This window comes from Natrix helvetica, assembly GCF_964273705.1.
Source record: "Natrix helvetica genome assembly, chromosome: 5".
Lineage (NCBI taxonomy): Eukaryota > Metazoa > Chordata > Lepidosauria > Squamata > Natricidae > Natrix > Natrix helvetica.
Window position 1 is genome coordinate 38,650,960 of NC_138551.1, and position 72,089 is coordinate 38,723,048.

The following is a 72,089-nucleotide window of genomic DNA, read 5'->3' on the forward strand; positions in this document are numbered from 1 at the left end:
GGAAGTATTAGTAGATTAAAGGGAATCACATTTATACTGTTAATGAAATGTAGTTGATTAGGTTATAAGGGAATTATAACAATATTATTAATTGTGGATAATTAATTAAGCTAAATATTTTTATGAAAAAAATTGAATTAGAAGATATATGTACCGTATTTTTCGGAGTATAAAACACACAGGAGTATAAGACGCACCCAGGTTTTGAAGAGGCATTTTTTTTTTAAGTAGGTAGGTAGATAGAGAGATAGGGAGGGAGAGAAAGAGAGAGATATACAGTAGGTAGGTAGGGAGAGAGAGAGAATAGTTAGGTAGGTAGATAAAGGCATAGAGAGAGAGAAATAGAGAGAGAGAGAAATACAATAGGTAGGTAGGGAGAGAGAGAGTGTGTGTAAATAGGTAGGTAGGTAGAGGGATAGAGATTGAGAAAGAGAGAGAGAGAGAGAGAGAGAGAAGTACAGTAGATAGGTGGGGGGGAGAGAGAGAGTAGGTAGGTATATAGGTAGATAGAGGGGGGGAGAAATACAGTAGGTAGGGAGAGAGAGGGGGAGAGAGAGAGAGAGAGAGAGAGAGAAGGTAGGTAGGTAGGTAGGTAGGTAGGTAGATATTTCCAGGTGCATTTATCCATGTGCTGGAGAAGGAAATAGCTGACAACCTGTAGTACCTAAAACTTTTTTTTTGCTGGGACAGCACTTGATCAATGTAATTCTCATCAACCACTCTAAATAAACAGCTTTCCGAAATGGGGGGAGTTTTTGCACTCTACAAACCTCCCCCAAATAGTCCATTTTTCATGAAAACGGGCCCATTTTTTAAAAAAATGTCATGAATAGCCTTGAAGGGGCTTGCAGAGTGCTCCTGGGGGTGGGAGGGGAGAGAAATGAGCAAAGCACGGCCCGTTTTTTTGCAAAAATGGGCCGTTTGTTTGTCAAATAAATTGCATGCGTAGCCTTATGGAGGCTTATTGAGTGCTGCTGGGGGCTGGGGGAGAGAAACAACCCATTTGTGCTCATTTCTGCCCTCCCCAGCCCCCAGAAGTTGTCTGAAAGCCTCCATAAGGCTATGCATGGCCATTTTGGTGAAGGGGCGGAGCTTCAGGAGGCAAAAAATGCTGTATTCGGTGTATAAGATGCATAGGGTTGCCAGGTGTCCACTATTTGAGCGGACAGTCCACTTTTTTCACATTATGTTCACTATTTTTTTTTCACAAAATAGTGAACATTTTTTTTATTCAAAAGCTTTATGATGAAATGGTATGTAATCTAAAGCTGTACAGTCTAAGAGAATAAGGATAGGAGAATCGCGTTTTGTCTTTTTTTTTCACAAGTTAGAATGAGACAAAGATCGAATATCCATTGAACTTGATTCTCCGAAAAAATTATTAATCATACTCAATTGTTTCACAAGACATTTAATAAAAGTATATAAAATTATTTACATACTATTTTTCTTAACTCACATTTACCTATTATTTTTATATTATACATTTTTCTTAGTTGGATAGGTATGTTTTGGAACACTCAATAACATATTATCATTTGAGGTTCAATGAGTACTAGCCTCAATATGTAGAGCGCAAATTTGTCAAACCAAAGATTTCGTTGAAGCATTATAAACATAAAAGTTAATCATTGTTTTTATGTAAATACTATTTTGCTGTTTGTAAGAAAATATATAATTTAATTGTAAATTTTTAAAAACATTTTTACTACTTAACCCCACCCCGCTTGTCCGCTGTTTTTTGGAAGCAGACCTGGCAACCCTAAAGATGCACACAGATTTTCAGCCTCTTTTTAGAGGAAAAAAGCTGCATCTTATACTTCAAAAATATGGTAGTTTAGAGAAAAGGATAATTTGGTTTAATTTTCAAGGGCTAATTGGTAATATGGTTTATGTTATAAGAAGACAATAAGTTTTACGATGGAAAATATTGAAAGAGAATAATAGAGTTGAAAGAGAAAAGAAAATCATGACGTAAAAGTGACTATGCATAGTAGAGAATTAAATGTGAAACAACTTGAAAATTTTAAATTAGTTAATTGGGAAAAGGGAATGGTATTAAAGCAGTTAATGATATATAGAGAATTAAGATATAAGAGAATTGTAACATTATCAAGTTTAGATAACTAACTACACTTATTGTATAATAGGGTAGAAAGTGAAAATAGAATTATGATGTAAAGGTATTATGCATATGAGAGGATTATTGTGATATAATGTAAACATTCTTTTTAAAAATGTTAAATTAGTTAAATTGAGATCATGGATGTAGAATGTATTATGCTAAAAATGTGTGTGAAATCTTAAATGGCAAGAAAAAAAACTAGATAGACAACTCAGACCAGGGAATAGGAGAGAATAGAGTAATAGAGGGTTTAATTGAAGAACAAGAATATGGCGGAAAAAGAAATGGAAAATGGAAAACAGCTAGAGATTTTCATTGGAGTAAAATAAATTAATAGATGAAACAGGGGATGATAACCTGGATTATCTTTTTTTAAAACAATTTTTATTTGTTTTTGAACAAGGACAAACAAACATAAAAATAAAAAAAAACCATCTTCCATTACAAATTGTCGAAAGTGTGTGAGTTGGTTACAGTATTTCCATGCATCTCTTCCATAGCCACCACCTTCTTTTCATATCAAATCGCATATTTTAAATTCACCTATATTCATATATATCACTATTATTATATCTCAACCTTAATTTAACTATAATTGTTTTTACATCCTTTTATATATAATATTCAAAATCTAGAATAGGATTATATGATAACATTCCATTAAATCATCCTAAAATCATCCAATCACAATACATCTTTATAACATATTCTAGATAAAGCTTTTAAAACTCCTCTCATAATCTCCATATATTGTTTATATAAAATTTCATATTATCAAACTACTATATCTATATGTATTGTTATCATTATTAATCATTATTTAACTATAGCTATTGTCGCTTCATTTTATACATACTACTAGTAAACTAAATTTAGCTTAATTTTTATTATATATTTTCATTGCATCAATCTGTATCCCTCCAGCAATAGTACGGTCTTATATCTCTTGTCATCTGTAGCATTAATGTTGTAATTACTTTCTTAATAAATCTTGTATAAACCTCCCTTGGCAACATGCTTTTCCTTTCGTATCTCACAAAAGCTTGAAACCCAACATCTGCTCTTTCCATCAGCTTATCTTTGATTATTGCTAGTGCTTCAGATAAGATTTTTCTCCTTATCTCCATCAATTTTTCTCTCTTTTCTTCTTCTGTGCTTTGAAGTCTGGGTAGAGTTCCAATCCATCCATCTCCCCTTTTCATATTCCACTTTTGCCATTACCAACCATCCTCACTTTGTTATCAGTATCCACAGTTTTCTTATCTCTTTGCTCATTTTCTTCTTCTATCTTTTGAACTCTGTCCTCCACTTTCTTCATTTGGTAAACATTCTCAGTTTCTCCATCAGATTTTTCTGTTTTGTATTCCATATTCTCCAATCTCTTTTCAATTCTCTCTGTCACAACTAATATATTTTGAATTTCAAACATAATCATTTGCAATGTTAGTTTCTTTTTCCTGCTGGGCCATTTTTTTCAATTTGCAGATACTGCCACTATAGGGTTCAAAGCTATTTTAATAAACTTCAAACAGGTTCATTTATTATCTTTCAAGTCAAAATGTTGTCTTCCCTCCAAAGCTAGTGATAGAACTTCAAAAAGGCACCTGTATAAACAACTTGTGCTCTTCCTACTATCATTGTCAGTAAACAAGATGAAAGAACCTTGAATCTCAAGTGATTGAAGAGAAAGAAGAAAAAAATGTATCCAGCCACCAGCCTCTAAGTGGCAGTGTAACTGCTTTTCCTCCTGTTATTACAACCCTCTTTATAATCCTTCTTATTTTCTTCTTTATATTCCAAGCTTAAAAAAGAAAAAAAAAACCTTAAATGGAGATCAAAAACAATCAAATCAATCAAATCAACCATTGTAAAAAAAAGGAGAATTATAATCGATAGGTATAACTAAAAGTGAAAAAAGAAGAAAGAATTAATTCATTCAGTTTAAAAAATAGGGAGCCCCTGCAAAAGTTCCATCTATGAAAAAAAAATTAGAAACTGGATAACACACTAAGTTCAATGCAGATCAATCTTGCCACCTACAATCTTTTGTCTTCAATCTTAACTTAATTTAATTTTTTTTCTTGGATAGTCTCTTCCTCTAATAATAAAATTTTCTCACCAATTCAACACACTTTCTCTTTCCGCTTTCTTCCCGTTCCAGAGCTGTCCCAACTTCAGCAGCTTCATTAGCTGCGTTTCTGTTGCCGGAAAAAATTCCTGGATCTTTCAGGGACTTTGCTTTGTCCCTGAGATCAGCAGGAGGTGCTCTTCTCAATAACCATCTCTGCGGGATGGTTTAGGTCCAAATGGACCATCCAGCGGCAAAACTTTGACTGCGATCTCTGAGCACCAAGATCGCACGTCGTAACATCATCACGTCAGCTCTCTTCTCCCTTGGATTAACTTTGAAGGGGCAATTAATGATATTGTAGATGTATTAAAAAGGAAATAAGGATAAAATGGAAAATATGGAATGAAAACAATAGAGCTGAAATTGGAACAGAATTATGATGTAAAATTGATTGTGTATATGGGAAGATGTAAAAAGAAAAAACACCGGACAACACTTTGTTCATAAATATGTGTATGTTACATTTTTTTTAAAAAAAAACTTGATATACTGTCTATAAAAAAGAAGATCAGATCCTGAAGATGAATCTCAAATACTTTGGTCACCTAATGAGAAGGAAGGACTCACTGGAGAATAGCCTAATGCTAGGAACGATTGACGGCAAAAGAAGAATGAGATGACAGAGAATGAGATGGCTGGATAGAATCACCAAAGCAGTAGGCATGAGCTTAAATGGACTTCGGGGGATGATAGAGACAGGAAGGCCTGGAGGAACATTGTCCATGGGATCGTGATGGATCGGATACAACTTCTCAACTAACAACAACAATCAGTGCATACAAACAAATCCTAAAATTGAATACATGCTATAGTTACAGGTAGAACCCTATAGAAGTTTGAAGGGAAAAAATAAAATTTCTTTTACAAGGGAAAGCAATTTATGCATGAAACAACATATCAGAAGGAGACACTCATCATGCCAATTCAAAGAAATACAATATATAATTCTGTAATGTAAAAATGCTTTTGAATCACCAGAGGTCAGACTTCCACTGCTTGATCAATTTAAAATATTTTAAACAAAACAAAATTATCCTTCTTAAAGTTTAAGGACAAGTTGCTTCAGACAATCATGCTCTGCTTTTTATTATACTTAAATATAGTTTTTTTTTAAAAAAAAGAATATAGCTTTTGAAAAAAGAATATAGATTGGTTTTTTTTTAAAGTGCAATATTCAAAAGTAGGTACAGGGGTTCAGAGATTTTAGGTATTGAAATGGGGTTTAGGGCTTGAAAAGGTTAATAATCACATGAAATCCTTTAAATTTGTAACATTCTAAAAACAAAAAGCAATGTAAAACAGAGAAGTTATTGCCAATTGATTGATTGATACAGGTAAGCTCACCTATTTCCTTTGTGAATTCTAAAGGTAAAGGTTTCCCTCACACATATGTGCTAATCACTTTAAGGGGGGGGTGCTCATCTCTGTTTCAAATCCGAAGAGCCAGCGCTGTCCAAAGACGTCTCCGTGGTCATGCAGCCAGCATGACTAAATGCCAAAGGCGCACGGAACGCTATTACCTTCCCACCAAAGGTGGTCTCTATTTTTCTACTTGCATTTTTACATGCTTTCAAACTGCTAGGTTGGCAGAAGCTGAGACAAGTAACAGGAGCTCACTCCATTATGCGGCACTAGGGATTCGAACCGCTGAACTGCCGACCTTGTGATTGACAAGCTCAGCATCTTAACAACTGAGCCACCACATCCCTTTGTAAATTCTAAGAGATCACAAAATAGATGCTGGTAAAGCTATAAATGCCTCCCAAAGTACTTATTTAACACCCTTGACTTAAGTGAGAATTGATACCATCCCCTCTGCTGGCTGGGGAATTCTGGGAGTTGAAGTCCACAAGTCTTAAAGTTGCCAAGTTTGGACACCCCTGCCATATAAATAACTTCCATAAAGAGTTTGGAATATAATAATATCTATTTGGTTTTCTTATGACCAAAAGCATATTTTAGTGGCTAGGATAGCTAGTTAAGAACTAAATAACATTAATATTTCAGCTTTTTATTTTTTTGCAGTGCCATGTATTTCCTATAAATAAAATCTATTGGCATATTTAGGGATTTAGGTTTTTTTTTTTTTGACACATTAAAAATATTTAGTCAAGGGAATTAAACATTCTCTTCTAAACAGATAAATTTAAATGCACATGTTTAATGAAAATTGAACCATAAATCTGTGTGTATGCTTTTATGCATTCAGGGTGGATAAACAATGGCTGTTAAGCCACACTTTTATTACTTCTAAAGCTCTCCAAATTCATTCCAACAAAATCCAGTGGCAAATTACTGAATAATTGCTTACTTTAAAGCAAAACAAAATAAAACAAATTACGGTAAGAAAAATATTACAAAATTGCCAACTCCTACACTTCCTCCAATGGCATCATCTATTTCTAATCCCACCATTGGCCTCTCTACCACTGGAAAACAAAATAAATCAAAGTTTGCCTTCAGCTTTGTTTTAATGTCTATATAATATCCAAGGAAGGTATATACTTGGGGCTGACAAAAGCACTTAGCCTTGAGCCCTATATTGGGGACAACATTCCAAGTAATAGACAAAGCCAGAAATATAAAAAGGCTGTTGCCAGAACAAACTAATTTTCATTTTATTTAATAAAAAATGTTTTTTAAAAGATAATTTTATTGTTTCTTCCTTGTTTAATCATCCCTTTCTTTTTATAGTTTCATTATGTGAAACTGAAGACATGTGCCTTCTCTGTTGCGGAATTTTTCCTACATAGCAGAATGCTAATCAAGATTAACTGTTGGAGTAACTAAATAAAACTGGTAAGGGTAAAAAGAATAGTCTTTCTCAACTTGTACATCATTATTTCAGTTAGCTTAGCAATAATACAAAGTTCATCACTGGCTTCATGTATGGTTTTTTTTTTTTTTTTTTTACAACATAATATAGCATTCAGCCTTAGGATGTGGAAATACTGATCAGGTCCAGTGCTGTTCAGTCTTTGAAGACCAGTCAAAGATTCTGATGTGTGTTGTGATGTAAAAGAGTGTTTTCTCTAAATATTCCAGTTTTGGCAACACAGAGCTTTCCCAGTGATATACACAGATTAAGAGACTATGCAGTTCCAAGATGGATGTAGAAGGAAGAAAAATGTTTGGGATAGTCACACCCTACAATCCCTCAAAATATGTCTAGTGTTGTGTCCTAGGCTAGCAAACATAAGGTGTCAATCAACACCCACCGAATGTCTGGATTGGTCAATTCCGGTAGGCGTCACCAGAGGGAGCTAACATTCTTCTGATTGGTTGCCAGTTTGACAGCTGTTATATAAATAGCTGTCAAACCGGAGTTCGCTGTTCTTGTTATGGTTTTACTTAGTTAAGTGAATAAAAAACTAGTACTTTACCGGATCGCCTCATGCATCTTAATTACAATTAAGGATTTAATATCTAGTAAGTTATAAGGTTATAGCTTATGTTTGGCAAGAATCTGAACATTTAAGTGTGAACAAGTAAAGGACTAAACTCGATTGGAATTTGCAATGTCATCTCTGGGTTTGGGTCTGACAGCCATTTTAGATCAAGATCACTAAGCTTATTATTTTAGTGTCTCATGCACATAGCTATATGTTAGAAGTAGTCCTCCTGACCTCTACCACGGCAGAAGCGATCATCAAGGCATTACAGAGACTTTTCTCCACTCACAGCCTGCCCGATGTTTTGGTCTCTGACAACGGGCCCCAATTTACGGCCATGCAATTCAAAACCTATTTAGCACCACAGGGAATCAGACATGCCCTGGTCGCTCCATTCCATCCAGCTCCCAATGGTCAGGTGGAGAGAATGGTGAGATCTGCAAAAGAAGCTCTACCCAGGATGGTCCCTGGAGATTGGCAAACACGGGTTGATCAATTCCTCCTCATACAGCACATCACGCCAAGTGTTACCACTGGTAGAAGCCCTTCCGAGCTTCTGAGGTCCCACTTAGGCCCGCTACACCCAAACTACTCTGCCGTGTCACCCCCAGATTCGACCAACAAAATAAGAAATTTTAGCATAGTTTACGCCCACAACTATGCTGGAGGAACTCTTTGGATTACTGCCACAGTAATAGGCATCACCGGGCCTCGCTCTTACCTATTAGAGCTCGAGGATGGTCAAAATTGGAGACAGCACATTGACCAACTCTGTGGCTGCATCTCCAACTCTAGTCTTAGGCAACCAGAGGTAACTCCTGCATGAGTTAGCCAAAGCCCTACACAAAAGGAGCATGAATTCACTACTTGCACAGATAACTCAATCCTGAAGGTACTGGGGCACTTATCTGTAATTGTTGCAGGCCCGCAGCGAGTTCCGAGCGAACTGGCTCCAGAAACTCCAGCCACGGCCTGTGAGAAGTTCCAGGAGCTTCCACCAGGTGAAGCCACGGAGAAAACAGGTCCATCCGACTTGACTGAAGAACACCCATCAACCGAACTGCGCAGGTCTGGGCAAGCCACCAGAAAGCCTGCCTACCTGCGTGACTATGTCACAGGTTGAGCCCATCTAAGAGGGGAGAGGTGTTAGATACCAGAAACATTGGTAATGGTTTACACCAAGGTCCTCTGTTCCAGCAGGAACAGAGATTCAATCTCATTGGTCAAAGGGTCTGACAGTTCCCTATAAAAAGGCTGCTGTCAGACTGAACCTTTGCTGGATTGTACGTAGTTGACTTGTGCTAATAAAGAGCTGTTTGTTACTCTGAAGCCTGAGTGTGCCTTCATTCACCCGATCTAACATAAAAACCTCTTTCCGAAGAATAATTTGGGATTCCAACTTGAGCCAGGATTGTTAAGAACAAATTAAAATGAAGTCCAGACAGCTATGAGGAAAGGAGATGTATTTATTCCCAAAAGCAAAGAGGTTTTCCTGTGGGGGTAGCCACAGATAAAATGAAGTACAAAAGAGCTGTTTTACAGTATATGGTAGCTTTTCCTTGGAATGGATCTTGAGGGATGTGGATGTATGGATGTGCTGGTTCTAGGATGACACTTGAGGGATGTGGGCATATATAGGTACAAGTCATTTATGATGTCTATTCTTGTAAACATGTAGTTCCACTGGGAGACAGTTTTAATTAACTCTATTTGTGTTTATTGACCTCCTTCTTTGATGTGTGAGTTAAATCTGGTAACTTATTTTGAGGTTTAAGGAAGTTTGAGTAAAAGATTTTCCTCTATTTTCTATTTTTACTTGATTAACTTAGTTTTAACTTGACTGTCAATTATCTAGCGGAGACACTGGATCTTAGTCCATTGTAGATTAATGTTTAAGAGAAGGTGGAGACAGTCTAAGCACTAAAATATATTTTGATATAAAACTTCCCACAATTCTCCCTTTATGTGAAACAAGAGCACTTAATTCACATTTTGTTGTCATGGAAACTCTATTTTGATTTATTTGCATTCTTATGAAGGAGATCTATTTTGGGCTTGTAGCAACTGTCACCTAGATTTTCTTATGAACCGTGCTTGGTTGGGAAACTGGGAACTGATCCTTATATGGAAGCAAATAAAATACAGAACAACTACAAAATGGGGTTAGAAAATAATGGTGTAATATTGGCTAGCATGCTTCAAGATATGCAATCCTCTGTTCTGTGGTGTGAGAAATTCTTTTAGGAATAAAATAATTTGAAGAGTAAATACAATTATCCCAACAAGTTACAACTCTCTCAATCTGCCACATCCCAGTTTTTCCTGTAGTTTCAGACCTTTGTTGAGGTCTTGTTTGCACATATACATGATACATGTACATCAATAAATGTACATATTAAAGCATACCTATATTTACAAACAGATGACTACACATTATTCCATCATCCCTCTGTTCCATTAAATTACTATAACATCAGTCCTAGTATAAATTCAAACAATTATATTATTGTTCAATGATGACAATCTGGTAACTGAAATGCAAGCCGGTCTTGTCAGCATGCAATGGTCAGTAAAAAGAGGTGCAGTTAAAAAGTCAGGCAGGCAGTTTGGTTGGTGAAGATTAACCAAGTCCAATGCTATTTAATTTTCAGTAGCTTAGAGAACTCCTCCTGAAGTGACAGCAGTTTCTCCTGATAGGTTCCTATTGAAGTCCACTAAATCAAAAGACAATTGCTAGCCATTATTGTGGGGGAGCAAGGGTTCTATTAACACTCACTGTACTTCTATGCCCGGTCTGTTTCTATAGCTTTCAATTATCTCCACCAGCAGGTTCTTGTTTCCACATGATGGAAACCTTCCCTCTTTTGAGGTAAGGTTCTCTTGCTAGGCATAGATTGGGTGAGGGTCAATAAATCACTGATTGGAGTTCAGGAGTGGCTTTCACTCCTTTAATGTCGCATGGCTATACAGGAAACAGATTAGTTGTTAAAAATATTTTATAAATGATGAGTGCTATATAATCTTTTACATTTCTTAATAACCACTCAGAATGAGCTCTTGCAAAGCTGAGAGGATATGAGAATGTATTTATTTCTTGTACAGGTAGTTCTCGACTTACGATCACAATTGAGCCCAAAATTTATGTTGTTAAGTGAGCTATTTGTTAAGTGAATTTTGCTCCATTTTACAACCTTTCGTACATCAGTTGTTAAGTGAATCACTGCAGTTGTTAAGTTAGTAACCCGGCTGTTAAGTGAATCTGGTTTCCCCATTGACTTTGCTTGTCAGAAGGTCACAAAAGGAGATAACATGACTTTGGGACACAGCAATGGTCATAACTATGAGTCAGTTGCCAATCATCTGAATTTTGATTGAATGACCATGGGCATTCTGGAAAGATCATAACTGTGAAAAACTATCATAAGTCACTTTTGCCGTGTTAATTTTGAACAATCGCTTACCGTAACTGTTGTGAGTCAAGTACTACCTGTATTACTTCCAGAGCCAAGAGTTGGAAGCATTTTCAACTCTTGGCTTCAGATAGACAATTTCTGTCCATTAAGTGCTATCAAATATTCTTTTCCTCCCCCTTTTACCCTTATCAGATGCCATGGTAAGGGCCAAGGATGAGACCCAGTAAATGTGCCCTCATGCCCATTTAGAAGCTTTAGAAGGTAAGATACATAGGTAAAAGGTAAAAAGTCACATACCCTCATATATATATATTACATAAAGACAACAATGCTGGAATGTTTCTACGCAAGGAGATGATGGGATTACTGATAGAGGCTGAAATGCACATTTGTTTTGGAAGCAGCACAGCATATTAGGCAACAGCATCTGGGAAAGCAAAGATTTGCCTTTTTTTCTATGGCTGAGAGAGAATGACATGTCCAAAGTCATCCATATTTTGATATAAAACTTCCCACACTTTCCTTGCACCACTTTCCTATGCTTTTCTCCTACACCCCTGCCAACAAAAGCTGTATGTACTCATTGACCCAGCACAAAATGTATTTGCATTGCTTTGATAAAGAGCTTTACATTACAGAAAGGATACAATTCTCCTCAATAAAACATTTGCCAGTAGTTGAAAAGACTTCACAGAAGAGGCAGAAATCAGAAAATATTTGGGATTCATGCACCTGCTGGAAAATATCAGAAGAAGAAGAAGAAGAAAATGGACATCTACTTGTCAGGAAATTTGACAGCTCTAATTGGGAATCAAAGAATTTATGTATGACAGTTTAGTATCTTCAAGTGAACGCTACAGAAATCTGAAGTAGCATTTCTTACTTCAGCTGACTTTTTCTGAACAAAAAGTAATACTGACGAAGCTCTCCATTTTGTTTTCCTCGCTAAAGCTAGCCCTATCTCAGTCAGCATTAGCTGCACTAGCACCGCTAACACTGCAGGGGTACGGCGAGCTTTAGATTTCTTTTCCTTGCTACAGCTAGCTTTAGCTCGGCTAGAATTATTATTATTTTGCTCAGAAAATGATGGCTGTTTGTGGGATTGTGCCATGTGGCCCAGCAACTCCAAGCTCTTGAGCTCTAGATATCTCTCAAGTGAATGATAGGTGATGGGGTTGGAGGATATGTCAATAGGTATAAGATGGAGCACTAGAGTTTTCCTAGTGCAGTGGTCAGCAAGCCGCGGCTCGCGAGCCACATGCGGCTCTTTACACACTTTAATGCGGCTCTTCTGTGTGCCGGGCGCCCACTCCCCTCCCTCCTCTTGGGCGGCCGCCCCAAAAGTCACGAAGTCTCCGAGGCTGTAATTTTCTGAGCTGTGCGCGCGCGCCTGTTTTCCACGGCGTGGAGCAGCGGCGAGCGATGATTCCGGAGGCCATCAGTGGGGGGGCAGGATCCCCCCTTACATTCCTCATCTTCCCGGATGGCCCCCGGAATCACCGCTCGCCGCGCAGAATCTCGCCGCTGCTCTACGCCGTGAAAAACAGGCGTGCGCGCACAGCTCAGAAAATTACAGCCTCGGAGACGTCGTAACGGCGGGAACTTGTTGTCACTCGCCCGGGCTTTTGCAGAAGCTTCCCTCCGAAGCGTTCCAAGGGAGGAAGGGCCAGTTGGGAAAGGGGCTTTGCTCCTGCTCCGGGCTGTAAGCTTCCCTCCGAAGTCTTGGGATGTTCTGCGGAGCCCCCCAAGGCAAAACGCCGCTGCCAGGTAGTTAAAAGTACCTCTCTGATTCTGTCAGACTCTGTCAGTCTCTCCCTGATTCCCTCTCTCACTCCCTCTCTCTGTTCCTCTCTCTGTCTGTCTGTCTGTCTGTCTCACTCACACACACACACACACTGTGGTCACCTTGTTGAGTGTTCCAATCACATTTGAAACACTCAACAACTGGCCTGCATTTATGGTATTTTGCAGCATTCTGCAAAATACCATAAATGCAGACCAGTTGTTGAGTGTTTCAAATGTGATTGGAACACTCAACAAGGTGACCACAGTGTGTGTGTGTGTGTGTGAGTGAGACAGACAGACAGAGAGAGGAACAGAGAGAGGGAGTGAGGGAGGGAATCAGAGAGAGACTGACAGACACACACACACACACACACACACAGACAGAGAGAGACAGAGAGTGGGAGGGAGGGAGAGAAAGATAGACAGACAGAGAGAGAGACACACACAGAGTGAGTGATTAAGTGAATGAGTGAGAGACAGACACACCCACATACACAGAGTGACAGAGAGAGAGGAAGGGAGGGGAGAGAGACAGAGGGAGAGACAGATGCTGACTCCATCGCTGGCCATAGGGGGCGAACAATTGCCCCCTGTGGAACAGGCGCACAATTTGGGCGTCCTCCTAGATGCCCGGCTGTCAATGGACGACCATGTGGCAGCCGTGGCAAGGGGGGCGTTCCACCAGGTTCGCCTGGTGCGCCAATTGCGCCCCCTACTGGACCGGGATGCCCTACGCACGGTCACTCATGCACTGGTGACGTCTCGCCTGGACTACTGCAATGCTCTCTACATGGGGCTTCCCTTGGGACGCGCCCAAAGACTGCAGCTAGTCCAGAACGCAGCCGCGCGGGCTGTCATGGGGAGTACTAGGTACTCCCACATAACACCTCTCCTGCGCGAGCTGCACTGGCTGCCTGTGGTTTTTCGGGTGCGTTTCAAGGTTTTGATTACCATCTTTAAAGCGCTCCATGGCACAGGACCTAGCTACTTGCGGGATCGCATCCTGCCACACACATCCCTGCGGCCAATTCGCTCTCACAGGGAGGGACTTCTCCTGGTGCCATCCACTAGGCAATGCCAACGGGCGACGCCAAGGAGTAGGGCCTTCTCTGTGATGGGCCCAACCCTCTGGAATGACCTCCCCCCCGACATTAGAACCACCACCGACTTCAGCTCCTTCCGACAAAAATTGAAGACTCACCTGTTCCGATTAGCTGGCCTGGCACATTCATAATTGCTACCTCCTGGCAGACATATTTTTTAACTGGTATTTTAGGGGAACTGTTTTTAAATTTAATTTATGGGATATCTTTAGGTGTTTTTAAAACTATATTTAGATACTTTACTCTTGTACAGTTCTTTTTAACCTTCTTTTTAATCTCCTCCATATCTATCTATCTATTTAACAATTTTAACTGTTTAATTATTTAATTATTCATATGATGTATTTCTTGTATGGACTGTACACCGCCCCGAGTCCCTTTTGGGAGAGGGGGCGGTCTACAAGCGCAAATAAAAGTAAAGTAAAGTAAAGAGACAGACACACACACACACAGAGTGAGTGAGAAACAGACAGACACACACACACACAGAGTGACAGAGATGGGGGAAGGAGGAGAGAGAGACAGAGATACAGAGAGAGAGACAGACAGATAGACACCCAGAGAAAATGACAGAGGGAGACAGAGAGGGAGGGAGGGAGAGAGAGACAAAGAGCCAGAGAGAGAGAGAGAGAGAGAGAAAGAAAAAAAGAAAGAAAGTGGGAGAGAGAGATGAAATTAAAAACAACAACATACAAACCTGACTTACTCAAACTATCCAAGGAAATGCAAGGCCAATGTTCACATTAGTGGTTGTAACTTTGTCAGTCATTGTCAGGATATAATTTTCTCTACATTGTAAGGCAAATTTTACGGAATTTAACGTTATCGATAAATAATATCGTTCTAAAGTTTTTGTTTTATTAGTTGTGTTATTTGTATCCTCCCGACCTATGTGGATACTTGCATGCAGAATATTCTCAATAAAAACTTATTGAAACTAAAAACAGTGTACCATCCTATGTATTTTCGGTTTTAAAAATGTGGCTCTCAAAATAAATTTCAATCGTGGTTTTGGCGAGATTTGGCTCAGTTGAAAAAAAAGGTTGCCCACCACTGGCCTAGTGGATACATTTTATTTTAATTAATTCTAATCTTCTTTATACTTAACTGATTAGTATATTGTACAAGTACAAAAATATTCCTATCCATAGGATTATAATCTAAACATTCTAAACACTAATTAAAAAACAGGTTGACTTTTGTCAATCTTTTAACATTTATCTATAAGCAGATATATTCAAATGAAAACAAAATATTTTGCCTTGCACATTTTCTGGGTGCTTCGTGAAAAGTGCAGAAATCCAGCTTTTCTAGATTGGTAACATCAGCATATGTCATCTTATGTTCAGAAACACATATTTGATTCTTCAAAAATGCAATCTCTTCTCAAAAGCGAGATGAACATTGTGACACCAAAGAGACTTGAAATTCTTAAATAGATTGGTGTAGAGAAAGAACATCTTCCGCCATGTTCAGGCCCTTGTATTTTTGGTTCTGAATGTTTATGTTGTTATAGATCACACTTTTTAGAAATATTGTAACAACTGAAGCTGTAAGGGTTGATGCTGGTAAAGAAGGTGTCATTGTCTCCTCTGATCTGGAGGATTGACAGGTGAAGAAACCCTACTGGCAAAATATCAACTTCAGGATTCAAGAAGCAATTTCCACCTCAGGCAATTGCACCAGCATTCATTAGCAACAGGTGAAGAATGAGTCAGCTGATAGATGTCCTGATAAAAGGCCACCCAGTTCAAAAATATGCCAAGAATTTCAAACAGCTCATTAGAGATGGTCTGCTGAGCTCCTCCAGAAACAACACAATAATTCAAACACATCTATAGCAATCCAATATTAGACCAACCATTGGTGACCAATTTCTTCACTGGAAATAACTGTAGCAAACTCAGATCCACATTTTCATATTCTTGAACCTTGTTTGAACTTCGGCTCTTTGATCCTGGACCAGCTGATGGTCCATAATGCTTGACACCATGGACTACTCTGGATTTCTTTTCTTGTGCTCACTACCTAGAACCAGTGACAAATAAGCTTCAACAAATCACTTCAGCATATATGTTTGGTCTGAAATAGGACAGCAGAAACCCATGGTAGAGTGCTACTCTGAAAACTGGCATACACTTTCTAACCATCAAAACCAAAAGGCAAGTATTTTAGAAGCCTAAAGTTTATACTGTAGAGCATAAACAGACGATATCTCTGCCTTCATTGCATTTCAGTGGATTATGAGATATTCGGTTTAGGCTTTGATGTTGTCTGCAAGAAAGATTAGCTGTACTTGAATTGAGAGTGCATTGCCAAGTCTGCATCTCCTCCTAACTCCTCCCACTTATGACTACAAGACTAACTTTGTTGCTTGTATCCTTACAATTTATATTGATATTGATTGTTTCCTGGTTGCTTATTTGTAACCTATGACTATCATTAAGTGTTGTACTTTATGATTCTTGTTGAATGTATCATTGTCTTGTCTCCAAGGTCCCTTCCAACTCTGTTATTCTATTCCATTCTATTCTATTCATAGCCTGAACTATTTAAAAAGGATTCACTGAAACATTCTAACTCCCATCTTTCTACAGACCGTTTTTGCCTGGCATTTGTTTTGAAAAAAAATGACAAGAGATTAAAAAGTTGCTATACTGATAATGTTTTGCTGACATAAAAATAAAAGAACAGGACATTAAAACAGCAGGTTGGAATGAGGTCTACATTGGCTCAATTGAGTCACTATTTGTTTTTCTTTAGAAATTTTTTGAAAGGCCAGGAAAGGGAAGGGCCAGAAAAGTGAAATAAAAAAGCTATGTACATGTTATAGTTGGATGATAGAGATCCCTATTATATGAGATCCTGGCTCAAAGGATGTTCTTAAAATTGGAATAAGAACATTATGCACTGATCAGTGTGCTTCATCTAATTTAAAAGAAATACTGTCCACGAGAAACAGAGTGTTGCATGATACTTATATTTTTCTGCACAAAGTTTTACTTTGTTCAACCATTGAAGCATTCAAAACTCATTTATAGACACTTGAGGCACATCCAGTTTATACAATTATATGTTTAAAATCCTATAATTGGTTTCTGCTTATGCTCATAAGGCGAAACAAACTAAGTATCTAAATCAGAACTGAATGTCCTATTTAGAGAGTATGAAAGGTAGTTTTTGTTTGAAATTGTTAAGCATTTTCTTTTTAAAAGGATTAAGACACTACATGTGACACTACATATTTTATATGTTCCAATGCTTCATTAAAAACAATTTTAGAAAGGCATCTCAGAGATTCAAAATGGATTAGAAAAAAAGGAGAGGGAATATATTAATGTGATGTCTTGCAACATTTTCTCCCATTTTCAGTGATTATTTCCTATTGACTTTCACGAATGTAGAAATCACTTTCTTCTCCTGTGCATTTGATCTCTCATGTTTCTTCAATTTAGCATCATTCAGGCATGTAGTTGAATTGGGGATTATAGAACATTTAATTCATATTTGGGCATCCTGACGCTTTAGAGCTACAAATATCTTTCCTTCCATTCCTTGAACCCTGTTTCCCCACTCTGAGCACAAAAGAATTTTGTTTAACCGAGTAAAGGAAATAAGGAAAGACTTTCAAACTCCTCCCAATCTAAGAACTAAAAAACTGGGCACTAAGCACTTTGCATCTTTGCTGCATCCATCCTGGTCCTTGTCTCACTCCCAAACATATAACTATCAAAAGTCTGCCTATTTCTTCTGTAATCCAGTACACCTGTATGGCATCAGATTGGACAAAACTGTCAAAACCCAACAGGGAATTTTATAATACTTGGATTTCCTTTATTTAGGCCATTGGCCTCCTTTATTTACACCATTTGGGTGTTCAGCAACCATAAATATGTATTATGGTTAAGGCACCAGCCAAAAAACCAGGAGACTTGACTTCTACTCCCACCTTAGCCATGAAAGGTGGCTGGATGACTGATGCGAGGGAGGGATATGAATGCTACTGTGTTCTATGCATAAAATGTGGGATAGCATATACTTAGACGATTTCCCAAGTGCAAGGAACTGTTCTATTCTAGTTATTTAATTATTTGGTATATTGAATCAAAGTTTGCTTTATTGTAATCACTAACAAAATAAGAAGCTTAGGAATTATTGATGTATTATTTAGTGTGACACTACTCCCTAAAATTGCAGAAAAAATATCTCACTGAAAGCTGTGTTAGAGTGAAATATAGCCATTGACTATAGCTATATCTCCAGCAATCCCAAAAGATTATTGAGTTTCAGAGTTTCACGTGAAACAATATCACATGAAGTGCTAGTATTGCTTTATAATCCTTTTTAAGACCTCACTTGGAATACTGCATCCAGTTTTGGTCACCATGATACAAAAAATGTTGAGACGCTAGAAAGAGTGCAGAGAAGAGCAACAAAATGACTTGGACACGAAAACATATGAAGAATGCTTGCAGGAACTGTCTAGTGTCTAACAAAAAGAAAGGCCAGGTGTGGGATGAGAGCAATCTTGCTATATCTAATGGGATATCACAAAGAAGAAGGGGTCAACCAGAGGTGAAATTCAGATGGTTCTGACAGGTTCTGGAGAACCAGCAGCAGTAATTTGGGGTAGTTTGGAGAACCAGCAAATACCACCTCTGGCTGGCCCCAGAGTGGGGAGGGAATGGGGTATCCTTCCCCTGGAGTGGAGGGAGAATGGAGATTTTGCAGTATCCTTCCCCTGCCTCGCCCACCAAGCCACGCCCACAGAACTGGTAGTAAAAAAAATTGAATTTTACCACTGGGGTCAACCTATTCTCCAAAGCATTTGAGGCTAGGAGAAGTAACAGTTGGAAACTTATTTAAGAAAGATCTAACTGAGAACTATGAAGTTTCCTGACAGTGTGAAGGCTTGCCTCCAGAAGTTGTGGTGGTCCATCACTAGAGGTTTTTAAGAACATATTGGAGAGCGATTTGTCTGGAATGTACAGGGTCTCCTGTTTGAGCAGGGATTGGACTAGAAGCTCTCCAAGATCCCTTCCAATTGTTATTGTTGTTTTGTTCAATAGATCAGGAAAAGTGCACTTTTTCCTCGACCGCCTGTGCTTTTTAAACCACATGGAGTATAATTCTTAGCCCAGGTTGTTGCAATTTTCCAGCTTCCCCTTGTGAAACGTGCGTGTCAAGAGCCTGCGCTGCAATCTGCTGACTGCGTGCCTACTTCCAGAGCCGCCTTTGGTTAAAGGAAGGGGCGGGACAAGCGAGGGGACTGTGTTACAGCGCTTGTTTTCCAAGTAAGACAGCGTCGTGCTGCCTCCCAGTCTTTGGAAGTTGTAGTTTCCACAGAAATGCTCCTTAACTGCCAAACCAGGGAGAGGTTACTGAACAAAACAATATCTAAAATGCATGTATTTGTGGGAGAGTTACCGTGCTTGGTCTTCAGTGCGGACGGCGGCAGTCGTACATTACTAAGCCTCCCATAATTGGTGTTTTACAACAAGGCTCAAATAGAAAATCCAGGGACCTTGAGGCCACAAGTGGAAGAGAATTGCATTGCTGGATCGTTGCTCAAGGTCGGGGACAGAAACGTTACCCTGCTAAAGTGAAAAAATAGAGAAGCGTTGCGTTTGCAGCCCCTTCTTAAGCTTGGACAAATCCATTTCTACTTCTGATGACTGCCTGGGCATATTATCTATTTATGTTGGTAGCAGAAGACATGGGCTTTGCCATTGCCATTTTTCAGGGTTTTTTTCATTAGTGCTATCGTAGTTGTGGGTTTTCCTCATATTCACCGGGTAAGAACCAGGCTCGACAGTATTTAGCCATCGAGTGGGCAGTCAGTAAATTCAAACCAATAAAACAAAATATTTAACTTATACAGTTAAGTGCTTCCCCCAGCTAAAGCAAGCCTTTACCACAGGGATCCCCAAACCTGGCTTGTGGTTTGACTTTTAAGACTTGTGGACTTCAACTCCCAGAATTCTCCAGCCAGCTATGCAAGTCTTAAAAGTTGCCAAGTTTGAAGATCTCTGCTCTACCGCTTCGTGTGAAGCTCAACTCAACGTAAGGCAAGCGGGGCTCTTCCTCTCTGAATGGGTCTCTAGAGCGATCATTCATCGTTTTCCTAAATGACAATTACTTCCTTGTCCAGGAGATGGCGCTCACGGGGGTTCTCCTGGCGGCGGCGGCTGCACCTTTAAGCAATCACAGAGGAAGGAAGTGCCCAAACCCATCTCCTGCCCTTCCTCTCCCCCCTCCCGACCGCCGGAGAAAAGAATGAGAGAGAATGAGCTGGAAAGATACCGCGATCCATTTATTTGCTGGAGGGTAGGTGGAATTGGAGCAGGTTTGGGCCCTGGGATGAGGCGTCAAAGGGGAAACCGTGCGGGCACTTAAGCCTTCTGGCCGGCTGCGATGTTGGAGAGAGAAAGGTGGAGGGCTTCCCTGGTTCGCCCAGGCTGGTCAACGGTTAAAGGGGGCGATGTGGAAAACTCCTGCTGGAGCTGTAGGGTCTGCGAGAGAAACGTCTCCGGATTTTGCAGAAAGACCTTGGATGGGAGCAGGCCTCCTGCTGCAGCTCCCGTAGAAATGGCTTCCCAAGAGTTAGAAGCATCTCCGGGGTGATTAGTGTGGGGCCTGCCCGTGGAGGCAGCCCAGATAATCGTAGGAGGCCTTGAGAAAGTTGACGGATGTAAAGCTAGAATGGGGAGGAAAGGGATTGCTTGCCTATTGGACGGTATAATTTAAAGCCAGAAAAATAAGGGTATATAAGGAATTACCTTCTGGCTCTCACTAATGAAATTGGCTTTGTGCAAGAGTTGGTTTTTTGAGGGAGAGGATGTTTCTCCCCCCCCCCCCCCTGTTTTGTTGCTTCTTTTTTCTGTTTCTTTTAATTGGAAGGCAGGAATATCTTTTTGGAAATTGCAAATGGTTCAGTATGAATTCTGTGTCGTTTTTATTGCAGCAATATTCTTAAAACCATAAATAAAATAGGAATTCTTATATAATGGTATTCAGGTGAATAATTTTTCAGTTGAACTAAAGGAATTTTGTGTGATTTCAAACTAAAAATGCAAAATCTAAGTCATCAAGAGGTTTGGTGCTATATACCCTGGACATTATAGGGAGATTCCATTTATGTCATATCACTGCTTATTCATGAACAAATTCAAACTGAATAATATATACATAGCATGGCATAACAATTTTGAGTTAGGTTGACACATGCACTAAGCTATGAATTGTTGAACAAATCAGTATTTATGTTGCCTTGAGTTCCTAAATGAAAGGTAGGTCATAAATCAAACATAAATAGTTATGTGGGTGTACATGGATTGACTCAGAAAACAATATTGAGTTAATCTATTTTGTAGTTAATCCATTTTTAGCAGAATACAGGAATCTTAAAACCACAGATTTAATAGATTTTTATGCAGTTTATTCTTAATTGAAACAAATATGTTTAGACAAACTATCAAAACGGGATCATGTCAGTTTTTATTATTGAATTCTTATAAAAAGATAAAGATTCCCATCGCACATATGTGCTAGTCATTCCCAACTCTTATACATATCCACATTTTTGTACTTGTATTACGACATTGCATGCAAAATATGTATGGTTATTTATCTTGGTTCACTTACCACAGATCTTGCCAAAATACAGTTTACCAGTTACACTGTGCTGCTGAAAGTAGTGTTTTGTTCATTCATGGAGGATTATGGGCTGCTAAGGCTTAAAGCAATAAACAGCCAACATCTTAATATATTGTGAAAGGTTTGAAATCAAGATAAATTAAGAACTGAATTTTGCAACATTGTTTTCAAGCCTTTTAAGATCAAATGATACATGATTTCAGGTGCTCCTCAGTATGTATTACACATGTCTATTTAGCATGATCAGCACTTGGGATATTTCCACTCAGTGTGGAAAATATTGATCCTAGCATTTTAGGAATAGCAGGTAAACCATCTGCATAAATCATTTAATGGCATTGGATTATTATATATTTTTACATATATGTTGCTACAAACAAACATGCCTCAGCAGTCTTTTATAATAAATTCCCCATTTTGAGATGAGGAAAAATTCGATCTTGCTGCAGAATTACCTGACCTGTATTTGTTCCTTTTAAACAAGTTAGACTTTTTCCATATTTAGAGAAGTGCACTTCAAATAACCAAGTAAAAGAATTAAGTCACAAAAGTATGTTCAGGAGAAGTAGTTGTTGCTACAATACAGGAAAGAGAAAGCTTTTCAGATAATTTCAATTGCAGCCTTATCTAGGTGTGCTAAGAATGCAAAGTGCTGTTGATTCATGGAGACTTTGATAATGCTTTAACACTATCCCATTTGTATCTTACACTGAAATAGTATTCAGAGTTTCTTTCTTTAAAAAGTGACAGATACCATCCATTTAAATTCTCAAGGTAGCATAAACTTTGAAAGGGAGGGTATTAGTACTGATGCAGTTCAGTAAATTATCAAGATATAACAGGGAAAGTTGCAGAAAGTAGCAAACAGTATCATCAAATCAAGCTTTTTTAAATAAGCCTATATTTTTATTTAAAAAAAACATAGTACATAGATCTTAACTTCCTTCATAGCCACTAATATCACGTGAGTATTAGTCATCCAGCACATCTGAAAATGCTGAACTGGAGAAGGCTGCTTACACAGAAGTAAAATCTCATTGGGTTTATCTTTTCACTCCCAACAGTTCACAAAAAACTGGCTATTAGCAGAATAGACCCTCGTGTCAAATCCATTAAGTCCCTTGGGTTTCTTAGTGCTTAGTGCAATCATTTCTAAAGAATGCCTAATCCTCTTGATGGGTAGAGGGAGAGAATCTTGTAATAAACTAGAAATGGATTGTAGAACTATTGTAAGGAAAGTTTAGAAAGGTCCCGGAGATAAAATACATAAACAAACTGATAATTAGTTGCAGTCTGAGATGTTGAGTTCCATAGGGATGAGGAAGGGTAAATAAACAGTGTGGAAAGGAGATATTTGTAAAGCTGAGAATCCTCTTCTTGTATTCTTTCAAAGCTAATAACATATATGGGAGTACAACAGGGACTAGAATTGTGAACATACATGGGAGAGATATTGATTCCATTTTATGTACTAAACTCTTTAAAAACCTAAAACAATATCCAACAATAGCTGAAACCATTGGATATTTTTTGAGCCCATCACTACCTGTTTGAACAATCTATACAATATATCCAACAATCTTCGCCTAATAGATCCAGAAAATTAGGTAAACTAAATAAATATGTTAACCGTAGGAAAAGGTTATGCAAAACTCAGCTTCTGCCTACCATTCTTAACAACTTTAAAAAAATTGAGACGGATATGAATCTCTGTCTCAGGAGGGAAATGAATAGCTCTCATGCCATTTTTCCTTCTGACAGGAAGGGGGGGGACGGAGGAGGTAGCCGCGTCTGTGAGTTCCCACCCGCGAGAAACAAACAAGGGGAACCGACCCCTCTGTTCCTTGCAAGCAGGTGCATCTATAGCCCACTCTAATGCGTATTTACTCGGAAGTGGAACTCAACGACTTCAGGGGTCCTTGGTCCTAAGAAAGGAGAAAGAGACGGGAAAGCAATGCGCTTCCCAGGCAAACTAGATGGTGCAGCGTCTCTTGCTCATCCTGCCCTCGCTATTCCGGCGTAATGAACTTTGGAGGTTTTGTTGTTTTGTTTGGGGGGGGGGGGAGCGATGCTCGTGCTTTGCGTCGCTATACAGTTCAGTACGTAGTCACGTGTACAAAGCCAGCATAACTTCAGCCGGTGATGTCACGGTCCCTCGTGAGCCAATGGCCGTGTCTGTTTATATTGGGCTTCGCTTCGCCTTGGAAGCGAGAAGCTAGGCGGCTGCGCTTTTGCCTGCTGGTTGGTGGTGCTCCTGCCTCTCCTGCTGGGACCGGAGTTTCTCTTAAGGCGTCTCCGAGGAAGTAGCGTTTAGGGCTTCCTAGCTTGTGCTCATCGCCGTTTAGATTAGCAAACAAAGCGGAGTGGGAGAAGCCTCTCCGTTCGGTCTTCCTTCTATCTTAACCGGGATAAGAATGAGAATATGAGCCAGAGAGACATTTGCGTTCATCTCTTCGCTGGAGGGTAGGTGAAATATTATGATAACCTCCCTTCCTTCCTGCCTTAAAATTCATTGGCTGTCTGCTCCGTAGACAAAATTTCGGTATAGTATCTGGCGTACGACATTTAATTGGTGGAGCGTGTAGAAGGGTGTTTGTTATGCGTAGGATAGACAGACATTTTTTTTTCTCAAAATAGTATGGAAGTTTTGGGGATGATTTGAATTAAGAGTAAAGGAAATTTCTGACTGACTGAACTATTTTTAAGTCACCGTACACTAATGCAGATAATACGGATTTTTACTAGTATTTCACGGGGACATTTAAACTAAACGGGTGTGTGATACATCTGTAACATTCGTGTTGTGTGCTGCAGGGAAAAAAGTTAAAACTTAAGTCTGTTTGCAGAGGTTATGATCTTGAATTGGCTAGTATCTCCCTAATGCATTCTTTATTTTTCTTTATCAATTATTGTTGGGGGCTGCAGTATGTTGTTCTAACTTGAAAACAGCTGTCTACTAAGAAGTCATTTGAATGTATAAAAAATACTTTTCTGGACAATATCAATTTCTTGAAATATACAGTTGATCAGATAATCCACTGCAGTTTAATAGGTGCATTTTCTTTCTGGAGTATCTTCAAGCTGATTGAGAGATAACTTATTCTAACACTGCTCTTGTGTATAGACCTTGTGTAAACAAGAAATAGATCATATACTCCAACAATTTTGGATTGTAATCTTATATGCATTTATCAGATATACACCCCGTTCAGTCTAGCTGAAAGACAAAGTACTAGAGGGTAGTTGTATGTATATGTAAAAATGAGACTATTTAATGAAAAATTCTGATCATATACACTTGTTCTTGTTTTTCAAAGAAGGGCTTTACAGATTTGGAGCAGTACTGAGCATTTCAAGGAAACTCTCAAATGACATTGTTAACATATAGAGAAACAAGTCCTACCAACTTCAGTGAGACTACAGCTTCACTGATGATATTCCATTCATGAAATTAAATTTCCCCATTCTTCTGCAGCTTTCAAAATATTTTCAGGTCTGTGTTACATGACACATGAATTCATGATTTTCTCAAGCTGATTTTCTGAACCCTGGTTTATTTAACCAAATTTTCCAGGTTAAAATAATGAACTGATCTATAAACTTAACAAATGTCTGGTACGTTTGTACACAATTTACAAGGCTAATATACAGCTGGCTAGTTTACTGTTCACTGTCTTGCAAAAACAGTAAAAATATGCCCTGAAATGTTGAGATGCCCAGAATATATTTTAGTTGGTCATGAGAAAAGGAAGTGGTTTTTTTACACAAATGGGTTTACATTTGAGCAGAATTAAATTCCATGCCAAATCCATAAATATAACTTTCCCTGAAATTATTTTTTGATGTCTCGTGTTGTAATAAAATTGCTAGATTTATATAGGGCTTGCTGACATAATATAAACATCCAGACAACTGAAAGAAAATTGGGAAGAGTTAGATTTCTGTGCTGCTATTTAGTGATAAAATGGATTTTTAAAGTCCTGATATTTTAGTATTACCAGAAAAGACTTAAAACATAAAAACATTCTTTGGTGCAACTGATTAATGTAGCTTAACTTTTCTAGAGTACTTGGTTTAGAATATCTATAGGATGTTTTTGTTTGTTTAGAGGATGATATTGTGGCAAAGAATATCAAAGCTATGATGTGGATGATATTGTGGAATTAGTTTTCTGTGAGTCCCTCAAAAATTTGAAATGTGCTGCTAGTTGCTAAATTACCAAAATCCACATGCTATTTAATAGAGGCCTCTGAATTTCAACCTTTTGTTTCAAGTTACTGTAATGTAAAATCAAACCTACACGTTAAATTTATTCTTTCATCCAGGTTTACCAATTAGTTTTCCATTTTTGAATGGTCTCTGGTTTTGTATTTGTATATTTGGGAGCGGTCTACATGGGCAGTCAATAATTCTTTTAAGAATGTGATTGTTTCATTCAGTCTGTCATGGGGGGCAAGGACATGTAAGTTATGAAGCATGTATTGCAACATGACTGTAATATTTATGCATAATATTATGCAAGTATAAAATAGCTTATATTATAACACAACACTCATTTTGATATCATATGGGCTCCCATAGTTACATTATTTTCCCCAGGATTTTTATCCCTCTTAATTCAGTAGAATTTTTATTGCGGAGAAAAATTGTAACCATATATCATTTAGGTATATGATATCTCAAAACTTGCAATTTTCCTTTTTATTCTGGGTTGTTTCCCATGGTAAGACTTTTTTCTGCTTCCAACTTCTCAGAAAGTTGGTCAAAGTTCATACTGTGCAGAAGGTATGTTACAGACCTTGACTGCCTTGTTATTAGAGTAGTTGAAGGCTTCTGCCTAATCTCTCAGTCAGCAAAACACAAAAAATATGTGTGTGATCATGTGCACAGCAGGGTGAAAGTAGCTTAGAGTTATCAGTCTAAAGTATTTTTATTACTAGCTGCCAGCAAAAGCTTTTTTTTGCTTTTCTCTAGTTTTATTTTGCTGTAGAATAAAGAAGTCAAAATATGCCACTTTTACTGCTTTATGAAACTATCTTAACAAAAAAAAATTTAAAATATCATATTACAAAGAAAGGAAGAAATTACCAAAACAAAAAAGACAGAATAACATTAATAGTATATATTTACAACAGAAGTTAATCAAATTTAAGCAGGAATGATTCCCATATATCTGATGGCGAACTTACGGCACATGTGCCAGAGGTTGCATGCAGAGCCCCCTGTGGGCACAACTGCCGTTGCCAGTTACTCTGGTTTCCGGTGCGATGGCCAGCTGGTCTTCGCAGGTGCCAGAGCACTAGAAAATGGCCTGAAAACGGCCCAAAACAGCCGAAAAACGGCTGGAAAAACAACCAAAAAACAGGCATGTGCACACTAACCAGCTGGTTTTGGGGTTTCCGACACTCACACATGCACACACATTATGGTTTGGGCACTTGGTGCTGAAAAGTTTTGCCATCACTGCCATATATGCAGTATTGCAAGTCTATATAAATTTTCACTTTGGCTTCCATGGGGACAGCTGTAGTTCAATTTATCATCTAAAGTTAATGAACTTTGAAAACAAATCAATTTGATTTCAAATTCATCGTACTATTGTATGTTGAAAAATAAATATGTGCATTGTATCAATACATTATGTTTCTTTTGAAAGATTCCTCTTCTAAACTAACTGGGGATTTGAAATTGGGTGTCTCCAGTCCTAATTGGAATTTTTGCCAGTTTTACTAGCCAGTCTATGCCAGAATTACAAGATTGGGTTTCAAATACACCTTAATAAAAGTTATTTATAAAAAATAGTAATATTCAAATTTGTTTATTTATAATTTATACTTTTTTTACTTAAAAAAAGTTCAGTTCTAAAAACCATGGTAGAAATTAGAACTTAATTTATAAACTGTATAAATTAAGTTAAAAGCAGTTGTCTTCTACTTTGCTGTAATTAACTTTTATATATATGATACACTAGTACTAGTGCTTATTGATTCAAATGCAGAGGTACATCAGAACCAAAAGCCTAAATGGTTCCTTTTAAAGAAAAGTTGTATTTTATTCAATATATTTTCAGTGGGACCTTTATTTTCTAGTTTTAGAAACCAATTGTGAAATTTGGCTTCTTCAAATTTATTTGATATTACTCTTGCTGTATACTTTCAAAGGTTCTGATACAGTAAATCTACATATTGTAGATGTCTGAGTACTTATGCAGTATTTAAAAAATGATACTTATTGTATTTGCTCATTTAGAAGAAGTGGTATTTTGCTAGTGGAAATAATTGTTTTTATAAAAGCATAAATTCTTTCTATAATGAAAGAGTTATTGTATGAATTTAGTATATCATCTTTGTTTAATGTCGTATTTGTAAAAAAAAAAAAACAGTCATACAGTACTTGTGATAAACACATGAGGTTATGTATTGAAATCACCAGTTTCCATTAATGAGAAAAAGAGGTTATATATATTCCTGTTTTTTTTTTGCTGTTTCTAGAAATAGTTTAGTAAATAAACTATTTATTTTTAGAAAAAAAGAAAGCACATAGAACATTGATTTAAAAACCCACATTTGTCAATTTTTGAACCTAGTAGCTTGACTAAAATAACATGTGTTTTCCTTAAGAACTCTGTTGATACACTATTTAGTCACTTAGACTGAGTTTTATTTAGAAAGAACACACAAATCGTGAATTCAGTTCTATACTGGGCATTCCAGTTTTATATATATATATAGTGGACATTTTGTATGAATATATATAACTCATACAAAGAAAATAAATATAATTCTTTATTCTGACACCAAATAAAAGAACATTCAGTTTTCCTGATGTATCTTCTTAGACGTTTACTGTATATCATCATAGTATAGAAATTATATTAGGTCAGTCATTTTATCAATCTGGATCTGTATTGAGTTTTCTGGGAGTATTCACAGTAATTGAAATAGAGGAATATTTCACCAGACTAGAAGCCCAAAGAGAAGAAAATGGAAATCATTATTTTGGCTAAAATAAGCCAGGATTCTTGCAAAAAGAATAACAGAGTTGTAAATGCCGGTTAGTGAAGTTAATTGAAATGCCCTATGTATCAATAATTTTGCTGGTGGAGGAATTCTGATTCAGAGAATTGATTATGTAATGACTATGGGGTTGCCAACAATTTCCATCTTCCTTTCAGAGTTGAATCTGAGAAAATGGTGGAAATTGCTTCTCAGTAGCTAAAACGATCCTTATTCACTTTTAGAAATTCAAAATAAAAATGTAGTAATGTGCTGGAGGTCTTTCAGGGCAGATTATACTAGTTGATAGTATAACTAAAATTGTTTTTTCCACAGATTTCAATATCAGAGGTATGAATTACAATAAGCTTTTTGAAAAATTAATAGTAATGTGACATTCTAAAGTGCAGAGATTAATGATTCAGTTCAATTCTAATGTTTCTTCCCATTCTAGGAAGTACAAAAAATAAAATACAAGTAAATATATGCCAGTAAAAAATAATATTGCTGAAATATTGGATGATTAATTCTATTTTTTATTTTAAATTGTGACTGGATAAATTATGTTTAGGAGCATTTTTTTCCCATCTCTCATAAGCTCCCATGTAGCAGCTTGCTTCCAGACATCTGAATCGCATTCCCTCTGAAGACATAATTGTTTCAAAAATTTTGATGGATGAGAGGTTGGTGTGGAATATAAGTTTGCATGAAATATAATAGAATTGTTCATGTGGTTTTATATTGTTCTATAAATTTCTTTAGAGTTTTGGAAGTTGGTAGTATAGAAATGATGTAAAACAAAGAAGTAACATTTTTATAAATATAGCATCTAAATTAATAGTCTTTAGCTGAGGATGAGAAAATATGGTATGTTTCAGCTTGAGCTAGATCTCCTAATGAACATTAACTAGTCTTTTTAGTGAAAATTATATTAAGAAAGCAAGATATAAAATTGATTTTTTATGAAAGGAATAAATTTCTCAATGGGATCATTTTTCTTTGCAGATGTGGAGGCACAGTAGCTGCAATCTTGACATGTCCACTAGAAGTTCTGAAAACACGATTGCAATCATCATCTATTACTCTCTACATTTCTGAAGTTCAGCTGAATACTGTGAATGGTGCAAGTGTTAATCGAATTTCTCCACGGGCTTTCCATTGCTTTAAGTGAGCACCTATTTCTTCCTACTTCTGTGTATAATAAGGCTTTATGTTAAATAAGGAATACTTAGTAGAGAACAAGTTAGGTGACCTGTTTTATAGAGTATGGACATGGAATTTCACTTTGAATAACATCAGATTACCTCTTACTATTAACAGAAATTCATTTTAAGTATCTTACAAGAATAAATTCTAAAAGGCAAAATTAAAATAAAATGTACTCCTTCAAGAGTTCAAATGGACAACTCATCAAATTTGCAGATGACACCAAGCTGGCAGGAATAGTCAACACTCCAGAAGATAGGCTAAAGATACAGAAGGATCTTGACAAACTTGAACATTGGGCACTATCTAATAAAATGGTGAAAAGAGTAAGGTTCTACATTTAGGCAACAAAAACAAAATGCACAGGTACAGTATAGGTGGTACCTTGCTCAACAGTAGTAACTGTGAAAGGGATCTTGGAGTCCTAGTGGACAACCATTTAAATATGAGCCAGCAGTGTGCAGCAGCTGCCAAAAAAAGCCAACACAGTTTTAGGCTGCATCAACAAAGGGATAAAATCAAGATCACGTGAAGTGTTAATATCACTTTATAATGCCTTGGTAAGGCCACACTTGGAATACTGCATTCAATTTTGGTCGCCACGATGTAGAAAAGATGTGGAGACTCTAGAAAGAGTGCAGAGAAGAGCAACAAAGTTGATTAGGGGACTGGAGACTAAAACATGAAGAACGGTTGCAGGAACTGGGTATGTCGAGTTTAATAGAAAGAAGGACTAGGGGAGACATGATAGCAGTGTTTCAATATCTCAGGGGTTGCCACAAAGAAGAGGAAGTCAAACTATTTTCCAAGGCACCTGAGGGTAGAACAAGAAGCAATGGGTGGAAAGTAATCAAGGAGAGAAGCAACTTAGAACTGAGGAGAAAATTCCTGACAGTTAGAACAATTAATCAGTGGAACAGCTTGCCTCCAGAAGTTGTGAATGCCCCAACACTGGAAGTCTTAAAGAAGATGTTGGATAGCCATTTGTCTGAAATGGTATAGGGTTTCCTGCCTAGGCAGGGGGTTGGACTAGAAGACCTCCAAGGTCCCTTCCAACTCTGCTATTGTATTGTATTGTATTGTAAGTGAAGTTCAGTTGTCCATATAATCATCTTTATCTTGGTACCTACTCCTTTAGTTTGCAAAGTAGAATTTCACAAGTTTTTGATAGTATGGTTGATATTCAATTATTAAAATCTTGTGTAGAATGATTTCTTCGATCTTCAGAATTACTTCTTTTTAATCATGTACATGGTATATGTCAAAGCCAGGAGCTAAAGACCTTGGAAAACCAGCCAGCACTACCCTTTATTTAAATCCTTTATTTAGGATAAGTGACCCAACTGAACCAGAATGTGTGCTGCCAGCCAAAAACAATGTCTATCTTGGTCATGCTGAATGAATACTAAAAGGAAAGCTCTCTGATTACTGTGCTGTAATGTATTTATGGATAAATCAGAAGTTGCCACCTTAGTTTCCTTCACAGTTCTATTTTGAATATTAAAAGTGGTATATGCAAAATATCCTGGCTTTTGTGGATGTCAGCAATTAGTTTAATAACTAGAAACAATCTGTGATATTTCTAAAAATGTTCTTTTTCCTCAACTACATGTTTTATTTCTGTTGCTGTAACATGCAATTATTTTGGCTTGTTCCTAAACTCATTTGGTACACATCTTAGCTGCAGCCAATATGTCTCAACTTGGACATTTTTGCAATAGCTTTGTTAAGTATTCAGAAAACAGTATCTCTTTTCTTTGAGTCCTGATTTTCCACCCTGAGTAGGGAGATTTAAAAGTATTTTGAAAGGATCTTTCACATTGGTGGAATGGTGAGTAAAAGTAGCTAAGAATTTCTTTCTGTTTGTATTCAAATGCACATAATGCAAAGTCTCCTTCAGAAATTTTCCTCACAATTTAAAAAAGCCAATGATTTAATGAGTGGAAATTTTGGGAAGTGGGGTTGGGTTTGCATGTATATCAATGTTACCAGTCAGTCATTACCTCAGTAGGCTGAGTAGTCTACTAATAAAACTAATAATGATTTACCATTTGATGCAGTGAAGTCCGCAATCCATAAATGATTGCCAGCCTTCTGTAACTAGCAAAGATAGTTCAGTTAAGTTATAATGGGCATCATTTTGAAGTTTCTTAGAATTCCTCAGACTCTGCAGTTTGAAAAAACTTTCCAAAATTTAGAGCTAAATTATATTTAATTTGAGAAAGATGCATGAGGAGCATATATGCATCAACTATAGTTAAATTAAGAGTGGAAAATTAATATTCTTGTTGATTTTTCTTGTCATGTGTACTGACACCTGATAGCTAAGATTGCAAAATCATACCATAACTCTCTAAATAATTAAAGGTATATGATCATTCAGGAATGCAGTTGCACAACATATTTCAGAGCTCTGAATTTTGTTCAGGTGGATTAAAAGCATTGTGGAAACCAAATTTGTTTATAAGCAATTTGTATAAGAGAAACGTCATATTTTGACATTACAATTGGAGAGAAATTGGGAGGATCATTTATTTCCAATATTGTTATCAAGAATTAATACTTACATTTGAAACTACTATAATTTATTGCATAATGCTGGTGGGCTGTTTGGCTTAAACAGTTTCAAGAGAGTTTTTTTTAAAATAATGTTTGCAGTTTGCTCAATCTTTGTGTCATCAACCTGTATTTCTATTTGTACAAGAAATACTTTAAAGACATTCTGATAATACAGGATACAATTGATAAATATACTGCAGTATATAGCATGTTGATATTAGATAATGTTAATTTTGAGTATTTCCTAAACTACCCTGTTTCCCTGAAAAGAAAACCTCCATGGATAATACGCCCAATTGGGCTTTTGAGTGCATGCGCTAAAATAAGCCCTCCCTGAAAATATTGCAACACGGCAGCAGCCATGAGGTGACCATGCTTGCTGCCTCCTGCACCTCAAAAATAATAAGACCTCCCCGAAAATAAGCCCAAGCCCCTTATTTTGGGGGGGGGGGTCAAAGAAAATAAGACCCTGTCTTATTTTTGGGGAAACACGGTAGCTCTGAAAATATTGAGAAAATAGTATTTTAACAATTGAAACTAAATAACACTAAAGTGTTACATGGCACTATATGGGTCACCAATAATAAGTGGACAAATATTAAAAGATGTTCTTTACAAAGCCCACTGATGCAGGCAAAGTGCCTATCCTTGAAACACGACCAATTGTCTCCTGCAAACCTAAGTGAAGCTGTTCTAGGAGATTTCCTAGTTAGGAAGATAATTGGTGATACAAGTAGAATATTTCTTCTGTGGCATTTTCTGAAAACTTGGACCACATTGCATATATTATGTGTGTGCTTGTCTGTGGTTAATGAGTAAAACAGCATGTCATTACAGAGACAAAATTAAAACTGGAGAATACATGTTTTAGCTACTACAGTATACTTGATATTTCAGTTCAGACTTGCAGCTGATTTTTATCTAACTGGAGCTTGGACGCACTTAGAACATGGAATTCTAAGGCTCAGCAGCCTTAGAATATTTAAAGGAAAATATATTAAAATATTGATTCTCTTCAGTAATCCTAGCTGATAGGATTTAACTGATATTCTCAGGCTTTTCATTACAGTAGAATTGGCACCTAACTATTAATTTGTTCTTATTTCCTGGCAGTTGCATATTGCTTTGCTTGCTTTTAGGACCTCATCATATGGTGGCTCATGAGTTATAGTTTTTGTTGAGGAATAGTTGTATGCACTGCATTTCTATTAACTATAGTACCCTAAAATCTTTCCCTTATTCTGTTTGGTAAATATAGTATTAGGAGACAGATAGCCCCACGCACATACACGCACACCATTTCCCTATATCAAATAAGGAATATTACAGAAAATTGAGGTAAATATGTAGTTGCTAGAGACAAGCAAGGCTAGTTTTGTAACATCACAGCTTCTGCTTGGATCACTGCCAAACTCTCCATCTGACCTTAAATCTACTTTATGGTATCATATGTGCTTCTTCACAGGATGATCTTACAAAATGAGGGTCCCCGGTCATTTTTCAGAGGACTAGGTCCTAACTTGGTAGGCGTGGCTCCGTCCAGGTAAACTGAAAAAAAAAACGTTTATTTGGATTATTTCATCTGATAATAGAAATTTGTAATGCTTTTCATTATTTTGAAGTCACATATTCTATTTTGGGAAGCTACTTCTCTATCCTTATTATCACTAATCAGTAACAGTTATTGAACTTTCAATATAAGTATGATTCTCCTTTTAATATTTATAGTCACCTTCTGAATCCTGGCAAAAATGCCAACCATGTAAATTTGAATCATAATTGGAAACCATATAAACAACAATATCTGCTATTGTGTTTTTTTTCTAATTTGGGAATTGAAATTTTCTGTAAACAAATGTCATTCAGTCTTGCAACTATATAACATATGTATGTATCTATGTATGTATGTGTATGTATGTGTATATATATATAATTTTAATTTTACAATGCTTAGTAAAATAGGTACATGCCATTTTATTTAGGACAATTTTAGTAAAATTTTGATCCATGTAATCAGAATAGCAGTTCCCTGTAATTCACATTGTACAAAATAAGGTCAAACTTATAGAACGATAGTCAATTGTTTAGACAGTTTGTAATGGCAGCGGAGAAAACATGCCAAGAAACAACAATTCTGTGAATGAGTCATATGGCTGCGGGCCCAGTTTTGGATGCATAAGTAGGGTATGCTAAAATGAATTCTCCTCTGAGTTAACTTCAGTCATTGTTTGCAGGAAATAAGAGACTTGAATCATCCAGGCAGGTCCAATTTGTAACTTATCCACTTGTCTCAAAGCTTTTAGACACCAAGAGTTGATTCAACATGATTCCTTTTAGATGCTTGCATTGGAGATAAATAATATTATTTTATTGTACTTAAGGTTTTTATAATCCTATGAAGGGCTGCTTAGTTTTGTAGTATCATAAACCTACATCACATTAATAAAATTATATATGTGAGTGAATTTTAAAAGAAATGTAAACCTAACCTAGGAGAAAAGCAGATTAAATTTTCTAATAAACAGTTACGGTAGTTTATATAATCCATTATTTACTGCATTGGAGAAAAAGTAGGTAAAATAATCCTTTATACAATCCTTTATACATAAGGAACATACAAAAAACCTGAATAGAATATCAAAAATAGAAATCATAAAGTTGGAGAGAAATGGGAATTAGCCTGAAAAATATATTATCTAGTTTGTATGATTATTTTACCTATGAGTAAAAACACAATTGTGGACTTTCTCCCAATTTTTGTACTATGCTTGTCCATTTGTTTATGTATTCTTGGGGTTATGAATACATTCTAATCCTTTTCAAGTCATCAACTTTGGACAAATACATTTATGTTTTGTTTAAACATTGCTGAGTAGCTTTAACAGCACTTCTCTATTTGACTAGAACATAATGAGCCCTGTTTTATAGCGTATATAGTATACACCACTGATTTCAAATCCCCGTTGCTAACTACATCACGTAAAAGAACTACTTTATCACATTTTGTGAAAGGCAACATATTTGCAAAGCTAATGGCATTAACCTAATGTTCTGATGTGTGAATCAATTTATTCAGATCATAATCCCTGTGGATAGCATTTCCAAACCACCATTACAAAGATGTTATGGCAAAATAATAATCTTGGTTTATTTTTGATTATTAAGTTCATTTTAAAAGTCTATCTGTTAAAATAATATCATTAAATATTCAATGTTGTTACAGTAATATACCTAACTATTGGACACAGTGGAATACTAATCCTTAGCATTCAAGTTTTAATAACTCAGTAGTATAACCATGTTTTTTTAAATATTGAAAGCTTAGAGTAGCAGTTCTCAAATTTAAACATTCAGAAAATGCAAGGAACATCCAGTTACACATCCCTTACAGTTTGTCTTCATGGAAATTCATATTATAAAATAATTATTACAGCCCCACAGATATGTGCTTTCCCATATCATTGATTTTAGAAGCCTTTTAAAATTAAGCAGCTTATGTTTCATGAATTATTTTATTATAATGTCATAAATCAATACAATTTGCTAAAGAATACTATTTAATGGAAATATCAATTAAGTCAAGTGATATCCCATTTTTTGTTGCTTAAATCTCTTATTACTCTTTTCTTTTTGAGTTGCTTTTATCAGACATAGTTCCGCTTAGCTAAACAGATGTGAACCTCCATAATGTTAACTACACTGGACACCTCTTAATTACTTGAATTTGAGTGTTATTGAGCATTTATATTATCACTTGCCTGCATTGATGAACCAATTTTCTGCCACTAATCTATTCTCACAAACCAGCTGATGGAAGAGAGCACTTCGGGAGGCAGGAGTGAAAGTGGGAAGCAAGCTGTCAGTTCATGTGAAGAGGTGAAAATGAGGTGGTGAGTCTCGCCAGTTCACTCACACGAGCTGAGATGGTGAGCAGGAAACTGCACCTCAACACACTTCACACGAGAAACAATATGGAACATTGTTTCCTACTGCAACATAATTTATTAATATTGATCTAAAACACAGCTATGTTGTGGTTAACTGTTTTTGTTCTACTTTTAGAGCGCTATATTTTGCAACTTACTCCAAGTCCAAAGAAATTATGAATAACATATTTGAGCCAGATTCTACTCAAGTACATATGACCTCAGCTGGAATAGCAGGTAAGGATTTTTGAATTCTTGCTTTAATCTATTGAAAAGCTATTAATGGAATGGCTGCAATAATAAATGAACCCTAAATAAGTAATGGAAACAGACAGTTATAATACAATGAAAATACAGTGACTAAAATACTGTATATGAGAATCTACTGATTGTGCATGAATGCTTGCTACAAGCATTAATAAAATACTGAGTTAGAAAGCATATTATTTTCTTCATAAGTTCCAAGTTAGTGAATCATGTGGACACAAGTTTGTAGGACTGTTCAGTGATTTGGAGAAAGGGAAAAGGTGATTTGTAGCATGCAGGAGCATTACATTTCCATTAACTTTTTAAAAAAACTGTACTATTTCCTGGGTTTACAAAACAGTGGCCGCATAATTGCCAGGAAATATTCATATGCTTTTAAGAAGTGCCAACAAGTACATGTGCTCATTTAAGTATGCTCCAGTGCACCATCTCCCTTGAATCTTGATCAGTGTATAGTCCTGCTAAACAAATTTCATGTGGAATAAAGGAGCTTCTCTTTTTTTTTTCTTCATTGACAGATTTTCTATTGCAAACTTATTCATCTGATAAGTCACCTGCAATATCTTCCTTGTACACCAGCTTGTATCAGATAATTCCTCAAAGCTCATTGCCTTCATAAGAAGGGAGCAAGAAATCAAGCTTTTTTTTTTCCTTTTGGCAGCGGGGAGGAGGGTAGGTGGGAGGGGGGTAGGATATGAGAATGAGTTTCTTAGGAAACGGAGGAAATAAAAAAGTATACTCCAACATTATTTACATGTTTATTAATAATAGAATTCATGGAGTTGCAATTCTGTTAGTGAGCTCCATGATTTCGGAGGCACGTGATGAGAAAATGTAAGATTCTGCTATTTTGGAATAAATGTTTCAATTTATGGCTTGCACGATATGTTCTACATCAGAATCCTGGCATGTTTGGGAGACAAAAATGCCCATATAATTAATAAGCATAGTCAATCTTGTTTTGGAGAATAGAAGTTTAAATTTTAAGTAGCTATTTGTATACAGTTTTTTTTAAGAAATCCATGGAAATGGGAGGGAAGGGGCAACAGTGCAATTGAGGATTCATTTAAAATTGTACATTGATTTAGAGACTGTTACCTGTCTTCTTTTTTTCCCAGAAGTTAAAAAGAAATTAAATTTCTCTTGACAAAGAACAGAGCAGAAGATGAAAATGGATTAGTAATCTTTTTTTACAGAAAATGACCTGTGTATTACACATTAATATTTGTTTGCAATTAGATTAAAGATTAATTACCTGGTTGTTGTAATGGTTATAAATATGTATATTTGCCCAGAATATGTAGAAAACTGATTTCTTGGCAAATTTCATATCTACATGCAAATCCAGTTAGCCTATCCAGTAGTATTTTTGATATTATGATTTGAATTATTTATATGAAAATTCTGTTTTAGATCTATTTCTTTACTTACTTATTTTGTCATAGCTGTCACTTTGAGACAAATATGCTTTGTTCTATGTTTAATATAAAAAGATACCTCTTTTGAATTTCTGTGATTCTGTTCTTATTACATGAAATTATCTTGTTCATGTGCTTACAAAAATTTGACTGGAAATAACATTCAGCTTTGCAGTTATATACCTAAACTACATGGTTGGTGAAAAAGAATCCCCTGTGCATATTGGCTTTGAAGGTAGCTACTTTCCCTTTGAACTAGCATAGTTTTAGGATGCTAGAAATCCCATAGATTGCATTTGAAATATTCCTAAATACATATAAAAATACTGACATATAATTTTGGCTGTATTGTCACAACTAATACAAACAGCATATGAGAAAAATGCTAACCTTGTCATTTTTGCTTTTTAAAATGCTTACTTATTGTATTAAGTTAAACGATTAACAATTCTGCCTGCAAGATACATTTTAGTTTACAGCTACTAATACAATTAAGAGTACGTGGAAGACAAGGAACAAATACCATATTAGACTCTGCATACAAATATATTTTAAAATCTTTCACAGAGTATCAATTCTTTCTTAACTTTCTCATTCATTACTTTTTTTTGGTAATTTTTAATTGTTTTTAAAAGAAATATTGTTTAATGTATTAAATCATACAGGGAATAATTTTTACAAAAGCTAAATAAATTTATTAAAGCCAAATATTACGTGTTATTTGGCTAGTACGTATTAATATTTTGTTATCCAGTAAGAAACATTGTCATGGATATCAGTGTATTCTTGGTGAGCAAAATAGACTAATGTACATTAACTATTCAGGCAAGTGTAGTGTTACAAATCGAGAAAAACCTTGAATATTTATTCTGATCCCATTACAGAAACTAGATGAAGCACTGTAATATTGCTAAATATGACTCTTGTGGTTTTTACGTTGTTCTATGTAAGCAGCCCAATTATAACACTGCCAGATATAGATATATGCTAAGTACAGATGACATTCTGCCATTCTAGTACAGCTGTACCCCATTTTCTGTGGATGGGTAACAGGAACAGCATTATCACTTGACTACCTATTCCACTAAAAGTTTTTATATTCCTGATCAATACAATACCTTTGCTAATTTGTTGGATATGGTATTACAAATGTTGTGTGATACAAATTATTTTTAAAAACCACTGGCTTAGGGTTTCCAGGTAGTATTGGCCATAAGTACAAAATGTATACAAAATGTATTAAAAAACTTTTGTTTTCTGAGAAGATATTCCTTTTACACCAATTCTAATAGGAAACAGAAAAATATTACATCATGAAGTACTGTCTAGTTTTGTAATTTATTGACTTTTCCCACTAATCATCATCTTGATGTATTTTATATAGCAGCAGCAGAATGTACAGTTTTCAATTTAAAACATTCTTTCACAATAAATCTGCTTTCTGATATAAACATCTGTTTAAACATTTGTTTTGCAAAGAAGAGATAAATAGATGGACTGTGATTTTTTTCATACATGCCCCCCGCCCCCCTCTTTGTTAAAGCTTTTAATAAAGCTCAAACCCAGCTTGATCTGTAGTAGCAAAGTTCAGGGATGACTTCATATTCTGAGTGATATCTCACCATTATATTAGTTTTGATGACAAGGTTAGCATTTTAAATTATTTTTAAAACAAAGCCAAAGCAATACTTTGTGTTTCTTTAAAGTTCATAGGTAAGTATTTTATGATATAAAATGGTTAAATTGCTGCAGATGGCAAAAATTTCAGTACTCAGTGCATTTTACACAACCTTTTTAAAAAATATTTGTGACCTGTATTCTTTATTTTTTACTGTTCTAAACTTTTAAAAATTAGATCTCACCTTTTATTAAGTCACAAACCCTTCCAATGGGATTCAGTTTTGTCACATGTATCTGATGAGGTCACTGCTTGTTGTTATGATACAGAAAAGCCTGTGTCTATTTTAGGCATTTACTGTACATTTCTCCCGTGAAAGAGTGAGATCGTGTCATCTCATGTTCCCCATCCGCAGGTCACTTCCTGCAGAAATATGGACTAACTTAAACCTCGTGAGTACTGAACTGAGCATCTCTTGCAGCCTGTAGCGTAAGAACCAGAGCTTGGGTTTGTAACCACTCTTAAAGAAACAGCCTAAGGGGAATCTATATTTATAAATTCCAGTTGCATATATTGTTCACTCAGCTGTTTCTTTTGTTCAGTTTGGGGAGAGGTAGAAAACCTTTTAATCAACTGCTATAAAATTAACCTAATTTGTTTAGTAAACTCTCTTTTTTGATAATATGCAGAATTCACACAGAAATTTCTCTTTAAATTAACTTATTTTAAATGTATTGTCTTTTAAATTCGGTTTGTTTTTTTGGATATGTATTTAATTTTTTTTAACTTTTGGGATGTGTGTTTTTTTAATGTTGTATGCTGCCCTGAATCCTTTTGGAGAAGGGCGGCATATAAATCCAAACAAACAAACATGCAAACAAAGTAGTTGTTCACAACTGCACCTAATAACATTGCAGTTAATTGAATTCAGAGCATTTTTTTCCTTTTAAAAACAGTTTAGCATTGCTTGTGTTCGTATTGATTTATCAATTCAGTTTGTCTCACAAAGAAAGTCAGCACAAATTATTCCTGGGATCTTGTTTTAAGTGAAACATGGGGTATTTTTCCTATAAAAACCTTCTGATGTGTGTACTTGCTGTTTGCCATGTCAGAGTTTTCAGCCAATAGCTTTCAGAATTAAATAAGTTCACAGTACAGTCCTATGCATATCTGCTCAGAAGTAACCTTTATCTGGGAGCCTTTTTCCTAGGATTTATAGGATTTTAGTCTCAAGCCATAAATTAAAACTGTAATTCTACATATTTTTTTATTTTAAAATGATTTAAAATCACTTTCTGCACACAAGAAAAGCATTTTGTTCAGAGTACAAACATACTATGTAAAAAAGAGTGCACCTTATAAGTTAATATTAAAAATATACAAGTAGAGAGCATAATTTTAGATAATATCTTTTTATTATGAAATAAGGTTTCAGCTTAAAGTATATTATGCTGTTTTATATTGCATTTTCCAAAATAGTAGTAATTATTGTAAAATTTGAATCTAATGTTTAAACATAATAGCAAGAAAATAATTTTGTTTGTTGTATAAAATATCCAAGTCAATTTAGAGCTCAAATGAGAATAAAAAATGCAGTGGAGCTTCAAACGTTTTAAAGGAAAGACTCATGAAAGAGGTGAAATAATAAACTTTTTAAAAAGTATAACATTGGGAGAATGAGTATGTTACTGATTTATTTGTAGCATTCTAAGATAACTTTATAAATATGAAAATAATTAAAATGCTTGTACTCAAACCAACCATGAAATTAAAATTTTGGATGGTTTCTTTTAAAATAGATTAATTTCAAAATTAATAAAATTAAATTTTATGTAAACTTTTTAAGGCTATAATTTTAAAAATAATACTAACACCATTGAATGGGACTTCCTTCTGAATAGACATATATAGGATTGTGCTGTTGTTTAAGTATAATTTTTATGCTGTGAGCAACTGTAGAAATTATCTAGAACAGTGGTTCTCAACCTTCCCAATGCCGCGACCCTTTAATACAGTTTCTCATGTTGTGGTGACCCCCAACCATAAAATTGGTGTCTTGGTTCCTAAGACCATCGAAAATATGTGTTTTCCGATGGTCTTAGGCCACCCCTGTGAAAGGGTTGTTCGACCCCCAAAGGGGTCCCGACCCACAAGTTGAGACCCACTGATCTAGAAGCTCTACATATGACATTAGCAAATCAAGTTTCTACATTCTCTGGTTTGGAATGTGCGCAAAATCTTTAAAAAAAATAACCTTACTGACTCTAAGATCCTTATATCCATTTTCTTTAGGAAGAAAGTAGGATTTCTGATAGCAAGAATATTGCATTTCTTTCCAATAGAATAATAACAATTGGGTGGTCAGAATCTAGTAAAATTTATTCTCCTTTCTGTGTCAGCTTATAAATGTTGCATTTTATATTAATCTTGTAACTGAACAGCTATTAAAAACTGCCCTTTCAGCCTTCTGCTTTCCGTGTTTTCGATTCTGCAGTGGGTGAGATAAACTTTTATCTAGTAGTGTCAGCAATATCATCTTATTGGAACTTTGAATAGTTGTTATCTTACCTGCTTAATAAGTCACAGTATATAAATATTCACATTCCTTTAACTAATAATTTGTTTTTCTGTGTATGAGAATTTCTGTGACCCACTTTGATTGTTAAGTAATTGTCGCTGGCATAAATTGTATGATTTCCAACTTCTATTTTAATCAAATATTTCAAGTATTTATACAGAGGAAGGTGTCTGACTGTTGTTTAGTTAGCCTATTTTTATGATCTGCTTTGAATTTTCAAGATGTAAATAAATTCACAGAAAACAATTATTGATGTGGTTTAATGTTATTTGCAATTTACTTTTATGGATTATATTTAGATTTAGCTGGCCTTGTTTCAAACTGAAGGACAGGTGCCAAATGAAATTTATATGAATAGAATGGTACAAGCTGAGTTTTATATGTACCTATGGTTAATAATTTTTGAATAACATGTATTTTTGAAATCATACAGAGTATTATTGGCCTTGTGGACTTTTAGTAATAAAATGTTGTTAGATAAATATTTTTACAATAGTACAAGTCAGTTTATATCTTCTTGCTGTGTATGTTGTAGTTTAGCATATCGTTGCCATGATGTTAGAAAAAATAATTTATTTTTTTAACTGTTTGTTTAGGTTTTACTGCAATCACAGCAACTAATCCAATTTGGTTAGTAAAGACACGATTACAACTTGATGCAAGGTAAAATCTCCAATAATCTCTCGAAAATATAAGTAGATCGGAATGTATAAAATTGGTCAAAAGTTACATTGTAAAAAGTTAAGGTAAGGAACCAATAAAGTTCCATCATTAACTACTGCCCTACATCTGTTTTAAAATGAATCTGTTGACTTGCTTACAATTGATACATTTATCTTTTTTTACTTCAATATTTTAAAAAAAACACATACATACATACATATATTGCATGTACCTGAAAACATTTGTTTTCGGTATCTACTTTAGATTTCAGAGAGATTCTACTAGTATGTGCAGTATTTATACCTGAAGCTGTAAAATGTAACTGGGTATCATCATGCCTTTGCTACATGGACTGGAAATATTTGTAGGAGTTAAGATATTTTTAAATCCTTTTAATGAGAAACAATTTTTTTAGATCTTGAAATGCTGTTTTAGGGAATTCTCAGTTCTTATTTTTTTAATTTTGTGGTTCTATGGAACATGAATTAGAAAGAAACTTGAAGCAAATTGTTGATTGGCAATGACTTGGAGCATAGAGCTTATCAATAATACATGCTATAGTACATCTTTACAGTCTAAATGGCATAGAAAAAAGCATAGAGAAAAGTAATCTTAAGTCTGCAATTTAAAGAAGGCTCAGAAGTAGCAACTTTTCTGCTTATGTCTTCCTGCCTTAGACATAAAGCAGCTAAGTGACTTTAGGTCTCTATGTCCTAGTTCCAAAAATCTTGCTACAAAAACTTTAAGGGCTACTCCAGGCAACCACTAGAAGCCAAGGCTGACTTGAAGACACACAACTAAAAAGATGACTTTAAAGGAGGGCTTTTAAATGAAAGAATCTTGATCCAAAATATATCAGTCAGACAGCTTTAGCTGGTAATACTGGCAATTTGATGAATAAAGAACATATTTAAAGAAGCCTTTCTTACATATTTATCTGAGCACCCAGACATATAGAACTAAGATTGAAATGCTAGGCTTGATTGATATCATATGTGTCTCTATTAGAGAATATAAAAAACTATGCAAGCATGACGGAACGTTGGGCACTTGGCAACATAGCTACAGTTACACTAGAGTTTTACAAAAGTTTTGCCAACAATAGGTGTTTACCGTTTTTTGCAAAATCATACCCATAGCGAACCTTTGGTTTGAAATAAATTGACTACAGCATTCACTTAACATCTGCTGCAGAAAAGTCATAAAATCAAATCAGTCACATGACCAACCCAACACCATGAGGTTGTAAGCTCCATTATGGTTATTAGATAAGGACTACCAGTAAACAATAGTTCTGTGCTTTGAGACACATTGAGGCATATAGTTCTAGTTGAAATTTAATCAGGATTAATATAGTCAGGTAATTTGCATGTAGGTGAAAAGCTATATCTTTTCTTTGATCATTGATAATGTATAAATGATTGCATGAAACAATATGCAAATATGAGAACTTTACAAGCTTTGGGCCACTTTGCTGTATGGAGTATGTCATGCTGATTCTTGGTAGAATGTTATAAACTATTCAGATTTCAAAGTAATTTTTATTTTTGTTTTGTTTTCCATTTTAGGAATCGTGGAGAAAGACGAATGAATGCTTTTGAATGTGTACGCAAAGTTTATCGGTCAGATGGAATTAAAGGTTTTTACCGAGGGATGTCTGCCTCTTACGCAGGCATATCAGAGACTGTTATTCATTTTGTTATTTATGAGAATATTAAACAAAAAATCTTGGAATGTAATTCTGCTCCTGGGATGGATAAGGAGGATGAGCCCGTCAAAAAAGCATCTGATTTTGTTAGTATGATGGCAGCTGCAGCCACTTCGAAAACCTGTGCTACATCTATTGCCTATCCACATGGTAAGGATTATTTGCTTAGAAAGATGGTGAATAAAATAAGATAGCATCACAGTCCGTATATTGCAACAAATCATATGTTAAAGTTATTTGGGTTAAATGATGGCCATATTCATTTTCTTCAAGAAAATGCAGTTTCCAGAAAACTGATGAAAATGCTAGCCAAACATAATTACTACTGACATATTCACCACTGACATTTCTAGAATATTATAAACCAACAACAATAAAATACAATTAATAAATCATACAAGATAGATACTTTTAACTCATTTGAAAGTAATTATTCCTGTGTAGTTTAGGCATTTAAATATATATGGCCAAGACAAGAATATCTTAACCTGGTTCTGAAAAAAACAGTGCAAGTAATAGGTTTTATTTCTTGGGAAGACCATTTCAAAGAGAGGTAGCCAAAATGAGAATGGTCTCTGTCTTCTACTCATCCGTCAAAGTTTAAGAAGACATTTGGAGAGGACCTCAAGGGACGATCAGGTAACCTGGTCACAATAGTTAAAGCTATTACTTGACATACTCTTGATTTATTTTAACTGCAAGTCATTCAAGGTTTTTAACATCACTACTAGAATATGGAACTTGACCCAGAATCTGATGAAACTATGCTGATCCCTTAGAAAAGTATTGTAATTGGATGAAGGGAAGAATGACTACATTCCTGTCAACCAATCTAAGAAAGGTGGTAAATGGCTTTGCTTATTTTGGAAATACTGGACCAAATTTACAGTCTATTGGCCATTACTTTATATGTTTTGCTCCTTGAGAGATAGTAGTATGGACTAATTTAAAGCATACTCATGTCCATGAAGCTAAAGGTTATTGAATGTGGATTGAATCAAACAAATGAAATTTGTTTCCCTGGTCTTTGCATTGTGATTGCTTTTGAATATTGCCTAGAAATGGACATTTTTATATAAAACAGTATCAAATATGAGACATTCTCCTTTTTCTTTAATACAGAGGTTGTACGAACAAGACTACGAGAAGAAGGAACAAAGTACCGATCCTTTTTCCAGACGCTGTCATTACTTATGCAAGAAGAAGGCTATAGTTCTTTCTATCGTGGCCTAGCCACACACTTGATAAGACAAATACCAAACACGGCTATAATGATGACTACCTATGAAGTGGTGGTCTACTTGCTCAATAGACAGCAGAACTACTATCTGACTATAGGGAAGTGAAAGACCAAAAAATTGCAATGGACCATAAACATTCTGAATGATAGCAGCTATACATATATATATTATCCAGGTATATCACCCGTATATCAACTATATAGAGATATGGACAAAGTGGAAGAATGTTGATAGGCACTCATTCACACTTCTGCTGGCTTGTCATATGGTATCTCTTGCAAGTTATTCTTAAGGACTGCATTTAACATGTCATACTTCAGATTTTCTTACCATGTTAACTTTTTTACTTCTATGCAGCAAGCAGCAAGGGCTTGGTGTGAGCAAGTAGATTGTAACATGTTTTAGTGCAAGGTGTAAATCCATTACTGGTTACAGAGTTATGTTCTACAGCAGTTTGAAAGCTATGTCAGCGTAAAGCAGATTCATGCTCATAACTGAAAGTCTATTTTGCAATTGAAATAAAATGAAAGGTGAAGATTTACCATAAGCTTCCCATTTTACTACCTCAATGGGTCTCAGAAGGAAATGTAAATTCCTACATTCCTCTAAAAACATAGTGATCTTCATTTGTTTATACATGGGGGCAGGGCAGAAAGAACAAAATCCTAATTTTAACATCTAACCCTGGGGTTCAGTGTGCCATAGGTGCATATTTAATAACCCACATATTTTAAGTTTTTGCTGTACAAATAGAAGAATGTTAATATCTGTGTAAGACTTACTTTTGTTGTCCTGTATGCATCTACTGATGAATCCCAGTTAAGACTTAAAAGTATTTCTAGATTGTGTTATTTTGAACCAAGAGTCAACCAACCTTGAAGAGTGGCAAATAACTTAGTAATTCAGCATTATTTCAGACTTCAGCAAACTTAATTCTTGTAAGAGTTATTTCACCTGAGCTGAAATCTGCATCAAACTTCTGAATGCCAAACTTCACTATACTTCAAGAACATATCAAAATCAAATGCTAATAGAATTAACTAAACAAATAATACTCTGTGTTCAAGCATTCCCTTGTATTTTATTATTTGCTTAATTTCTGGTGCATTGCAGAAATTGAAAAGTTAATGTTTCTTTTTTTCCACTCAGAAAGCATAGTTCTTAAAATTTATTTCAACATTTGCACAATATCATTTGCTATAATTTAAGAGTTGGTTTTCACTAACACATAGTAACTATGTTGTCTTTAACAAACACTATTTACAGTATTACAAGTGACCTATTTTAGTGTTATATATAAATTAATTATATAATACAAAAACCCTACATTCATTTTTTTAACTACAGCCCTGCAGTTCCAAACAAATTTTCTGCCTATGAATTACTGTTTTCTAATTGAATATTTTTTTATTTGCAAATTTAGCTAGTGATACCAGGAAACAAGCTTGTGAATTCATTTGCGGGTATTTAGTTCAAAGACAATATTCTAAAAATGTGTATCATTAGTGCATTTATTTTTTTATTAAAGAAAATTAAATAATTGTAATGGTGCAATCCTGCTCTTGCCTATTCAGGAGTTACAAAGAATGTAGAAAGATTTATTTCTAAGTCAGTTGTTTCTAAATAGAATTATAGCTTAAAGTTTATTTATGGCAACTGGCTTAAATCATGGTTAGTTCCTTTTGTTATTGTATATATTTTGTTACTGTATAATATAGAAAAGTGAAAGATGGGGGCATGAGGAAGGCTTAAAATTTATTTCTATAAACTCTTCAAAAATAATTTTATTGCAGGCTAATTTAAAATAATGCAGAGATACTGAGAATATAGCCAACTGTCAAAATAGTTTCTCCTTGGTTATTCTGTAGCAGATACGTTTCCTATAGAGTTGCAATATTTAGTTTGATGGTTTCATTAAAATGTACCTCTTGTTACAAATCATTCTGCTGGATCTTTTTAGCAGGAAATAATTTTCTTCAATGAGTCTGATCTTGTTATACATGTAGTCCTTGACTTACGACCACATTTGGGGATGAAATTTTGATTGCTAACCAATGTAGTTATTAAGCAAATCCGACTTCTCCCATTGACTTACTTGTTAGAAGCTTGCTAGGGAGTTGAAAATCATGATCACATGACTGCAGGATGCTGCCTCTGTTGTAAATGCTCAAATTGTGATCAGGTGATTTGCAGGATGATGTGATGTTGTAACTTCAAGGACGTACTATAAGTCATTTTTTTCAGCACTGTTGTAACTTCAAACTATCATTAAATGAATGGTCATAAGTTGAGGACTAGCTGTATTAATTTAATAAAGATGACATATACAATCAATAGTTGAAAATGAAGAAACTATCATTAAAGGAACAGATTCCCCAAGAAATTTTCATCTGAACAAATTTCTTGCTTGTAAATATTAGTGACAAAGATGTTATTGGTAGTAAACAATAGGCAACAGATACTTGCTGTCTTAAATGATAAACTTGAGTAATATTACTTTGTTATGAAGAAATTTGTAGAAAAACTGATTTCATATATTTCTATTTCTACACTCAGGTAGATTCAAATAACCCAGTCCCTCTCTCGCCCCCCTCCCCCTCCAGTCTCTGTCCCCTTGTACAATCACTATTAACACCATATGATAGCATTCCAACAACAATCATCCAAAGATAATGAATCTGAGAACTTTGGGGCAAGCTTAAAATGTAGGTAAAATCATGATTCTAATCTGATAAAGTCTTTAAAAAATATAATTTCAAAATCATAAGCTATTCTAGCACACCAGCTTTATGAATCCACATTTCTATTGTTCATTGTAAAGTAGATCCCACTCATTACATGATCATGTAGCATTCTGGTAATGCAGTTGCTCAAGGCACATATGACTTAGCTCGATGAATAAAGCCGCTTAGCTAACACACATACTTGAGCATAATTGAAAATATAGTTATATAAACTACTTTTGGTAATTTTTTTTATAATCCACCTTCAGAAAAATGCATTTGATTATGATAGATATATTAAGAATTAGGGAGGTGATGAATGAACAAATTAATTCTAAGCATTTTTACTGTCACTGCCATTTTATATACGCTATGATATAAGTGCTGGAATATCTAGGTTCAAAGGAGAAATAGTTATATCTCTGTGTGTGTGTTTTGGCCTGCATGTTGTGCTTGTCAGCAATTCTTTAAACAACTTCATTGTTTCCTTACTACTTGAGGCAGTGACTACAGAATCCCAGAAAAAAATGTTTAATTTAAGAAGGTGGTGAGAGTTGTAATCTTTTTGTTTTTACATCTCTACTCCTAGTAGCCTTTTTATTAGCAGATTACTTGCTAAACATGAATCTGTAGGAAATATGTTTAGTTCAGTGTTTCTCAACTTCTACAGTTTTAAGATGTAAAACTTTCAACTCCCAGAATTCCGAAGCCAACATGCTGGTTGGAGAATTCTGAGCAGTGAAGTCCTTATATCTTAAAAGTTGCTGAGATTGAGAAACACTCCCTTAACCCAAGTTTAAGCTTGATGACCTTCAGCAAAGTTGCCTTAATGAGCTATCCTAACTTCATCTTGAATTCAGATTAAGAACCTCAACGAGATTAAAAGAAGAAGCAGAAATCTCATAGAATACTTCCACAAAGTTCCCTAGAGGGTATGCTCCTACCAAAGGAATGTTGATACCCAGTGCCAACTCTTGGGTTGAAATAAAAACAAAAAATCATCAAAAAAAATTAGTGTATTACCCCACCTCTTTTTGGCTATACATTTTCCAGGTACTAGTCTTTTACGTCTTTTTGATCTTTGCATCCAGCTTTGAATTTATAAGATGGAACTAATAGAATTACGCATTTTGTTCTAAGCATATAACATTTGGTTAAATAATTACATAATATGAAGATGATATAATCCTCAATTTGAGTGGTTATATTCCTGAATATCTTTTTGAATGAAATAATGAATTTAAAACTTTTTAAAAAATGACAATTTTTCCATGCGCACAATATACTTTGGAACTTGGTTTGTATTCATCTGAAGAATGACAAGACATACCCAAACAGTAAAATAAAAAATCAGAAGGTGTCTCGTAGCACCTTTAGCTGACAAAGTGTATTAAACGGCATACATTTTTGTGAGCTATAAATGAGCTTGTTCTACTAGACGTCTGATTTTTGGCTGCGGTAGATACTGTAAATACAACTCTCTTACTAAAATGTAACCAGAAGGTGGCGCTACAGTAATGCCAGTAACAAGTGTATCTGTATATGTGAATACTCATATCTATTACTAGCACAGAAACAATCCATAGTAGATTCTGTCATAAAATTTGCATTTGCCAGATTTTTATTACTCTGCATAAAATGCCATTAAATCAAGGAATAACTTGTAGGTTTCTCATATAATGTTATTTTCTAATTGTAAGCAATGTTTTCTTAAGCAAACATAAATCTTTGACTCAAATTTGACACCCTTAAATGATAAAACAGCTAATGTGACATTCTCAGTAGGCTGGTTATCAATCTAAAATTTTATGTGAAATGATTATTATTCCCCCATACAAAAAAAAAGTTTGAGATTGCATGTGAGGTACTTAGTGAACTGCTTTACTCATACCTAGCAGGTTTCCAGTGCTTTCCTTTCATCTCAGAAAGCATAAATTGCACTTATTAAAAGTTAATTTATCATTGAAATGTAGTTTTATGCCTACCTAACACTGTAATTTTAGAACTGATGTAAGATATTGTGACCTCTCATTTTTAACTCTTTTAAGTCTGTATGATATAACTGCAGCCTGTAATCTGGAAAATATTTTGTTTTCATCAGGTTTTATAAATTGTACAATCTAGCAGAATAATGATGATGTGTGCCTATATATGTTTGCTACTTTAGAATTCAAATATTTATCTTTTGATAAATACCTGAAGTCCAATTTCAGGTTTGTTTTTATTTTATGTATAGAAAGCTTGCAAACCCTCTATATGTGAAAGTGGTTTTTCTAGAGCTCTTGTTGTTTACAAAGTCAGACATTCTACCACTCCTACAAACTTTTATTTTTAATTCTTTCATACCATATTTTTGGCTGTCAAATATGTGCTTTGAATACTTTTTGTATTTATGCCGCAATGGCAACATTTTGTTTGGACTGCTCAAAACTTCAAAATAAAATAGAATTTATTCAAACCAAATAGACTTCATTAACTTTTTTTAAAACACAAAGAAAAGGGTGTTTCACGTGGAAAAAAATGTGATTGTTTAAATTATCAGAGTGGGAGAAAAAACATTGGCTTTGGAATAAAGTTCACAACATACAAGAGAAGACTTCATTAAAAATAATATGCTTTTTGGGTAGTATATTTTACCATAATATTTTTTCTTCAGGTCTTGTTTCTTTATGAATAAATGTCTTCTTCTAAGCCAGTATCTCTCAATCTTAGCTACGTTAAGATATGTGGACATCAACTCCCAAAGTTCTTCAGGTAATTGTTGAAGCTCCCACATATTAAAGGTGATGCACTTGAGTCACACCATGCTTGATAACAAACAATATTTTAGGATTTCAAGATTTTAGCTAAAGGTGGAAGGATAACACTTGCATTCCAGATTTACCCATTATAAAAAGGATGGCAATCATAACACATGAATGTATCTGAACATCATAGGTAACTATCACCAAAAAGATACCACTGTGTGACTATCATCTATACCAGATATACGGCAATCACTAATATTCTGTATAGAATGTATAACAGGTTTTCCAAGATCAAGGCAAGATCTAAAATTCAGTGGTAGGTCTTATCCTTTGTACACAGAAGATGCCAGGATTAATTTGTTCCACAAAGAAAACTGGGACATATTCTAGTCTGAAATTGCAGAGAACTCTGCTAGCCAGTGTAAACAATATTGAGCTACAAAGGCCAATGGTCTGACTCAGCATCAGGCAGGCTCCCATGTTCCACATTAGAACAACGTATCCTTTTCCTGACAAGTGAGGTGAGAAATGGCTGAAAATCAGTGTTGCACGAGTACATTACAAAAACTGCTTCTGTAGCATATAAGAAACAAGAACATATGCAAGAAAAACAATCAAGGTTCAGTGATGCTTGTTAGGTGTGGAAATCATACCTTATGGGTTTGCGTTTTCTTCTGCTTTACAATTGCTGCAAATATCAAATTAATTTAAAAATAAACAATTTTCTAATTTTGAAGGGATATATCAAGTACTACATGTACTTACCATCCTAGGTAGCAGTAATAGATGCATTTTTCAGTTCGTAAGATTACCTGAAATACTATTAATTTGGTAGTTTGGGGAGCATTTCACTTCCTGCTCTCTGATATTGTATATGATAATCAGGAGCGTTCTAGAAATAGAATAGAATTGGACAATTATTTTACATTATTTTCCTATAGCACCTTACATAATCAGAGGGAACAACTGTATTCTGTTTCCATAGAATATAGGAACTTAATCACGGGATCATTATTTTCCATTCCCATGTTAAAATTAAATATTTTTACAAATGTCTCATATTTTATTGCTGCCAAAAATTGCAAGTAAGTTTGAATTCATTCCATGGAGAAAGTCATGATTTTAGACCACCTATAGTATAACTAAATAGCTGTCATTTTTGGCTGCTTGGTTATCATAATAGATCATTTATGTTGGAAATAATTTAAACCATATTCTCCAATCTTGAAGCATACCTAGTGTCTGCCTTAATAGAAGTCCCTTAAGCAATTTGGGAGTAATTCAATCTCTGAAAAGGTTTGGAAGTACTTCTACTAGGAAATAAATCCCTTACAATATTTTATTATTATACAATATTTTATTAATGTTAAGCCTGGAAAAGAGAGACATGGGAGAATGATGAATTTGTGGTTTAGGCCAATACCTGTGAAAACTGCTTATGAAAATTGTCATGAAAATTTACTTCCCTGGGGAAAAAAAGCCTACACAGCTGCCTATCCAGATAGTGAAAGTTAAAAATAGGAATAATTATATTGTACTTGACTATCCATCAGTGTAATTCCTTTCAAAAAGCCATGGAAATGCAAGCAGTGTTTATTTAAAAATCGTATCACTTACAAATAGAACAAGGAAAAATCAACTAAATTCAAAAAATGGAAAGAGAGAGATGATGGGATTGCAGAAAATGAGAATGGCAAATCGTACCATTGCAATATACAGGTGAAACTCGAAAAATTAGAATATCGTGCAAAAGTTCATTTATTTCAGTAATGCAACTTAAAAGGTGAAACTAATATATGAGATAGACTCATTACACGCAAAGCAAGATAGTTCAAGCCATGATTTGTCATAATTGTGATGATTATGGCTTACAGCTCATGAAAACCCCAAATACACAATCTCAAAAAATTAGAATATTACATGCAATCGATAAAATAAGGATTGTACATAGAACAATATTGGACCTCTGAAAAGTATAAGCATGTATATGTACTCAGTACTTGGTTTGGGACCCTTTTGCAGCAATTCCTGCCTCAATGCGGTGTGGCATGGAAGCTATCAGCCTGTGGCACTGCTGAGGTGTTATGGAAGACCAGGATGCTTCAATAACGGCCTTCAGCTCTTCTGCATTGTTCGGTCTCATGTCTCTCATCTTTCCCTTGGCAATGCCCTATAGATTCTCTATAGGGTTCAGGTCAGGCGATTTGCTGGTCAATCAAGCACAGTAATCCCACGGTCATTGAACCAGGTTTTGGTGCTTTTGGCAGTGTGGGCAGGTGCCAAGTCCTGCTGGAAAATGAAGTCAGCATCCCCATAAAGCTCGTCTGCAGAAGGAAGCAGGAAGTGCTGCAAAATCTCCTGGTAGACGGCTGCGTTGACCCTGTACTTAATGAAGCACAGTGGACCAACACCAGCAGATGACATGGCTCCCCTAATCAACCCAGACTCTGGAAACTTCACACTGGACTTCAAGCATCTTGCAGTGTGTGCGTCTCCATTCTTCCTCCATACTCTGGGTCCTTGGTTTCTAAATGAGATGCAAAAGTTGCTCTCATCAGAAAAGAGGACTTTGTACCACTGAGCAACAGACCAGGTTTGGTTTTCTTTAGCCCAGGTAAGACGCTTCTGACGTTGTTTGTTGTTTAGGAGCAGCTTGACAAGAGGAATATGACATTTGAAGCCCATTTCAAGAATTCGTCTGTGTGTGGTGGTCTTGATGCACTGACTCCAGCCTCAGTCCAAGCTTTGTGAAAGTCCCCAACACTTTTGAATGGCCTTTTCCTGACAATCCTCTCCAGGCTGCTGTCATCCCTGCTGCTTGTGCACCTTTTTCTTCCACACTTTTCCCTTCCACATAACTTTCTATTAATGTCCTTTGATACAGCACTTTGGGAACATCCAACTTCTTTTGCAATTACCTTTTGAGGCTTTTCCTCCTTATGGAGGGTGTCAATGATGGTTTTCTGCACAAATGTCAGGTCAGCAGTCTTTCCCATGATTGTGATTCCTACTGAACCAGACTGAGAGACCATTTAAAGGCTCAGAAACCCTTTGCAGGTGTTATGGCTTAATTAGCTAATTAGAGTGGGACACTTTGAGCCTAGAATATTGCACCTTTTCACAATATTCTAATTTTCTGAGATTGTGGATTTGGGGTTTTCATGAGCTGTAAGCCATAATCGTCACAATTATGACAAACCACGGCTTGAACTATCTTGCTTTGCATGTAATGAATCTATCTCATATATTAGTTTCACCTTTTAAGTTGCAATACTGAAATAAAGGAACTTTTGCACAATATTCTAATTTTTCGAGTTTCACCTGTATACTGAAGCTATAAATATGAAATGTATAAAAACTGAACCATATTGCTATTCTACAATTCTAAGATGCAAACAGGTTATGGGAATGGTGAGTGTATGAAAGTTCTTGTCACCTAAAGTAGAGAAGAGATGCATAAAATACTGACTTCTACGCCTTCAAAGCTGCTAACAGCTTTCTCCAGGCTGTCAAGTGAATTGGAGATCTTCTGTATACAATATATTTACTAACTGCCATGCACGGCTTTGTACCATATTCATCTTGGCTTAACTAGCTTTTCCTGATAGTTTTCCTCCCTAATTTTGATTCATTTGCTTTTTAAAGTTCAAATAGTTCCTCTTATTTTCTGCTCTCAAAAGCTTCCTTCCTTCCTTCCTTCCTTCCTTCCTTCCTTCCTTCCTTCCTTCCTTCCTTCCTTCCTTCCTTCCTGGTGAGATTGTGGCTGCCAGCTTGTTATGGTTAGGCAAGAATGAAGTGCATTGTGTAACATCTAGAACCCCCATTATGAAGTTACAGGGATAATAGTCAACTGTATATAATTTGCTTGTATAAATTTCAATGAAAATCAATTTCAGTCTTTGGCATGTTGGTTGAGAACTCTTACTGAAACACTGTAGGATCATAAATATTTTTTTCAGAAAGGAAAAATATTATTCTGATTTTTTTTTCAAAGACAACGTGCCTTAAGAAAAAGGTCACTGAACTGTGTTAAAAGCTGCTATGTCGTACTATAGTCCTGGTTACTTTCCAAATACAACTAACAGAGTCAAGGATATGATTTCTATGGTCCTTTTCATGCATACGTAGATTCAACAGGTTTAGCATAACCACTAGTTTGGCATTCATCGTGAATATTTTATTGATACTACTGTAATTCATTTTGGCTGATTTATAATGATAGACATGATAGCATTGTTCCAATATCTCAGGGGTTGCCACAAAGAAGAGGAAGTCAAACTGTTCTCCAAGGCACCTGAGGGTAGAACAAGAAGCAATGGGTGGAAACTAATCAAGGAGAGAAGCAACTTAGAACTGAGGAGAAATTTCCTGATAGTTAGAACAATTAATCAATAGAACAGCTTGCCTCCAGAAGTTGTGAATGCCCCAACACTGGAAGTCTTTAAGAAGATGTTGGATAGCCATTTGTCTGGAACGGTATAGGGTTTCCTGCCTAGGCATGGGGTTGGACTAGAAGACCTCCAAGGTCCCTTCCAAGTCTACTATTGTATTATTGTATAAGTATTGTTTACTAATGTTAGTGTCTAGCATCTGAATTGTTATTTTAATTAAACTGTTGATATATTTTGTTTAAGAATTATCTAACTGTGGTTTATTTGATATGATTACTTTGAATACCCAGTTGTCTTAGAATTTTGAAAATGTGCTACATGGCCTGAAATCAATGTATATCTCAAGGGCAGTCTATCAAATTCTATATTGACAAACATTTTATGACGTTTAAACCAAACCACCCAGTTATTAACCTAATTTATTTACACAGTTTATAAAATAAGTGCAGCAATCAATGTTTTAATGTTAAAAACCTCATTAAAAGCTGCGTAGAAGTTCAAGTATAGCAAAACAAGACAGTAATTGACCCAGAGGTGCTTTTTCAAGAGCTAACTTTCTGGTTCAGAATGTTCAGTTGACTCTTGAAAAAGCACCTTTGCGATAACCATGACCTAGATGACTGAGAATCTCCATAGACAAGACAGTGATTGGTGATCTAAATAATAATACTGGCCTTCTTGTCTATTCATTTAGAATAGGGCTGTCAAACTCCAAGCCCATGGGCCAGATGCGTCATGCGCTGGCCATGCCCATGTCCAGTTTAGTGAAGGGGGGAAAAGTCCCGATTCGTCACGTGACAATACCATAATGACAGAAGTTTGACACCTCTGATTTAGAAGATACACATCCAGTTTCCCAAATGTTCTGAGAAGCTCAAAATTGCGAGAACCATAGTTTTCTCTATGCAGATAGTCCTCAACATACTGTATATTCATCAGTGACTGAAATTACAATGGCCCTGAAAAAGTGACTTAGAACTGATCATTGCACTTACTACTGTTGCAGCATCCCCATGGTCCCATGATAAACAAAATCAGGAGCTTGTCAACCAGCATGTATTTAAAAAGGGTTACAATGCCCGGGGGAGGGACGTGCTGCGCAGGGGGACGAAAGGGTCACGCATGCGCATGCATGAGGGAGGGGCGCATGGGGGAGGATATTGCACGCGCATTGCATTATGGTTGTACATTATTATTTAATCCATTGCATTATGGGTGTGCAATTACACTTTCGGCATGCAAGGACAAAAACGTATCCATCACTGCCCTAGAGTCATGTGATCATCATTTGCAACTTTCCCAGCTGACCTCCAACAAACAAAGTCAATGGGACAAACGAGTTGCTTCATGACCATGTGATTCATCTTATGCTAAATAATAAATTAACCACAGCAGTGATTCACTGACCAACCATGGAAAAAAGGTTACAAAATCTGGTGTGACTCAATTAACAACCACTTTGCTCAGCAATGGAAATTCTGGTTCCAATTGTGATTTTAAGTTGAAGGCTACCTGTAGTTGCTCTCCAGGTTTCTACGTAAGCTACACTTGCAATATTTGAAGATAGCTCTTGTAAGTAACAAGAAATGTACAACTTTTGGACTGCAAAAAGTGTTTTCTGAAATCCTAGAACATTCTACCAGTACTGGATGGAACAGTTCTATGAACAACACTTGATGGCATCTTTCTACATCTTCTAGGCTGTGATAATTATGTTGCATTTTGCATACTACTCACAATATATGTAATGACTTACAATTCCTGTATAATAGCAATGTAATTTGTAATAATAAAAAAAATGCTTTTTCACTAAATCAAAAGAGTATGTGTGCATGTGTGCATGTGTGTGTTGTAATTTGGTATTAAATGTGACAGAATCTTTTTTGTGATTAATATCCATATTATGCTTACATTCTATATTTTTAGATTTGAGTTTGCAAATTACATATAGTTGGTTTATAACATGACACAAATATGAATGAGAGGCCCCTTTCCTCACCCTAGGACACATCGCAGAGTTACTCTTGTGGGAGGGGGGGAATAGACAAAATTCCCTATCTATTCATAGCACCTTAAGCTCATAGGGAAAAAGTGGGCTTTAAATCCAATCAATAAAAAATAGTGAACAGTGTGGAGAGTTGTTTTAATGATAGTTATGGTATTTCTCTCTTTTGTGAAAAATCACTGAACCAACAATAAATTCTAAGTAGCTTTTAATCTTGGGGGAATCAGAACTGTCAAGCTTTTCACAACAAAATACAAGATTCTCACAAAGTCGTGTTTAATCAGATTTAGGGAAAGACATTTGGTTTATGTTGACAACTGGTTATATTCATTTTAGCACCCAATTTTTATCTCTAAGTTTCCAGGACAGGAATTAATTCTTTGATAATAGTGAAATTGGAAAAGGTAGATAGCCCATAGATAAATGGCAATTCTGAGATTGTTTCCTAGTAGGACTAAGTCCAATTAAAACACTATTTCATATTTCTGATGAATTTCCCAACCTAGTTTAAAAGACTTGATCAATCCGATTCCCATAAAATACTTCTGGCTTCTGTTTTCCTATTCCCAGTAAAAAAAAAAGGAAGAGTTATTTTAAGAAGACCAGATTGGAAAAGATTCAGTGAGGCCTGAGAGTTTTCAAATCCCTTCCATTTTCAGTTCATTATTAGATATTGCTTTTATTTTTTATTTTGCTATTACATTTATATACTCTTTGATGCAAATTTACATGAGCTTCCAAACTCCCCATGGATGGGAACCAGCTAAAATGACTTGCTATGAATGGATTGTTTATTGAGGATATGAAGCAGTTTACACAAGTGTTAACTTCTGTCAAGGATTTCGCCGATTTCTGTTATTGAGAGATGCAGTTGATACAATTAGGTAAAGGTAAAGATTCCCCTCGCACATATGTGCTACTCGTTCCCGACTCTAGGTGGCGATGCTCATCTCCATTTCAAAGCCGAGGAGCCAGTGTTGTCCGAAGATGTCTCTGTGGTCATGTGGCTGGCATGGGTAAATGTCGCAGGCGCATGGAATACTGTTATCTTCCCACCAAAGGTGGTCCTTATTTTTCTACTTGCATTTTTACACTTGCTTTCGAACTGCTAGGTTGGGACAAATAACGGGAGCTCACGCCATTACATGGCGCTATGGATTCAAACAGCCGAACTGCCGACCATTCTGATTGACAAGCTTAGTGTCTTAGCCACTGAGCCACAATTATTCCTAGGCATTTCCTTCTTTAATATTGAACCTGATGAGCCTTTTCCTTCGGTGACATTTATTTATTTAGAATATGGCATCCTTCTCTGACAAACCAGAAGTGATGAAATAGAGCTAGAATGTAAGTAGGAGCTGAAATTACAAAATAATACATGAAAATACACCAGTTATAAGAGGAGCTTCATAGTATAAGAGCAGTTACCAGTTATAAGAGGAGCTTCATAGTATAAGAGCAATCTAGGTTCTTGGTAACTAGCCCAGATTTCTGACCATTGTAGCATCCCACAGTTACATGATTGTGAATTGCAAACCTCTATGCTGCTTCCCAGAAACAAAGACATTGGAAATTCATCAGGAAGTCAAACGTCACGTAGGTTACTAATGCTTACTAATAGTAACTGGGGACTGCTGCATCTGTCGTTGCTAAGTGGCATAGTCACATGAAGTCATGCTTTATAACAGCATCTGTGGAAACTGGTCCCAATTACCATAGTTAAATGACTACCTGTATTATTATTATTTTTAAAAAATAGGTATACTGTGTGTTTGGGAGAGGGTTCAGCATTTCAGCATTCCTTACTGATCAAAATCCACTTCTTTGGGCTTTACAGAGTAAGGCTCCTTTAGAAGGGCTGAATCTGCTTGGCAGCACAAGATGAAATAGCCCTGGAAAAAAGGAGAGGAGGCCTGCCCTCTACTAGACATACTAGCTAATTGGAACAGAGGCATCTGCCTGCAATGAAATGAAACAGAGCAGACAGGCCATTCAGCCTTACTTGCACAATCAATGGTTGAAAAACATTACTTTTCATCCAAGGCAGGAAAAGATAAATAAAAGTTGCCTTGTCAGCAGACTAGCCCTAAACTGACAATGTGCATTTTTGTCCTTCAGAAATGATAGTTGCATTGCCCTTGTACTGGAGCAAATAGACTTTGCGAGATGAATTTTTAGAAAGTGAAATGTATTTTGCTTGAAAATATCTCTACATGTTCAAAAAGAATATAGAAGGAAGCTGAGATATCACAAATATTTAGGAAAATAGAGGGAATGGGTGGGTAATAAAATAGTTTATTAATTGATTTGTCTTACAACCTTACTAATAAAATGTAAGAAAAAATAAAATACAGTCTGGGATTAAATAGATAAAATGAAATGCAGAGATAAAATACAAGGACCAGCAGTCAGATAAATGCATCTCATTTAATCTTATGCAACAAAATTTCATTTTAATGTATGCTGATTAGTGTATATTCAAAGTGACAATAAAGTTAGTCTAAGTCTAGGGTACTCAATTTGTTCGATGTATAAGGATCAGGCAGTGGTGGGATTCAAAAGATTTTACTATCATTTCTGTGGCGTGGCTTGGTGGTCATGGCAGAGAAAGGATACTGTAAAATCTCCACCCCCATCCCACTCCAGGGGAAGGATATTGCAAAACCTCCATTTCGTCCTGATCAGCTGGGACTCGGGAAGCAGAGAATAGATTGGGGCGGGACCAGTTAGAGTTGGTATTTACCGGTTTTCCAAACTACTCAAAATTTCCACTACCGGTTCTCCAGAACTGGTCAGAACCTGCTGAATACCACCTCTGGATCAGGGTACCTGGATAATTGTAGCTACATAATTTATATAATCTTTGGTATTTACTTTGGTCCTTGCATCTTTTTAAATGATTTACCACAATTCTGTGTTGGTAAAAGCAATTCCTAAATAAGTAAAACAATTCACTTGTTCAATAGGTTCCCAATTATCTGCTAGTTATATTTCACATTTTCACATACTTAAATACCATCACTTTAGATTTTTTTTTATGTTTAAAAAAAGGACACAGTAGATATTTAGCTTTTTCAATAGTAAGTTAGGGAATAATATCACCCGTCCCTTTGTATTTTAATGTTTTATGAATGGCAATGGTAGTTATGAATTGCTATTGGCAGTAATTCTGAGTGACTATAGTACAGCATAGAACAAAGCGATTGTTTAACCATTGTATATTGTGTAAACCATAATTAATTAAATTTGCACAATTTATTAACATCATCTGGTAAAATACATACAACCCATAATAAACAGTGCAACTTATTTTGGTTTAGACCTATATAAACATGATAACACACTGCTTTTAATTTTAGATACCATTCTAGCAGTGTTTGGGAACACAAATATATTTCTGCAGTTCTCTTCCTTCCTATATACCAAGTTGCCTTAGCCTGTTGTTTTCTGAAATCTAAAAGATCTACATTAGAGCTTCCCCACTGGATATATATACTTAAGGGAAAGAAAATAAGATTGTGCGTAGTAATGTCATTGAAAGAAAAATCACAAACTTTTAGTAGGTTATTTATTTTCTAGATATTTTTCCGAGAACTAAAATTTTGCCTCCCTCTCATAAATACATATATATGTCATTACAGACAGTTCCAAAGTGATAGATTAGTATGCCAGATTCCCACCAGTCTTAATTCAAGAAGCCAAAGAGAAATAATTTTTGTACTACTTTGTACTTTACCTTCCGTCTATCTTTTACTATAAATCTTACCATGCCTCCTTATACTTCCAGGGAATAAAGCAAATTTGAAGCCCCAGAAATCATAGTGTCAGATTTTATTGGGGGCTGACTAATGATGGAGATGCTGGGCTCAAATAACAGCGGATGTATGGGTGGCAGGTGGGAAAATGTTTTACTTTGTTTTACCCAGAATTAGATAATAAGAGCTTTGTCTCTAAGACTGGAAATCCACCTGTCTGATCCAGTCCTAGAAGAACAAGCAGCAGTTGTAGAGGAGAATGGAGACAGACTTGAAGAAAGTACATGGCAGCATTAGAAAAACATGAATTCAGTTGGAAAAACAAGAATGTGTGAGGAAGGAACTCAAGATTAGTCCACCTTGACTCTCATAGGATTAGAGGGAGGGAAATAAAAGTCTGTCAGGATTTAGATTCTGTCGTTACAGCCTATATCAGTAAAGTACATTTATATTATTCTGGTGATTATTTCCTCATCATTTTTATCTCAAATGAATAAAGTTAAGTTAGCAAGGAATGTGTCAAAGTGTTTATTAATGTAAATGTTAATTACTAGTTCATAATCATCCCAGCTAAGTTATATGAGAATGGAAAGAACCACACTGTTAAGTTCTATAGTTGACAGATTTTGCTCTAGTCATAAGTTTTTGAACCAGAGCTGATGACAGCTTGGAGGCCCAGCAGACAATCATACGGAGAGCTTGAATTGATGGAGCAAAGAAGGAGAGGACATAGCAACCTCAAGTGATAATGCACTGTGGTTCAAAGATAAAATATTACTTTAATACTGGAACAGCTAAGGATGACTTAAATCTTCCTCATGAATAGAGTAGAAATGAGATGAAAATTCACCATGGGAACATGACAGAAAAGAGATGCTCCTAGAACATATATCTGCTATTGTTGGGTACACACTACCTGAATTATACACAGAATGTGAATTATGAGCTAAATATAATAGGATGTCTAAGGTTTCTGGCATTACCAATATTTCTTCAATGAGAACTTGAAAAAGTTGAAGCAGAGAAAACGCAATACAAACTAAAATGCAAATGGAAGGCATCATGTAGCAACTGCATACATTATTGAGGGCTTGAGACAATCAGCCCAATATTTATAATGGTTTGTAAAATGTAGAACCTTGCATTTAATGTGCTTTTCTTAGATTAAAAAAAAAAGAAAGCAAAATCTTCTACAAGGCTGAATGCCACTCATATCTGTAGCCCACTCTGTAGTGATAATCAGAAAGAGTCTCAATCTTTTGAACATTATATTTCACAAAACAATTCTTATCAAAGAATCTCAATTCCATCTTGGCAGGGAAAAAGCCCCTTCTTCCACCAAAAGACATTGAAGTGAAACCTTGTTTTAACAAACTTCTTTGGGATGTTCTTTACTTATGAATATCTGTTAAATGGGAGAGTATGTTATTTGTGTCAATTACCATCATGTCAGTTCAGTAATGACTTAATTTGCATCATTTGCAAATTACTATGCAAGGTTATGTTTCACAGAATTGATTTGCTCTATGTAAAATCCATTGCAGTAAAGCTGATGAACTGAGTTCTACTGCACATTTATACATAGTCTATTGCTATTCTTTAATTTGAATTTCTTCAGGAAGTTACAGGTGACAGCTTAAATATTCCCATCCATTTTGATGAATCTGTTATTAAAAGTAAGATTTAAGGACATAAACTTAGTTCTCTTGATACTTTAAAAGTTTGATTCTCTTTAGCATACCCACTGGAGAAAAAAATTACCTTTCTCTTGGAACATTGAAGAAGCTGGGGCAATCACTGGAAGAATAAAGGGAGAAAAACACATAGAGAAAGAAAGAAAGAAAGACTGCTTTAAGGATATAAGCAAGATGGAAACTGGAAACAACCAATGTTTTGAGGGGATGGACCAGTGATGGGTTCTTACCAGTTTGGAAAGTTCGGCTGAACCAGTAGTGGTTTGGCAACCTGGGTTGCTGAAACTGGCAGCAACCCAGGCCTGCCACGCCTCCGAACTGGTTTTCCAGGTGGCGCCTATGGTGCCACCATCTTGTTTTTGGCTTCTGCACATGAGCAGAAGCATTTTTATAGTACTGCGCATGTACATGCAGCGTGCATGCATGTGCAGCGTGCATCAAGTGCGCATGCTATGCAACCACAAGTGAACCGGCAGTAGTGGCTGCCAGAACCCAATCCCTGGGATGAAGCATGATAGGAACAAGGCTAGGATAGAATATGAATGAGGGTTTGACTTGAAATCAAGAAAATCTTCACTGACCATAAAATAATATGGAAAGGAGACAGAGAATCCAGGTGAAGGGAGTGGATTGCCCAGGGCCCTAGGTAAGAACAATGTCAGCTTAAGGTGACAAAGTATGATACATCATGATCCAGAAGTGTTTCATCTGTCTGCTTGCCTGTCTCTGTTTCTCTCTCCCTCCCTATCATCTGTCTGTCTGTCTGTCTGTCTGTCTGTCTACCTACCTACCTACCTACTTACCTACCAACCAACCAACCAACCAACCAACCAACCAACCAACCAACCAACCATCTATCTATCACAGTACCAAAAGGAAATTTAAAAAGTCCTGTAATTACTGACAGTGAAACAGCTAATGGTTTAAAACAGTTGTCTTGCATGTTTAATTTTGTCTGTACCTGAAACTATTTAATAATATTCACCACTGGAGTAAATTATCATCATTTTATAAAATAAAAGAGTCAGCTTATGGATAAGCTTGCTTTTGTTATCAAAGTTTAATTAATTTATTCTGGGATTTGGAGAATCCTGTGAAACCAAGCAGTTCATTTACATTTTATCTCTCTTATTATTTGTGTGCATTTCTATAGCTATGTTTTATTCAGGCTTCTCATAGTTTGGCTTTCACTGGAATTTCTAATAAGAATGTTTTTAAAATTCTTGAATATATGGTACTAATGTTCTAATTCAGAGTCAGCAAAACATTATTAGTCCAGACAAAGGAGAAAAACATTAGCCTTATACTTACACAAACAAAAATGGCTATGTTTTACTACCATTGGTTTACTAAACCTGTACCATTTATTACCTGTAATGATTTGGTAAATATAAACTGAGATAGTCTCTTGCAGTCGACTAACAGGTCCCAGCTAGCCAAATGTGATATTCAAATATGTTCACAAGAGATAAAAGCTATGGTACTTTTCATGCTAATGGACCATGCATGACTCATTTCTAGTGTGCCATGAGCTTTTTCCACTAGCAAAATTATTACTTGAAGATCACTAAACCCTGTTGGACTAACTTCCAAATAATGTAAGTAGTGCAATTATGTCTGTTACACAATACACAAGTGCATAGTAAGGAGACAGAGAGCTGGAATTCACTGATATAATATTCATAAATTGGACAATGATAGAGTTGCAAACACTGCAATATCAGTACGTTCATTATTTATAACAATGATTATCTGAATAGTATACGGCATATATTTGTAACTCATATTGAAGTTAAGACCACTTTCTTTATTCAGGTCATCGTTTCTATCCTTTTAGCACATAGCCTTTACCTTTACCTTTACCTTTATTTCGATTTTTATACCGCCCCCTCTCCCCAAAGGGACTCGGGGCGGTGTACAGTCAAATGAAATAGATAAAATGGACTACAAACATGCAAACATAAAAACATAGAAGAGGAGGCAATACAACACTGTACAGGTAAAGCAGATAAAAACAGTATATAAACAATCCTAAAAAATACCCAATTAAAATTACCCAGTTAAAATATATCTGCCAAGAGGTATAATGAGGTTATGAATGGTCCAGGCCGGCTAAACGGAACAGGTGAGTCTTCAGTTTTCGTCGAAAGGAGAGAAAGTCGGTGGTGGTTCTGATATCGGGGGGGAGGTCATTCCAGAGGGTTGGGCCCATCACAGAGAAGGCTCTACTCCTAGGTGTCACCCGTTGGCACTGCCTAGTGGACGGCACCCGGAGGAGCCCCTCCCTGTGAGAGCGAATCGGTCGCAGGGAAGTGTGTGGTAGGATGCGATCCCGCAAGTACCTAGGTCCTGAGCCATGGAGCGCTTTAAAGATGGTGATTAACACCTTGAAACACACCCGAAAGACCACAGGCAGCCAGTGCAGCTCGTGCAGGAGCGGTGTTACGTGGGAGTACCTAGTACTCCCAAAAATAGCCCGCGCGGCTGCGTTCTGGACTAGCTGCAGTCTTCGAGCGCGTCCCAAGGGAAGCCCCATGTAGAGGGCATTGCAGTAGTCCAGCCGAGACATCACCAGTGCATGAGTGACCGTGCGTAGGGCATCCCGGTCCAGTAGGGGGTGCAATTGGCGCACCAGGCGAACCTGGTGGAACGCCCCCCTTGCCACGGCTGCCACATGGTCATCCATTGACAGCCGGGCATCTATGAGGACGCCCAAATTGCGCGCCCGTTCCACAGGGGGCAATTGCTCGCCCCCTATGGTCAGCGATGGAATCAACTGACTGAACCGGGATGCCGGTAGCCACAGCCACTCAGTCTTGGAGGGGTTGAGCTTGAGTCTGTTGTCCCCCATCCAGACCCCGACAGCTTCCAAACACTGGGTCATCACCTCGACAGCCTCGTTGGGGTGGTCTGGGGTGGAAATGTACAGCTGCGTATCGTCAGTGTACAGATGATACTCCACCCCAAAACCACGGATGATCTTCCCCAGCGGCTTCACATATGCGTTGAACAGAAGGGGCGAGAGGACCAACCCCTGAGGCACCCCACAAGTGAGTGGCCTCAGAGTCGACCTCTGCCCCCCTGCCAACACACATTGCGTCCGGTCGGAGAGGTAGGAGCCGAACCACCGCAAAACGGTGCCTCCAACTCCCACCCCCCCCAGCCGGCGCAATAGGATACCATGGTCGATGGTATCAAAAGCCGCCGAGAGATCTAATAGGACCAGGATAGAGGAACAACCCCTATCTCTGGCCCTCCAGAGATCATCGACCAACGCGACCAAGGCCGTCTCCGTGCTGTGTCCGGGCCGGAAGCTGGACTGGCATGGGTCTAGATATTCGGATTCCTCAAGGTGTCGTGGAAACTGCTGTGCCACCACATTCTCTACAACCTTCGCTAAAAAGGGAAGGTTGGAGACTGGACGATAATTAGCTAGCTCCATCGGGTCAAGGGAAGGCCTCTTGAGTAAGGGCCTCACCACCGCCTCTTTCAAGGCGGCAGGAAAGGACCCCTCACTCAAAGAGGCGTTCACCAGGCCCAGTAGCCAGCCTCGTGTCACTTCCCAGGATGCCAGTACCAAGGGACATCCGGAGGGACACGGGTCCATTAAACATGTGGTCGGTCGCAGCCGTCCACGCAACCTATCCAAATCCTCGGGGGAAACAGACGCAAACTCCTCCCAGAGTGGTCTCACAAGACTCACTGTTGGCGGCTCCTCTGGTCCACTGAAGGGGGTCCATCCACTCCGGATCTGAGCGATTTTGTCCTGCAGATATTCCCCAAACTCCTCTGCTCTGCCCTGTAGAGGGGCTTCCCGCGTCCTCTGTAATAAGAGAGAGCGGGTCACCCGAAACATAGCATACTGCGCATGGCAATATTTATAAACAGTGTTTCCATATTTCTTTCAAAAGTGATTTATAGACAAAAACAAAAGAGTAAAATTTATAAAAAACTCTATTCAATGTGTTATCTGCAACGCTTTGTTATAGAGGTTTAGAATCTACTTTCTTCAACCTCCGTGTTTCTGGCCCTCGTTTTCAGCATATGTATCAGGAGTATATCCATTAGGATTTGGACTCAAACCCCTGGAAGTGTCCCTCAGTCACTATGTTATAGCGATTAAGGCAGGGGTGTCCAAACTTGGCAACTTTAAGACTTGTGGACTTCAACTCCCAGAATTCCCCAGCCAACTGAGCTGGCTGGGGAATTCTGGGAGTTGAAGTCCACAAGTCTTAAAGTTGCCAAGTTTGGACACCCCTGGATTAAGGTGATGGACTAGGAACAGGAAAACCCAGCTTCTAATTAATCCCAACTTGATTTGAGACTAATCTCTCATAGAATCATAGGGCTGGAAGGGACCTTGGAGGGCTAGTTCAACCCCTGCCCAGGACTCCCACAGAGTCCCTATTCCAGAGGTTGGAGTCACTTACCTTCCCTACCAGTTCACAAATGTGAGAGTGTGCATGCTTGCTTCACTCGCACGTGCTGCACATGTGCACTGCCTTCTATGCATGTGCAGTGCTCGCACATTATGTTGGGGCAGCCTCTTGCAGCTGTCACTACCGGTTCACCCGAACCAGAGAGAACCAGCCAAATACCACCTCTGCCCTATTCCACCCCAGACAAAAAGTTGTCCAATATTTTCACCCACAATTCCAGGAGCCAAGTTGTTCCATTGAGTAATTGTTCTCACTTTCAGGAAAATTCTTCTTGTTTTCAGGTTGGGTCTCCATCTGACAACCTTCCATTCCATTGCTTCTTGTCCTATCCTCAGTGCTATGGAGAATAAATTGATGTCCTTTTCTCTATGACAGTCCTTCAAGTATTGTCTCCCTAAGCCTTCTCTTCAATAACCTAAACTTGCCTATCGTTTATTGTATAATTTAGACTTCAGACCCCTTAGCATTTACTGTAAGTTGCCCTTGTCTGCACTCTTTTCTAAGATTTCATCATCTTTTTTTTGTATCATGGTGACCAGAACTGGATGCAATATACCAGGTGTGGCCTCACCAGTGCAGTATACAGCATTACTAGCACTTCTTGTAATCATGAATCTATCCTTCTGTTTTTTTACTTAACCAAACCTGTGTGAATAATAGGAGGAGGGAGAACTATTTATGATGCCTTGAGCTCCTATAAAAAAAGATGTGATGCACATGTAATAAAACTAACAAACAAGGCCCTGGAAGCACTATAAATATTGGAAATGCTATGCAAAGATCTTTTGCGCCATGGTGACAATGGAGAATAATGAATTTGATCACCATGGCTGGAGCTGCATTTATCAGCACTGTCACTTGCTCATTCTCTATCTACTGCCTGAAGTTATCTCTGATTTTTTCACTCCAACTGTCCCTGTTAAGCTAGGTCACAGAAGGCAGGCAGGAAAAGCTCCAAAAAAGCCAACACAGTTCTAGGCTGCATAAACAGAGGGATAGAATCAAGATCACGTGAAGTGTTAATACCCCTTTATAATGCCTTGGTAAGGCCACACTTGGAATACCGCATTCAGTTTTGGTTGCCACGATGTAGAAAAGATGTAGAGACTCTAGAAAGAGTGCAGAGAAGAGCAACAAAGATGATTAGGGGACTGGAGACTAAAACATATGAAGAACGGTTGCAGGAACTGGGTATGTCTAGTTTAATAGAAAGAAGGACTAGGGGAGACATGATAGCAGTGTTTCAATATTTCAGGGGTTGCCACAAAGAAGAGGGAGTCAAACTATTCTCCAAGGCACCTGAGGGTAGAACAAGAAGCAATGGGTGGAAACTAATCAAGGAGAGAAGCAACTTAGAACTGAGGAGAAATTTCCTGACAGTTAGAAAAATTAATCAGTGGAACAGAAGTTGCCTCCAGAAGTTGTGGATGCCCCAACACTGGAAGTCTTTAAGAAGATGTTGGATAGACATTTGTCTGAAATGGTATAGAGTTTCCTGCCTAGGCAGGGGGTTGGACTAGAAGACCACCAAGATCCCTTCCAACTCTGCTATTGTATTGTATTGAAAGAATTGGGCATTAGGTATTAACTCTGACTGGATTGGATGACTTTAGCAAGTCAGTTATGATTTAGGCATGCATATGGAGGAGAAAAGTTAGATGTGTTACCTAGATGGCATTCTCTCTTGGTTTCTATCAATACTAAAAGTATTTTATTTAGTTTAAGAAGGAGTCTTTTTGCACTTCTTAATAACCTCTTAAATAATAAAAACTGATTAAAACTATAATAAGCACAATAAAAATAAAAAGGCAGTATAATGAAACCAAAATTGTTAGATTTTTGTACTCTTTGGAGCACATTCTTTCTCTAGATTTATGCTTACAATTATGCTACAGAAATGATAACATTATATTGACTGGGGTGGGGGGGAAATCCAAGCCAAAATGCTAGTTAATAGCAAAGCGCCGGTTATTAAGTAAGATAGTAAGCTTCTCGATTATAGTATAGTTTATCGTAAGCATTGTAGTATACAATTTGTTTTACTTCATAGTAATTGCATTCACTTTTCTATCTTTTTTCTTTCTATCATTTCTCTATTTTTCTAAACTAAAACAAAGCAAAAATAAATGCTGCAGAAACTCCTTTTTAGGAACTGTCCTATTCTAAAATTGTTTTTTCAAAATTGGATGACAAAGATCTAAAATATTTCAGTTTGATAATGTGTCTCAACATGATGAAAGAATAGGAGATGAGTACAAATCATGTCTTCCTTTTTTCCTATGACTCAAAAGGCAATGGAATGTATTCCATATTTCTGGATATACACTTTCACAGGCAAGAGTCTATGTAGTTTACTTTGCATGCATGACATTTTTTGTGTGGCTACACAGTAGCAGGGAAGCTTGAAAGTACATTCTTTTACATATAATCTTAACACCAAAACTATGCTACATTTGTAGAATTAAAACTGGAAGCAACAAGATGCAACTTGCAATTTAGATTCTATTTCCAGAATATATTTATACTTTATTTGTCATTGTACATTTACACATACAACGAAATTCACGTAACACCTAGAGACCGGTCGCAGCACCCATAACAACCCCCAAAACACACCCCCACCCACAAAAAACAAACAAAAAATATCCGCCCCTGAACCACCCAAACATCCACAAATCAGACCAAGTAGTGCTGTCCAATAGCTCACTGATGGTGACCCTTTAGTTCATTGTTGAGTGCAATTACAGCTCTGGGATAAAAACTATTCAGAAGAGGTGTGGTCCTAGTTTGAATTGTTCTGTATCTTCTGCCAGAAGTCTAAAAAGATTGTGATTAGGATGGGAAGAGTCTCTGAGGATGTTATGCAACTTCTTCAAACAGCAAGATGTGAAGATGTTTTCCAGGGCTGGTAGATGGAGCCCGATGATATTCTGGGAAGTTTTAATAATTCTTTGTACAGCTTTTTTGTCTGCTGCAGAGCTTCTTCCATACCATGTAAGAATGCCGTATGTCAGGACACTCTTAATGGTGCTGCGATAGTAGGACAGAAGTAGATGCTGAAATAGATTTATCTTCCTTAGCATTCTCAGGAAGTACAGCTCTTCTGTGCCTTCTTCACAAGCATGTTAGCATCCATGGTCCATGAGAGGTCCTCTGAGATATAAATGTCCAGAAATTTAAAGCTACCAATCCTCTCCACCTCCTCGCCATTTAGGTACAATGGTAAATGTACACCTCTCTTCTTCCTGAAGTCAATTATAAGTTCTTTAGTTTTTTTCATGTTAAGTATAAGTTTGTTTTCTTTACACCACAATGTCAGCCTTTGTACTTCCTTCCTATAAGCAGACTCACTGTTCTTATCAATGAGCCCACCAATGTTGTATCATCCGCAAATTTAATAATTGTGTTGGTGTTATACAATGGGGTACAGTTATGTGTGTACAAAGAATAGAGGAAGGGGCTTAGCACATGATCCTGGGGGCCTCCTGTGCTTAATATCAGAATAGAAGAATGATGAGATCCCATCCTTACTGACTGTGGCCTATCTGTCAGAAAATCCTTTATCCACAAACAAATCCTCTGATTTGTACCCAAATTGGACATTTTATGAAACAACCTGTTGGGTAGAATGGTGTTAAAGGCAAAGCTATAATCCTCAAATAACAATCTTACATATGTTCCCTGTTGTTCCAGGGGATTCAATACAGTATGGACAACAATAGACATAGCATCATCAGTTGATCTATTACTCCTATATGCAAATTGGTATGGGTCCAAAGTAGATGGAAGACAAGCCTTAATATGATTCAACACCAGTTTCTCAAAACATTTCATGACAACAGATATTAAAGCTACTGATCTATAATCATTAAGAGATACCACTACTGTCTGCTTAGGGACTGGCACTATAATGTATGTCTTCAGGCAGGTAGGGATAGAGCACTGCAACAGGGATAGATTGAAAATATCTGTGAACACTCCAGCTAACTCTGCAGTGCAGTCCCTAACAACTCATCTCATGATTCCATCAGGCCCAGCTGCCTTCCGGATGGTCACATTTTGGAAAGCATGTCTCATGATCTGCAGTAAAAGTGGTTGTCTGTCGATGGTAGATGTTAGTGGTATACTATGAGTGGTAGATGCTGGAATGATGGTTGTTCCGGTTTCCACCTCAAAACAGCTGAAGAATTGATTTAGCTGTTCTGCCAAAAAGACATTACTGCTAGACAAACTCTTTTTATTGCTCTGCCGCATGATTTGTCGCAGATCTTGCCATACCTGACGAGAGTCCGAGTTCTCAAAAAGATGTTCAATCCTCTGACTGTACGTAGCTTTAGCATCCCTGATGCCCTTTTTTCAATTTAGCTCTCGCTATACTGTAGCGCATCACTAGAGTGGAAAGCAGCATTCCTAGCTCTTAATAAAAGACACGCTTCTCTGTTTATCCAGGGCTTATTGTTAAAGAACACCCGTACTTGTCTGATGGTAGTAACAATATCAATGCAGCTTTTGATATAAAACAGTACTGTTGAAGTGTAAGTATCAATATTG

At 36.6% G+C, this 72,089-nt stretch overlaps 1 protein-coding gene across 3 annotated transcripts; it reads left to right on the plus strand.

Annotated features, from left to right (window-relative positions):
- The first annotated feature begins 20,012 nt into the window (after positions 1-20,012).
- SLC25A36 (solute carrier family 25 member 36) lies at positions 20,013-50,970 on the plus strand. 3 transcript variants are annotated; one of them, XM_081955908.1, is made up of 7 exons: positions 20,013-20,276; positions 29,606-29,767; positions 33,831-33,908; positions 36,428-36,528; positions 42,769-42,835; positions 44,404-44,693; positions 45,666-50,970. In XM_081955908.1, the coding sequence occupies exons 1-7, from the start codon at positions 20,236-20,238 to the stop codon at positions 45,887-45,889; spliced, it is 963 nt and encodes a 320-aa protein (XP_081812034.1). In that variant the 5' UTR covers positions 20,013-20,235; the 3' UTR covers positions 45,890-50,970. The 3 variants fall into 3 exon arrangements, with proteins under 3 accessions (XP_081812034.1, XP_081812032.1, XP_081812033.1); XM_081955906.1 differs by lacking the exon at positions 20,013-20,276 and adding an exon at positions 20,305-20,531; XM_081955907.1 differs by lacking the exon at positions 20,013-20,276 and adding an exon at positions 23,812-24,068.
- The last annotated feature ends 21,119 nt before the right edge of the window (positions 50,971-72,089 follow it).

Excerpts from the sequence above, each read along its gene's own strand:
- SLC25A36 (XM_081955906.1), top strand. The coding sequence starts at position 20,431 with ATGTGGAAAACTCCTGCTGGAGCTGTAGGGTCTGCGAGAGAAACGTCT. Across the intron at positions 20,532-29,605 it reads GGCCTCCTGCTGCAGCTCCC|ATGTGGAGGCACAGTAGCTG; the intron begins GTAGAAATGGCT and ends TTTTCTTTGCAG. Across the intron at positions 33,909-36,427 it reads GTAGGCGTGGCTCCGTCCAG|AGCGCTATATTTTGCAACTT; the intron begins GTAAACTGAAAA and ends TTCTACTTTTAG.